The 71,565-nt window shown below is 42.6% G+C and overlaps 1 protein-coding gene and 1 long non-coding RNA gene across 6 annotated transcripts; one reads left to right on the forward strand and one right to left on the reverse strand.

The window, feature by feature from the left end:
* Positions 1–5,697: 5,697 nt before the first annotated feature.
* LOC135422735 (uncharacterized) lies at positions 5,698–12,075 on the reverse strand. Of its 2 annotated transcripts, none has more exons than XR_010434557.1 (2): positions 11,709–12,075; positions 5,698–11,598 (listed from the first exon to the last, which is right to left on the reverse strand). It is a non-coding gene; the product is annotated as an uncharacterized LOC135422735 (long non-coding RNA). The 2 variants fall into 2 exon arrangements; XR_010434558.1 differs by having other exon boundaries at positions 11,705–12,075.
* Positions 12,076–12,226: 151 nt separating this feature from the next.
* On the forward strand, positions 12,227–53,894 carry LOC135422734 (core histone macro-H2A.1). 4 transcript variants are annotated; one of them, XM_064672191.1, is made up of 9 exons: positions 12,227–12,327; positions 19,894–20,094; positions 31,016–31,122; positions 32,548–32,745; positions 34,548–34,655; positions 39,900–39,999; positions 45,298–45,387; positions 48,551–48,725; positions 53,135–53,894. In XM_064672191.1, exons 2-9 carry the CDS (start codon positions 19,923–19,925, stop codon positions 53,298–53,300), a joined length of 1,116 nt encoding a protein of 371 aa, XP_064528261.1. In that variant the 5' UTR covers positions 12,227–12,327; positions 19,894–19,922; the 3' UTR covers positions 53,301–53,894. The 4 variants fall into 4 exon arrangements, with proteins under 4 accessions (XP_064528261.1, XP_064528260.1, XP_064528264.1 ...); XM_064672190.1 differs by having other exon boundaries at positions 12,228–12,327; positions 34,545–34,655; XM_064672194.1 differs by lacking the exon at positions 39,900–39,999 and adding an exon at positions 41,440–41,530 and having other exon boundaries at positions 12,229–12,327.
* Positions 53,895–71,565: the final 17,671 nt, after the last annotated feature.

Here is a 71,565-nt window from a genome sequence, read left to right on the forward strand (position 1 = left end):
CAGAGATCCACCTCTTGGACAGCACATCTGGCCTTCATGGCATTCATGAGCATTCATTTGCAGACACACAGAGGGAACCTTCACGTTATTCTGCTTTGCTTTTCACTTGTTTCCAGCATTTAACGGAAACCTTGGCATGTCTGGGTTCAAAATTTCAGTAGACTCTTTGGAGGGAAAATTTGGCCTGAAGTAAAGCAAAAAAAATCATAAAGTAACTCCTCTGCTAACGCTCAAGTGCCTTTCAGAGGCAGACACCTGCTCAGTACAGCAGCACAGGTTTGCCACAAAAAGGCCTTTAATTGTTTTAAGTTGAAACAATTTTACCTCTCTGCTACCACTTGCCATTTCTACGGAACATGTAGATGTCTCTGGGAAAGAATGAGAAAAAAAAAAAAAACAAAAACGAAATCAAATCAAAACAAAACAAAACAAAACAACCACAAAACAAAATCAAAATAAAAACAAAACAAAAAAACCCACAAAACAAAAACAAAAAAACAACCAAACAAACCAAACCAAAACAAAACAAACACACAACAAAAAAAAAACAAAAAACCCAAAGGAAAAACCCCACAAAAACCCCCCAAAAACAAAAACCAAAACCAGAAAACAAAACTAAAACAACAGCAACAACAACAACAAAAAAAAAACAACACAAAAACCAACAAAAACCAAAACAAAACCAAAAACAAAAAACAAACAAACAAAAAACCAACAAAACAAAAACAAACAAACAAAAAACCCAAACCAAAACAGATCTTGAGCAAACCAGAGACGTCCTGGCATGTTGACTGTGCATGGGACATGACCTTGTGTCGTGCCACTCTCCCCTCCTGCACCCTTAAACTTGCAGTACAATACTGGACTTATTCACAGTTTCTCTAATCCTCTTACTATTTATTGCCTGACCCTGTGGAAACTGTTCCAGCATCCCTTCATTCCCATTTCCCCGCCAGCTCTGTAGCTACATTCAGGATTTATTTCTTCTTGAAAGTACAGACTAAGTCCTAGACACAATCACACTCCATCACATTCTGCTACACTCCCTGCAAATTTCTCTATTATCTTAATACTGAATTTTTGTTTAATTACATTAATTCTTCTTTTATAGCTGAAGAATTCTTCTTTTATAGTTATTAGCTTCTCTGATAACCAAAGTACAGTCATTGGGGTTGTACATTTAAATGTTTTAATATAGTTCCATGTCTCTTGTATGCCTTCTGGAGAAATAGATGTAGCCCAGCTAATGCTGTCTGGATAATGGGAGTCCAGGAGCCAGGGAGAATGTGCTACTCCAACATGTTTTACACAATCCAGAGCACTGACACATAGCAATATAAAGCAAAATAAGAAATGCCTCATGTGACACACAGTAAGTACTGCCTAATGAGAAAATACAGGTCTCCTGAACACCTAAGGCTACATGATCCAGGAGCAGGAGCTCCTGCACAGAAACAACAGTCCTTTAACAAAAAAACCCACGAGTTTCCAAGAAGCCAAAGGTGATGATCCTCTATAATCCTCTTCCACAGCCATTTCTCCACCTTACACTCCTCCCTTGTTATTCCCTCTGACTGGCAGAAGTCGGCAAAGCCGTGATAACAATAAAACATGATAACAATAAAACACCATAACAATAAAGCACTCACTGTCTGCTTTGTCTTGGGCCTGAGGTGATGGCAGGGATCTCTGCACCAAACAAAGCCTCACTGCTGATGAAGTCATTTTAAAACCATCTGTCGTAATTCAGTGACTAATGAAGTGAAGGTTTGCTCTCCCCAGCCCCCCTGCAATTTGCCATTTTTTTGGCACATCTATAAAACAACACTGGCCTCTCCTCGCAGTGTCTGTGACAGTCCAAACAGTCCTCAACCCTGGCAAATGTAAAATCCCCAAACTTTGTTTGACCCTCACTGAAAAACATTACAATAGAGCCAGTTTTGCAATACTCTAGCAGCAATTTTTCTCCCAGTGGCTGATATGCTGGCAGTAAAGGACAAGATCACACAGAACACACAGCAAATCCAAATAAATCCAGAGTTCATTGCAGACTGAGGTTCAGATGCAACTCAAAAGGAGAAATCCTGTGTTACTTCACCATCCCTTCTTTTATCTTGTACAGCAAATCACCGTCCTTGACTTTGAATTCCTTCCCTCTCCTCTTTTTTTTTTTTTTATGCCTGTTCATTTCTTTTGATGTCTGAAATAAAAACCATTGTGCTGGAAATATTGCAGTTAGTATGTGGGAATCCAAGCAGCACATTGCTCGTGGGATCCCATCTGATTTCAGGTGCAGCCCATTGACCTCATACCCCGTACCTTGGCAGCGAGATTTTGTTTAGAAACTGAAGAAAAAAGAAATAATACAGAATCATAGAATGGTTTAGGTTGGAAGAGACCACTAAAATCATCGAGTCCAACAGAAATATGAGAAAAGTTTTTTTAATTAAAGAAGAAATAGCCTGATCTTGGCAGAATTTTTCACTTGTGTTTGAGGGAGGTTTATAGCTTGCCAGTAGCTCAGCCTTCATCCTTTGCATATTTTTCTTCCCTTATGTCTGTAACTCCCTTCCAAACTGGCAGGTATAATGATGCTGGGACTGCAAACACCCAAGCACACAAGTACACTGCCATCAGGCATGAAGCATTGCACCATGAAAAGGCAGTTTATAGCATATCCAGGGTGGAATGCCATATATTTTCTTTGCTTTCTGCAGCTTTTCTTCGAGAAGCCTTTGTGCAGCGAGCTGCTGACTCAGCATCGGCTCCCGGGGGAGCCACGAGAGGGTGATGGTGTGAAACTGCAGCACCAGACCCAGCGCTGGAACTGAGCCTTAGCTCAGCAAAGTCACTCTTGTGCTGTGGCAGAAAGCACACCAGGCAGGCCTTTGGATTGCTGAGGTTTGCTGATGGGGGCCAGCAAAACGCCAGTAATTTTGGGAGAAGCAGGAATAGAGCAGGGCTGTCTGTCTGAGCCCACCCAGGCAGGGATGACCTGACTCCTGGAACGCTTCCTGGAGTTATTTATGACACCCTCCGTGGCCACAGCAGCCCTCCTGCTCCACCTGCAGTTGCCAAATTTCCTTTCTTTGGCACTTACTATGGAGAAAATTCTCCTTTCTGCCAGGTGAAACGCACTCACTGAACTGAGGGTATTTGGTAGTAAATTGAGTCAGGCTGTATTTAATGTTACTTGGGTGTGGTGCAGTTTGTCCATCTGCTCCCAAGTGCTGCATCCCTTAATGGGTGCTGAGATACTCATTTAACAGCTTCCATTATCCCCTTCTCTCTCCTAGGGCATTCTGCTCACTGATTTGAGCATATGAGCATGTTTTCAGATGAAAAATATTTCAATGCTTCCAAACACACGGGCTTTTTCCAGCAGTTTTTCTCCAGCCTGTGTCATCTGCTTTGAGCATGATTTTTGTGGTGCTTTGCACCTCTCCTTTGAGTCCTTTGTCACAGGTTTAGTGTCACCAGGGCAGGACTGACCTGGTTTAGATTAAAGCTGTAGTTTTTCCGTAGCCTCTACAACTGAGATTTCCATCTGTATAATTTTCTGCGGTGTTTTGCCTGTAATCCACATTGTCTCTGCAGCAATAGAGTTGTGTCATCATGTGCTTTCAGTGGCTGCCAATTCCCTTTCTTCTCCTGCATAGCTCAGAAGAAGGCAGGGTAACCTGGCAGGCCCTGATCTGCCCGTCTGCTTTGCTTTCCCTTTCCTCTCTGCGTGTTCCTGCCTGGGTTTGTGTCCAGCAGGACTCTAGATTTTATAGACTCCAGTTCTGCAAACCATTCCTGGCCAAAGGACTGCAAAAATGTCACCCTTCAAATCACCACAGCATAGTGTAACATTTTCTTTTTCTTTTTTTTTTCCCCTGAAAACTGTGCCATAAGGACTTCCCTGGATGCCAGTACCACTTACAACTCTATCAGCCAAAGCAAACCCCATCATTGTTTTTCTTCCCACTCTTACACACTTCTTACACTGATTTTTGAATAAGAGCAGAAGTTGCCTCCAGAGCAGAACAACTTATTATAGTAGCATTTATCAATCAGTTCCTGTCTGATTGTCCAGAACTCTGAGTGGAAGATAAAGTGGTGCCAGAGCACACAGTTCATCTCTGAGCTGGAGGTACCAGCCTTGGAGCCTGGCTCCATTCCCAGGCACATGCCAGCCATAGCCAGATCCTGCTCAGAAGGGTTGGCCAGCTCCAGTTTCTCTCACTTTGGCTGTTGTTCAGCAGAAGGTTCATAATAAAGCTCAGTGACAGATGCAATAAACCCTTCTCTCATCTACCTCCCATTGCTACCAGCGCAGCATTATGGTTTTTGTCAGAGATTTCTTGACCCTTTCATCTCTTTTGGTGCTTAATGCAGCTTCCAGCGAAGCATTGCCATCAAATCCTACCCTAATCCTACCCTAATCCTATTTTTTGCCATCAAGACAAAAAATAAAAAAGTTTAAATTGGGAATTGGGTTCATCTGAGCGCTCCTTCTCTCTTCATGTCTTTTCAGGTAGATATAAAAACGACAGATGACTTTTTTATTTTTAATTTACACATAATGGCAATTATTTAGCACTCCTCCACATTACTCCAAAGTCGAGGCAACGAAGTTAATGAACTGTACGTGGCACCTTTGCACTTGGAATGTGCTCTGTGTACAAACAGTCTGACAGCTGACAGAAGCTTTAACAACCCAATGCTCTCCCAGAAGTGTCTCTAAGAGGCATTTCCAGTAGCACAGCTCCAGATAAGCCTTAACCAAAGCCTAAAACTGCTGTTTAAATGCAATTTAAACTCCACCTGCTGGCTGAGCTCCTTAATGGCATCATGTCTGCACATACAGATGGTAAAGGGGCTTAAGGATGCTCCCCTTCCAGTGGTAAGGGGCTTAAGAAAGATCTATGATTCATCCCATTAAGAAAAATACCAGACAAGAGTTTCTAAAGTGATTAATGATCTCTGTAGCTCTGTTTAATTGAAACATGTCTAAGAGATCTGATTTGCAAAATCACTAATCACGTTTGAGCACTGGCCACAACAGCCCAGAAATATTCTGAAAAGCAAATGGGTCTAAGAAGAAGCAAAAAAAACGTTAAAAAATTTTAAAGAAAGGGAATATACTTCATGATGAAGGCTTGAAATAGGGGTTTGAGCGACCAGATGCTGTATTTTGTTTCCCAAATCCAGTTTCCAGAGATATATTTCAAGTAATTGCAGAGGAGTGGACTTTAATAACTGTACATACACTCACAGAACACGATGCACACGTGTGACAATGAGGGTGATGGGACTGGGGCAGAGATGACATTTACTTCTATTGGGATTCCTTTTCACAAAACCATACATTGAAAGAAAACTAGGATTTTGCGATTGGGTTTTTTTTTTTTTTTATTTTAGCACCTGAAAAGTAACTTCAGTGGAAAAACAATCTATAGAGCAGTTTAAGAATATGAGGTGCATTCAGGAGAAATTTTGGGCTATAGTAAATGCTTCCATGTGTGATAAGGGTAATTTAGCACAAAATCTTTTATTTCCTCAAAACTGGCCAGACTTTAGAAAAACGTTATGATATTAATGAGACAGAAATCTCTGAGAATTCAGTGCATGGCACACAGGGAAATCAAAAATTAATTTAAGAGGGCATATTCCCAAGCTATGAGGGTTATTGACAACAATCAGTACATTCAGGAAGTCATCAAACACTATTTTCTTTCCAAAAGAGTACATAGAAAGACGTAGGTTTTCATTTTGCTTCATATTCATATTTCATATTCATTTATTACCCAATATACAGTTATTGTGACCATATTTCTATTACATGAAGTCTTTGGAAAGTATTCACCACAACTGATACCCAGAGAATGCTTTACTTTCCATGGCTCAATTTGTGGGACAGGTCAACTGACACTTGAGACTAATTCTGCTTGCCTGGTTAATCCACAAGCTTCAGAATAACCCTCTAAGCACTTCCAAACAAATATCCTGGCCCATTTCTCACTGATATTCACCCCAGTGCTTTCAATAAGCCATTTTTTTACAGACAAAAATGTCATCAGAGGAATTAGTAAGAGCAGTGCAGTCCAGGTGATTCCCATAGAGGGAGATGTTGCTTTGTTTTTTCCTTATTTTAAAGTTTTCCTGCCCATGTCATGGGAAAAACTTCACATGCTCTGGTCACCGCACGGGCACTTCCTGACATGTAGATTTTTAAGATGAGCAAATCATGCACCAGAACTGTCTATTACTGAATTCAGTGTTTCCATTGAATTCCAGAGCACCAGCAGTGACATGGCAGTTGTTGAGCCAGCATTACTGAATTTATAATTTATCACTGTTTTCTTAACCTTTCCAGAGGAGACCATGAGGATGCTCAGGGGGCTGGAGCACCTCTGCTATGGAGACAGGCTGAGAGAGCTGGGGGTGTTCAACCTGGAGAAGGCTCCAGGGAGACCTTATTGTGGACTCTCAGTACTTAAAGGGAGCTTATAAAAAGATGGAGAGAAACTTGTTACATGGGCAGATAGTGATAGGACAAGGGAGAATGGTTTTAAACTGAAAGAGGGGACATTAAGAATGGATTTTAGGAGGAAATTCTTCCCTATGAGGGTGGGGAGGCTTTGGCACAGGTTGCTTGGAGAAGCTGTGGATGCCCCATCCCTGGAAGTGTTCATCTAGCCTGGATGAGACCTGGGCTAGTGGAAGGTGTTGGAGCAAGACAAGCTTTAAGGTCGCTTCCAACCCAAACTATCCCATGATTCCACAGTTCCCAAAGAGGGATGGAGATGGAAACTGTTCTTACAAAGCAATTGGGCAGCTACTGCATTCCCAGAACTCCTCAGGTGCTTCAGCACACCCCAGGCTGCCCACGTCAGCTGGCACCACTTGTGACATGAACACACTTCTGTGTCCATCACAAACATGCAGCACCATCACTTCCTCATTCTATCCTTTCTCCACACACCTCCAAACGAACAGAAGGAATGCTGGGCTGTCTCTGATAGGAATGAATTTATGAAGCTCAGGTTACACTGAGGACATGACCCCCCAGGAAGCTTTTGTTTGCTATGACAGCCCATGATCTTCATATCTGCCAGAGAAGTTTTGTTTAATTTGAAGAGAAGGGTTTGTCTCATTAGATGGAGCCTCGGATTTCATTGCTGCCTGGTATTGTGGTGGACTCTAATTCTCTTGACTCCTTCATGAACCATAATCTATATAATGTCTGCTGTCCAGCACAGAAGCTTTTTTAATTAATATTCCCCAGAGAGGTGATCTGATTTTGCTTTTGCAGGCAAAGAAATGGGTCTGCTTTAAAAATAACCTCTTATATGAAATGATGCATCATAGCACTCCCATGCAGAACAGCAGTTAGGAAAGTATTCCATAGCAACGGCCACATCTTAATAGAAGATCATCTCCTGGACATCTCCCTCTGCATTTCTGCAATTACCAACTATGTCTCCTACCATCTGCAATTACATAAAATCCCTCTGGCAACTACAGCTATTGCTTACATGGAAAATTAATGTTGGGGAGCAACGGGATTTAATAACTAAATATAAGAAATGTAAGTTATTACTACATGACTATCTGCCAAGCTTTACCCCAGCTACCAGGAGCCATTGAACTGATCAGCACGGGATGTAATTTTGAATTCCTGGACTTAATAATATAAATCATAGCCCTTGGATTTAATATTTTCTTTGTGCTGTAACGCAGAACTTTCCCCAGCCACTTTGACATTAAAAATGCAGCATTTGGAATATCCAAAAGGAATGGCCTGATTTGCTTAATGGACAACCTGGAAGCAGGTTGTGCTGGGAGCAGCTGTGGCCACACAGGTCTGCCTGTTCCCTGGTGCTCCAGGGTGTGTCCAGGCCTATTTTATATCACGTTTCTTCCATATTGCTGGGAAACAAGCAGTTATGTTTCCTGATGTCACTGTGTCATACTGCTGTTGGGCTACTGGTTTCATAAATCAAAACAGCACTTAGATTTTATTTAGAAGAAGCAAGTTTTGAAATGCATTGTATTGGAGGTTAATATTATCCCTTATCTACAGATTAATAATGATTTTGCAGACTTTGGCTTTTTTCTTTTGTCACAGCATCCATTATGAATGTATAAATGATGTCACAACTTGGTTAAAAAGGTGCAGTTATCATAGTGGCTCTTGTTTTCCAGTTTTAAAATAAAAAGGTTGCCTTTTTTTTTAAAAAAAGTGACACTTTATTTAAAATATTTTCAAAGCAATTGAACATTTTCTGATAGGGGGTATAAGTACTGATAAAAATTTCCATAGTTGGCATTTCTCTAGAAGAAAGCAGTGACTAAAATGGCACACATGTTTGAAAAAGTTGGTTGGCACAAATATAATTTTGAGGAAGAAAATAAGAGGTCGCCTGACTAGAAAGATTTAGAACAAAGTAAATTCTTGGTACTAAATTATCTCTGTCTACCAGCCTGGGAACTGAATCCCAGACATCCACTTCTTGTGCCCTGGAAGAATTAATCTCGCTATAACATATTAGCACCAGTTGGTAGCTCTGCTACAGAACAACATGCCTGGCAATGAATATGGAGTCACCAGTGCCTTGGGAATGTCAAGGCAGGAAGAAATGTTCAAAAGAGGGGGAATATCCCAGTTATCATGACTTGGATGTCAAAGCAAAGAGTGACTGAAAATGGAATGAATCCTGTTCACCTGTGGGAGATAAAGGCTGAGTGTAAAACAGCAGCTCGGTTCAACCAAGTCAGGTTTTGAATCGTGCTGAAAACAAACTGTAGGTCTCTGGTGGTTAAGGAGATAAAGGGGGATCAGTAAGATCAATGCACGAAACAGGTATCAAACACACCGTGGTTCCAGGTTCCAGCAGCAGTTTGTGGTCAATCTCAGAAGTTTCTGATCTTGATGGGCTAATTTTGAATTACAGGGAAGCTGAGTATCCTTCTAGTGGCTGGAAACCAGAGCAAGTAAAAGCACAGACCTGGTCCAAACCCCCCTCAGTGCTGCAGTGAGTCATCTCTCACATGGGAACGGTGACAGTGGATTATAGCAATCCCTGAGGGGCAGGTCAGCCCTCTGGAATCACAGCTAATACTCTGCTGGGACTACTCAGCTAATACTCTACCAGGGCTGTGGGTTGCATTAAAAGTGAGATGAGCTCTGAGTGCATTTGGTAGGAGGTCACTGCCCATCTGAGGGGGAAGGCAAGAATGCCAACAGCATGACCCACAGCACAGGTATGTGTGTGTGACTGTACCCTGAGGGCAGGGAGTTCAGAAGCATGGATTGGTCATATAGGCTGCAAAGAGAGAGGAGGCTGAGCAGCTGAAGGAGGCTCAGATAGACCCTTCAGAGAAATAACTCCATGTCTGAGGAATCTGTGCTTCTTTTGATCAGGTAAAGGTGGAAGGAAAAGAGCAGGGATCTGCTGGCAGGGCACAAGACGTCCTACAGGGATATTTCAGAAGGCTGCAGTAACCAAGGACATGCATTCTCAGTATCCAATAAACACACAACAACAAATAAACACACCAGTGACAAATGGGGTGACGCATTCAGAATTAAGATAGCTGTCCCAAAGTGAAAACACTTATCAAAGTTTAAGAGGATTATCACCAGCCACAACCCTTCCCACACAGCTCTGCCCCCTCCCAGGCAATATTTCCTTCTCCATCATCTCTGCTGCATAAACAAGTTAAGTGTTTATATTCTCAATCACTCAGAAATATCTTCTGCAAATAGTCTCTTGAGGTTGCTAAAATTGATTACAGAGTCAGAGTGTCAAACTGAAGTAAGAGTACAAAAATGTAAGAATATGAACTGTTTACATTAATCACAAAGACAGAGGAGCTCTGAAAAGGTGCTTTTTATCATACTACATATAAATAAATAAATCACAAAGCAGGCAAAGGGAATAAAATCTAAGCCAAGGCTTGTTTCAGTGAGGTAGTTCATGTAGTGCAGTTTCTCAGGCTTCTGTAGCAACTTCTAGACAGTCGTGACACACTGTGTGCTTTAAAAATGGGTGTTCTTTGTAGACCCAGCAGGTGTGCAATATGATAAATCTGTGTTTTGGTGGGAGGTGAGCCAGTCAATGTCAACAATAAAAATGATCAACAGCAGTCTCCTGTTCCATGGACAAATTGTTCAGGCCCTTTGCAAATTCAGGCAGCTCCCACTCCAGAAATTCTCACCACTGGTGTTTCGAAGGCTTTCTTCAAAAGCACAAAATACGGAGATTCCCTTCAAACCAGACAAAGTGAGCAATGATAGTAGAAGAGCATAGAAAGTTACCTACACTGCTCTCCCAGATGGTTCCTTCTATCTGCCCTTGGAGAATCATAGAATCACAGAACGGTTTGAGTTGGAAGCGACCTTAAAGATCATCTTGTTCCAACCCCCAGCTCCGTACACCTTGTAACCTTCCATCAGTCCCAGGAGACAATGTTGTGGGTTCTTTAAATTTCACAGGGGCCTTTGTTGCTCATATCAACAGAAATATTGGGGGGGGTATTTATATAAAACTTGTGTGTGTGACAGTAAAAGAGAGTGGGAAGAGTCAAGGACTGGAGGACCAGTTCTGTTGAGTGCTCTGCAGAGCACATGGGAAGGGTTTTTGTGTGGGTAGCACCACCGGCAAGGCAAAAGGGAGCAGAGCTCCACTGTGATGTGAACGCAGAGGAGGAGGTGGGAGGGAGATGATGTGTGTGGGTGAGAACACAAGGAAAGCAGAGCGTGTCAGCTGTGAAAGAGGAACCACGGCAGATGGCCTAGTAAGGACTGTATCCATATCCTTGGGTTAAGGGCAATCAGGGACTATAGGGTACTTACCCAGCAGGGAGTCTTTGTTAAGCAAAACTGCCCCACTGAACGGTATTCAGGGTGTAATTAGCACTCAGGGAGCACAGTCAGGACAAGGCTGCATTTGACCGTGTGCTGCACTGACAGGTAATGAGAGGTGTCTTGGGAGACACCGAGTTTGGCTGCGTTAAAACACAGACCAAGTCTGGCCGTTTAGAGAGATGAGAGCACAATTATAATGCCTGAAACACTTTTCGAAGGGATGCTTCTCAGACCAGCCACACATCATAGGCTGTCCCCCCACCCCGTTTTTCATTCTTCCTTTAAACCATCTTCTTCCTGCTATTTTGTATGACAAAGGCATTGTGATGATGTGCTGATACTGAGCAAAATAAGGAGAGATGGAGGGCAGGGTGGTTGATGAGAAGAGCAGGAGAGAAGCTCCTTGACCTCCAGTAGCTGTTTGTAGCTGCAATGATATTATGTCACTGTCAGCTGTTACAGCTCTACCCGTGAAAGAACAGCAAGGGACACTGGGGAGGAGGCTATGGGCTGGCATCCGCTTTGGGCACTGAAGAAAGAGGATGCTCCATTCGGGTGGGAGCAGTGGAAGACTCTGGGAACACTGGCAAGCCAGGAATCTTTCAGGACATTCAAAACTCCAGCTGCCCCTAGTCCCACCATTGTACAGGCAGTGGCAGTTTGTTGTGAACTGTCTGTCCTGCAGCCAAGATCCGCTGTGGCAGCTCCTCTTTCACACTGGCAGCCGGCGGGCGAGGCACCTGGAGAAGGCAGAGGGGAGGGTGGTGAGGGACCGAACCCTGGTCGGGGCAGCAGCAACGCGGGGCTCCCACCCCCGCAAGGTGAACTCAAGGACATCCCACGCACAGACCCCTCCAAAGGCTCCATCTGGGGCCTCTGGAAAATGGCACCGAGCCATTTTTGTACAGCACGATGCACAAAGTGCCTGCGCCTCGCGTGATGACCCGGTCGCCTGTTCTCTCCCCTCCACGAACCACACACTTCACGCCGGGAGGAACGCGGCTCGCACCCCTCGCTCTGTCCTCCCGGGCCCCGAAGGCTGAGGGGCGAACGCCTTTGTACACAATGGCCCGGGCGGGAGCAGCCGCGGAGGCCGCGGGGCCGAGGGCTCAGCCCCGCGCAGGCACCGGGGCCGGGGCAGCTGCCGCCGGGGGCCGCCGCGAGGCGGGGGAGCCCCCGGGACCCCCGGGGAGATGGCCGTGAGGGGATGGTGAGGGGATCACGGGAGATCGTCAGGAGACCGAGAGGGACCGTCAGGGGACGGACCGCGAGGGAGCTCTAAGCGTCCCCGCCGCGAGGGGCGGGCGGTGGATGTGACGCGCGGGCGCGCGCGGCATTGTGGGAGCTCCGCCAGCCCGTCCAGCCGATCCCGGTGGCCCCGCGGGCGGAGCGGAGCGGCGGGAGCGGCAGCGGGAACGGGAGAGGGAGCGGGGCCGCCGCCGGCCGACGGGAGACATCTTGCCCGCGCCGTAAGTGCCCGCCGCGCCCGCCCGCCGAGCGGGGAAGGGAGGGGGGCGCGCCGGGGGCTCTGTCGCGGCGCGGTGACACCGGCGGCGGGGGGGGCGCGGGGGTGGCCGGTCCCCTCCCCTGGGGGAGCCCGGGGGTCGGCTCTGCTGCCGCTCGTTGTTGTCTCGGGTGAATCCCGGAGAGCCACCCGCGCCCAGCGAAATGGTGGCAGCGGGGCCGTATTTCCATGGAATCCGCTGTGGAATGACGGTGTGGGGCCGGGGGGAGCCCGGCGGGGGTGCGGGGCCGCGGTCCGCCCCCGTCCCTGCTGCTCCAGGCACCGGCGGGCTCCTTCCTCGGCGCTCCCGCCGGGCAGCGCGGGGTGATCGAGGGACACTGCGAAAAGCGCAAGGGAAAAGCAGCAGGACGCGTTGTTTTGTTGTGTTTTTTTTTTTTTTTTTCCCCCGTGCGTTTCACTTCGGGATGAGGAACCCGCGGCGCAAAAGTTACCTGCGGCGTGTGAACGACTTAATGAAAAACAAAAGCCAAATGGCGCTTCTTAAAACCGCACGCGGAGAGCGGTAAAAAAAAAAATAAAAAAATAAAATAAATAAACGTTCGGCTGGAAGAAGAATAGGGGCTCGCTATTCTTTTGGAAGTGTCACTTGCCGAGGAGCCCGCAATATGTCTGCCTGCAGGCTCGGAGCGGCCCTGGGGACCGCCCGGGTGTGGGTGTTCCGGGGGGACCGCCAGCACTGCAGGTGGATGCGGGTTCCTGGGGCTCCGCACCGGGCACGGCACAGGAGCGCTGCCATCGGCCCGGGGGGGACAGCGAGGGCGGCAAACTCCTCCTGCAACTTGCACCTTCCCGCAGTCCTTTTGTTTTCCCTGTAATCTTTAAAAGTAAGTTGCGGAAGGCCCGTGAAATCGCGTCTGAAGCCGGCAGTGGGAGCCAGCTCGTGTGCGAGCAGGGTGGTGGAAAACGGGATGGATGGAGGCTTGTTGTTGAAATATATTTGGATGAGGCTCGTTATTTGTCTCTTGACCGTACAAATGAACAACCATTTTTTTCCCCCCCAGGACCGTGTGTAGCTGTCACTTAGCAACAGGTCTGTAGGGAACTTTGCAGATCCACTGCCTCCCCCTTTCTGAAGAGTGGAAGAAATAAATGAGCTAAGGAGCAAGAGTGCAATTAATAAAAACAGTACCTGGGTTCTTGGGTACAGCCCAGAGTCGAAATACTTAAGTGGGAACAAGACAATTAGAGTTGCTTTGAAAATTAGATTTTATTGCAGTTGGGTATCAGAGATTTTATATCAAGTGGTTCCTAGAAAACTACCCAATGTGTTTGGGGTTTGGGGGCTTTTTTTTCCCCAAGTGTTATGAAAGGAAGGAATTAGATTGTTGTTTACTCAGTAATGGTTGCAGGTTATTTTGCTGCATTATGATTCATAACCTTTCACACTGAAATCTCCTGGGTCCCTAAAGAGTAACTTTGGTTTGCTGTTTGTACTGCATACCCTTCTGATTGCCAGCAAAGCCAAATGTTGACAGTGTAGATTAAGCCATAACTGATCTGAAAACTAGTAGCAAGACTAGAATTTGGCCTAATGACAGTAGTACAGGAAGAGTACTTAAGCACTGCTTATTTTGTACATCAACATTAGCAAAAAGAGAAGTCCACTACTGCAAGCTTAGACTTAAAAGAAATTGGTGTGTTTAAATTTGTCCTTAGGAGTTGCCTGGTTCTGCCAATGCACAGCAGTGAGCTTTGATACAAGATATTCTCTTGATAGGAAAGGTGATATATAATCACACTGTGGAAGAATCATCATGAACCTGAGCCCTCAAAGAAATTCAGAAGTATTTTTGTACAACTCTGTCAAGTGGGATCAAGGCCTGTTGTCTGTTCCACAGAAAAGGTTATAAAGTAGGGATACAGGAGGAGGAATCTGGAACTGATGCCACAAGAGGGAAGAAGAAAAGAGGTTCCAGGTAGATCTTTCGCTGGGAGAGGGAATATTGGCCTAGTGGGCAGTGCTGTGAGCATTAGGTTTTGTCCACTCAAGAGGTAAAATTGGAAAAGAATCATGCAGTGCTTGTGGAAAGAATGCAGGGCTGGCTTGCTTGCTTGTTGGGGAAAGATGCTATCAATGCATAGAGAAGCTATAATTCCTTACCCAGACCCATTCTAAAGACAGGATGGGCAGGGTTCGTGGTCCTTGCTCCAGGAGTGAGGTGAGAATCACGCCATTCATGACCTCAGTGGGTCGAGTTCTTGCACTCCCTTCCCTCAGCAGTGTAGCATCTATCTTAAATTTCATTCTGCATCCACATTTTGCCCTGGAAACATCCACGTGAATTGTTTGTTATGGTTTTGTTTTCTTCCAAAAATGTCTAGGGGCAAAGGAGTTTTCAAAATGTTCTTTAAAACAGTTTTTCTGACCACTGAGTTCACAAACCATCCAGTGCTTTAAGGCCATGTATCAATTTTTTCTTGCTTCCTGTCAAGTATACAAAAACCTATAATGTACAAATGGGCTTATTTTGGGCCAGTTCTCCCAGCAGTGGTCAGTGAAGACAACTGTATTTACGTTTTCCTGAGTATTGGTGGCAGGATGCCCAGCTGAAACTCTTGTCACGCTCCCAGCACTGTTCAGTGTGGAGGTTTGCACATTAAGGGGTGTTTGTTTTGGTGTTTCAGACCCACGGGGGGAGGGAGGGACTTGTGCCAGTTGAATACAATTGTGCAACAGTGTTTTGTTTAGTACACAGATTTAATGAAAATGTTATTCCTCTTTCTCCCATCCTTTATGTTTTGGGAATTAAGTCCTCTTAATCTTCAACAGCAAGTGCACCTCATTCCTAGATGAGGAGTGTTCTCTCAGCTTACCAAGTGAAAATAAATGTATATTTGGTGCTGCCTTTTCAGATGATAAATTAATGTAGTTTTGGAACGGATGTTTCAGTGGTTTCACACCAGTTTCACAACTGGTTTCACTCCTCTGTCCGTTTCAGACCTCAAAGAGTTACTGCTTTGATGAAGATCTTGAGCTGAAGTTTGAAATCACATGAGATCAAATGATAACTGAGTGAGAGCTCTTCTCAGTGCTCTCGTACCTAGAACCCACAGTGCCAGGCTGAGCCCCTCTCTGCTAGGCAGGCACTGTTAGAGCCCATTTTATACCCACTCTGGGCAGTGCATTTTATAAATATGCCAGACTAGCTTCTGATTAGCCAAGAACAGAGCAAGTTAGTTGTCAAAGCAAATTCAAATGCACCTTTTCAAAAAGAGTTCAGCGAGCAGCGATTATTGTAGTACATAAAGAGATTTAAGAGAGAATGGCAGCACTTATATTGTTAATCTTTTGAAACAATGGAAAGAAAATAGCGTTGCAGCTAATCTCTTTTGTGATACAAAAATGAACTTCCCAGCGTAGTCTTTGTGCTGAAAGAAGAGAAAAATAATTACTACGTCTTGTATTTCTCCTATTGTAGTAATGATCTCCTGGATTCCACTACACTTACTGAGATGATGATGTAGATCTAAATTTAATCATCTCTTTGCTGAGTGCAGTTAATACAGCAGTGCAAGCCCACGAGCAGAACAGTCCCTGCCTGACAGCAGCAGCATTCATAGTAATTTGTTTAGTCATTAAGAACCTGTACCTGAAAACTCTTAATAGCAGGGTGGTTTTATTACTGCTGTTTGATCAAAGTAGCAGATCGACTCAGCTAATAAAGAACTGGTGTTTGGAATTTGGGTATCACTTTGCCAGGATGTGCAGCCTGTACTTGCAGAATTATGTGATGTTAAGCCTTTCAGAAAAACAGATGCCTATGTGCATTTTAGGAAGATGGTATTTAAAAGTGTTGTTTAGCAGAGTATCTTCACGCAGGAAAATATGGCCAACCAGAGTTCCTACAGCCAACTTCAGCCAGAAAAATGTTAATTATGGTGATTTCATCACAACACCTTAACGTTTTCTTAGAATATGTATTTCTGGCTTGCAAAGATGTGACAGCAGAGGAGCCTTGTAACTTGAATCTTGTAACCACCAAATCTCGTTTGTGTGCATTTGGACATCTTAGAAAGCAGTGTGAGTCTTGCTACAGTCCTTAAGGGGTTTTCAAAAGGCTGTGGATCAGGTGCTAAATTCTGCACTGAGGGCAATCTGTGTCCAAGCACAGCAGAGCCACTGAAGAATATAGTGTTAAATTTGATTTGAAGTGAAAGGTGAACGTAGATATTTGACTGCTCAGTGATATCCCCTGATTATCACAGTGATAATTTTGTGAACTGTCCCATTGAAACAAAACCATTTTATTGTCAAAATCTTCAGAGACTTTGCAACGTATTTGGTAAAGTTTCTCAGTAATTCCATTGCAAAGGCAGGAGAGAAGAAAGAAAGGAAAGTACTGGTCCATTGACTGTCACTGGCTGTGATTCATTTAAAAATATATTTACTTATTATGCCACTCAAATCCCTGTGAACTGTAGCTCATGTGATAAGGTTCCTTCGGTTGCCTCTGATCTGCGGGCTCCCGGTGACTCAGCAAACAGCTCTGGTTCATTAGTGTTGGCAGCAGTCCAGAGTTTCTGGTGTTACAAAGATAAACCATTTTGGAGCGTGGAAGGGCTTTCTTTGGGTTTTGATCTGTTGCCGTGCTCTTTACTTTTCACTTCAGTCCATTTTCTTGTGGCCTTTGCAAGTGAAATCTCTTTCCCTTCTCTTTTTCTGTGGAGAAGGAGAACGTTCTGAGCTCCTTTGGGCCATCCCTCAGCTCAAAGGCAGGACAAACAGGTTCTGCAAAGGAATGATGCTGAGTACACAACGAAGCTCTGAAAAAGGTTTGCCATGCCAGGCTCTCACTTTCACCTCCCAAATTACATGGTTGGCAACAGCAAAAGTGGTACTTGAAACCCAGTTAAGTTTCCCACCCTCCACCCCCAACATCTGAACATTCCATGATTCACCAGGTGTGGGAATGGGATCCTTGAGATGGGAAGCTCTGAAACTCATCATCACATTTCACTGTTAATACTAAAAGTTCCAGAAGTTCTTGGTTTTTTCAATATGCAGCCCCCCTCACCACCACCTTTCTGATTCAGACAAAGTTTTTTTCCTTACAAATAAACTTATGACAGAAAGGTCCTTAATGTTCTGTATGAAGGGACCAGGTTAAATGTCAAGATAGGTCCAGGGTTATCCTAAATATTAATGTAAGGAATGTCACCAAGTGTATAAAATACAGGGAGAGAATAACCTGTAGAATTAGCAGAGGTGATAAACTAAGGTTATAAAATTTGTATATGGGTCAGTGTTATTCTGTATTGGCACCTACTTTAGTAATGTTTTGATCTAAATGTTGCAGCAGCTGATGACTGACACTCTCCCAAAAACATCAGGAAGTAAGGATTTCCATATTCTCTCCCAGCTATTCTGACTATCCCATAAACTCATAAGCTAAATGGTTTATAGAAGTTTACTGCTTAAGGCTTGCAGGTTTTCTCTGGGAAAAGCGTGTTTTTCACCCATCAGTAACAAACCAAAGGTGCTGTGGGACAGCACAGGTATTTCTCACACCCTTTTCTCTGGTGTTCAAGTCAATGAACTGCTTCACATTTGTGAGATTGAACATCTGTGGTGCTGTTGACGAAAATGGATTATGAAATACGAAAATAATCTCTGGCAGAAGGTCCATAGCCAACTCAAAGCCCCACCCAGCCTTCCTGCTAACAAAGCCAGTGGTAACTAGATGAGGAAATGCAATTAAACGGATGGGTTTTTAAATCACTGGTGAGCTCCAGTTAGACAGTTTCTCAAGGCAAGAAAATTGGCTTTTGTCCTCTTCTTCACAGAATAATGATGGTTGCAGAGCTGAGCCCACAGCAGATGAAAGGAGAAGGAGCCCTTTTGATGGCTTCTCCTTTCCCTACATTCCTGGCTGGGTTTTGACATAAATTTCCTAAATGTAGTTTGAATTCCATCTGAGCTGCAGAGAGGGGGTTATTTTGTTTACCTTTAACAAGCAGTAAGCCCATTGCATTTAATTTACCTGATGTGTTGTGCAGGTATGGAATCTGATGGGTGGAATATGGAAGTGGAAAGGAAAAGAAATGTTTGATACTTGTGCTTCTTTAGTTCTCCTGAGTGGTCTTCATTTGGCAGTTAGGAGTCTGAATCTCAGTGACTCACTGAGATTTAGAGGACTGCAGGATGTGTCAGCACAGAACAGAAATTGCAAAACTTAAAAGTGGGGTTGGTGAACCTGTTCTGCTGAATACTGAGCTCCCTCAGCTGTGGATTCAGACATGTAGCAAATACAGTCAGGTTCATAAGGGCAAGGAGAGAATTCAGGATAAACAAGAGAAGATGGAAAGGGAAGCAGAGCAGTGGTGTGATGGGAAGGCAGGCTTAAAGGGGCTTCACTGTGGAGTGTATGAACACACCAGTGAATTTGCATGTGTATGAGGCAGCATTTGTGCAGCCAGGGAAGAGCTGGGATGCACAGAGGTCTGGGTATCACTGATGCATTCCACTGGTTTCCCTAGAGTTTGGGAGGGAGGGGGAGATGGGCACTGTCTCCTTGCCCCTGAGGGAATTTCAGAACCCAGTGAATTGCCTAAGCCTGCGCAGATACCTTGAGAGCCTGTGAACCCTCCACCCCTTTGGGTTTGTCAGCTTCTATTTACAGCCTGAGCAGAAATCAGAGAGAGAACAGAATATGTTTGACAGCTGTATCAGCAGTAGGTTTCCTCCCTGAGATAAACTGAGATACAGTTGTCAGATGTCTGCTGGGTGTTCAGACCCCTGTGCTCTGAGGGAAAGGTGGCAGATGGAAGTTCAGCACATTCCTGGAGGGCATGTTGAAACAACACAGTCTTCGGTGTGGAGATTGTTGGGCTTCAATAGATTCAGATCTCAAGGGGGTCATTTCAGCTCTTTCTAAAAATAGGACATTTAGTGTACAGTAGATGTATTTTGCCATCCATAAGCTTTTGTTCTGTCAATTCACACTTCTTGAAAAATGAAGTTTTTAAAGAGGGTGAATACACTTTAGGAAAGCTTTAATGGACACGTTTTTTCCTAGTTAGAAATGTAGTTGTTCAGGAGCATAACTGTCCTACCACAGCTGTTCAAATCATCAAAAGTCCCACCAAAGGTCTTTTGTGGAGAGCAGAGGGTTGTGTCAGCCTCCTTGTTGCAGAAGGCATCCTCTGCTCCAATGCAGGAGCTCTCTTTTAAATCTGGTAATCTTCACTCTTTGCTCCATTATGGGTACTGGATTTAATCTGTTAGGAATTTCAGAAAAGGGGATTTATAGGAAATAGTTTGTCTTACATATTTCCTACATAAAATGATGCCAAGATTGCAATAGCAAGTAAACATTCTGTAGAAAAATATTTTAGGTTCTTGTTGTGTATACTCCAAAAAGGCAACTTGTCTGTATGTTTTAGGCACTCTGATGCATTGCCTACCCCAAAATACTGATTTGTGTTGAAATTCAGTATAAGATACTATAGCATCAGTCCTTATTAATAACCTTCTATCTTTTGTTTGGTTGTTTTTCTTCCTAATCTGTAGAGTGCTGTTTCAGACCTGAGACAGACAAGATGTCCAGCAGGGGTGGAAAGAAGAAGTCAACCAAGACTTCCCGCTCGGCCAAGGCTGGAGTCATATTCCCTGTTGGAAGAATGCTCCGTTACATTAAGAAGGGCCACCCAAAGTACAGGATTGGTGTTGGTGCTCCCGTGTACATGGCTGCTGTACTGGAATATCTCACTGGTAGGTGTTGCTGAACGATGGGGAAGTTAAAACTCAAACTGAATTTGCACAGAAAAAAGCCCAGAAAAAGATCCTCTGATTGATAAATGACTAAAAAAAAGTGAAGTGTATGCTGTGCTGATCACACATCTAAGCCAAAATCAAGGTACCCCCACACTGCCTCAGAGCCCTGGTGGTTTTTGTTTATTCCAATTCTGGGTTTGCTTTCACCTGTTGTAAAAACTCTCCTTCCACACAGGCAGGCAGGGTTCCCACTGACACCAGTGTGTGTGGACTGGGCCTCCTTTGATGTTGTGTGATGACTCTGTTTGGATTATAATTGCCCACTAATTGCCTGTTAAACATATACATTAATTTGAAATAGAGAGCTTCTCAGTGTTTACATAGGGCTGAGATTGCTTACAGCCTTGTTTATACATTTTGTTCAATTTACAGATTTCTTTTGAGACTGCATGTGCTGTTTGCAGTTCCTTTGGTTGAGTTTGTGTATAAATGCACACTGTTCATCTGCCCTGGATCTATGTGGCTTATTTGCTTCCATTTGTAGTCCTTGTTCTGTTCCTCTCCTTGCATCAGAATGAGAACACCTTAAACAATTATCTCATCCTCACAGTCCCTTCTTGGAGGACCAAAGTATTTTTCCTCCACTTAGAAAGAAGCTTCAAAGGAAGAAAATGCTTTGCCCAAAGACATAAAAGTAAAGATCTTTACGTAGCAGTTCTCCTCTCAAATGAGACCTAAGACATTGCAGGTTTACCCCACAAACAGCATTACAAAAGCAGTCCTCTGATGGAAAACCCCAGCTGTAACAGCATCAACATATGGGCTTTTTGCAATAATGGTTTGCTTAAAATAAAAATTAAAAATAGGTCAGAGTAAACCATCAGCTCAGTCACCTCTGTGTGGGCAGGTTGACTTTACCTGTGGTGCAGGGGTGTAGCAAAAAGCACAAGTGCCAGATGGATTGCTGTTTGGAGACAGTCTATTAGCATGACTAAGGAAAAGCTTGAATTGGATCTTATTTCTCATAGCAGTGTTTCTTTTTTCAGTGCATCTGCTTCTGTCAGTGTTGTGGCTGCTGCAGGTTCAAGGGTTTGAAGGGACAGGAGTCTTTAAGCTCTGAGGAAGAGATACAGTTCTTTCTTTGACTTAAGCACAAAGTTACTAAGGTGTGATTTAACTTTCCTGGCAGGGTTTAAAACTGTATCAACCTGACACTTGGGACTGTTTTAGATACACTTGATAGTGAATACTGACGTTGAAGAACAGAAATAGGCTGATTTTTTTTTTCTATGAAGTTTTTTCTTCCCCTAAAGATGATTGGTAACATTAATAAATAATTAATAAACTGCTTGTTTTCATCAAATATCCTTTTTTCCCCCCTTCAGTTGTTCACATTCAGTTTTCTTTATTTGGGCCTTTTCTTTAAAAGAATGCTTTTAAACTTCATAGATGGCCTTAAAAAAATTCACATTTCCTTCAGCTGGGTTCCTGCTTACAGCAATAACAACTCAAATAAAATGCTTCTTAGGGTGAGGGGTGCTTTGAATGCTGCCCTTTTAAAGGAGCAGAGCAATACAGGTGAGTTTAAGGCACTGCTAATGAGCAGCACATGTTGTTGGTTAACTCTTTGATTTAAGGTGTTTACTGAGGCAGGGATGGTTTAGGCAGCTAAGAATAGGCTGTGGAAATAAAGGTGTTTCTTTAACTGCTGTGGATCCTGGGAAACTGTCTGAGGACGTTCATACCACAAAAAAAAAAGCCAAGGAAAAGTGACACACGTTGCTTTAGGAAAATTAAAAAAGGGAGAGGGAGAGGAGAGCTAAAGGTACAAGTACCTTCTTGTTTTCTCCCTTTAAATATTTGCAAGTAGTTTTGTTATGGGGTTTTTGTCTCCAATGAAGACTGGGTAGATAATCCTAATATCCTCAGGGGTTTATTTCGTTTTTGTACATAGATGCTCCTCAAAAGCACAGATACACTTTTCTTTCCAGAGTTTAATAATAGTTTTATCATAGAATGGTTTGGGCTGGAAGGGACCTTAAAGCTCATCTTGTTCCACCCCTTGCCATGGGCAGGGACACTCCACCAGCCCAGGTTGCTCCAAGCCCCATCCAGCCTGGCCTTGGATACTCCCAGGGATGGGGCAGCCACAGCTTCTCTGGGCAACCTGTGCCAGGGCCTCCCCATCCTCCCAGGGAAGAATTTCTTCCTGATATCTAATCTAAATTTATCCTGTTTCAATTTGAAGCCATTCCCCCTTGTCCCATCACTACTAGTCCTTGTAAAAGGTCCCTCTCCAGCTTTCTTGCAGTCCTCTGACTGTTTCAGTCTGGTGGGGCTTTTTTGCCCTTCTCTTTCTGTAAGTTTTTCCCAATCTATTTGGTATAATTTTTTAGTCTTTAGTGCTCTGTACGTTTTCTGAAGTTGAGGTCATTCATCTTTTCCAGCATCATTCAGACACACTTCCTTGAAATGGGATGCTTGGAGATTTTTGGTTTGTGTTCTTTTTACCTCTTGGCAGTTATTACTTCACAAACCCAGAGAAATCCTGACTTTTCTCCAGGAGAGGTTTTTTTTTTAAAGATGATCATGTCAGCACATGGTCTGAGACTAAATCAAAGTATTTCAACCATTTCAGAGTAAAAGCAGGATCGTGACATAATAGGAAGGAGCCCATGTGAAGTGGCCTGCTAATAAATTGGCTAAATGAAAAAAAGCAATCTTGGCATCCAGGAAAGAGAGGAGAAATGTAAAATATCAAAAGCAGTTGTAGGAAAGTGAAACTTTAGAAAAAAATAGGAGGGGAAATGACAGAGATGTGACCTAATAGAGAGGAACCCACTAAGGTTTGAAACCTTGTTCATCAGTGCAGAGTATTGGACTCAACCTTAATCCTTTTGAAGGTGAGCTGATAAATTCTGCTGGCCTTTGCTAAAGTTTAACTTTGATGTAAATCTGAAATTAGCCCATAATGTGCTCAGGTCTGGGATTTTTTGTTCAGTTTGAGATTTGAACTTTTGAAATGCTTCCAGCTGTTTAGGCTTGGAGTTCTGTTCTGGATTCATCTGGAGTTATGACTTTACCCACTTTGTACTTTGAAAGGAATTTAGTTTTATCATGTATGTACACTACTCATCAGAAAGTAAAGGTGCACATTCTGTCATTTCTTGTGTCCTTAGATTTCAATATACTTGACACAGAAACAGGTTGCCCAGTGAGTATTCTCCTTCTCTTACTTCTTCACCAGAGGTTACCTAGAAATAATATTAAAAAGTAATTGTCTCATCAGCACACCCAGTGTTAAGCCAACTTCCTTATAGTTGCCTGTTTTTTCTCTAAGGAAATAATGTGTTATGTCCACTTTAATAGGGTGCAAGTGTGTGTTTTGTGGGGAACTGTGCAGAAAGTACCTTTGAGTCTTACTGATATCAAAGCAAGTGGATACAGTTCCTTTCTTTACTGTGCAGGAATAATGTGGATGCTGAAGAACTGTAATACATGGTTCTTGTTTCTTTTCCTTCTTTGCAGCAGCAGTTCATGCAGTGCTGCCTGTCTTGTAGGGAATAATCAGATTATTTGATTAACTTCTTATGCTGCAGAACTAATTTCAGGCATTATCAGCATTATCACCAGTTTTATGTTGGCAGGTTCAGGGTTGGTAATTCCTTTTTGTCTCCTTTCCTTATTGCATCACTTGGTTCACAATAGTTCCTTGCCTGTTTATCTTCCTTAGTGTGGACTTCAGAAAACTGCAATCCACTCCTTAATTTCTCTGCAAAGTAGTGAATCAGTATCAATTTATGTCAAAAAAGAACACTAGGTCAGGCAAGGGAATGGCCACAGACTTCATCTGGGGCACTGCAGCCACTCACATCATCTTGGATGGTTTGTATTTGTCAGAACTGATCCAGCCACACATCTAATCAGGTCTGGTCCTTTCAGATGTAGAGCTTGTCCAAATTACAGTACAGTCCAAACTTTCTTATGAGCTGAAAAAGATACTCCTTTGCCCTTGAAAAATAAAAGTCTCTTGAGCATATTTAAAGGCAGCAAGAACCAGGCCTGCAAGTGATTTCTGCTCCCCCTGTCCCCCATCATCTGTTCTACACTGTAAATAATTTTCATTTGCCAAAATGTCATAGCAAATAAGAAGAAGGAGAAGTTTATAAAACAGCAGGAGCACAGGAATACCGAAGAAATGAGACCCTGATTTATATTTGTTATGTACAAAGTGAAGGAAGGAGAAAATGTTAAATGTCTGTTTTCTCCATTAGTTTTTTTTCCTCAACTGTGAAGTGGGGTTTTTTTGTTGGTATTCCCCTTTGGTGTCCTACTCCCTGCCCAAAATCTTTACAGGGTCACAGGGGAAGACAATGATCTGCCCTCTTTGTCAGATGTACTGCTGAACTCCTGCCTGGGAGCAGAGGGAGCTCAGGGGTCCACAGGAAAAAAGCTTTAGGTTAAAATTGAGTTCCAGGCATTCTGAGACTGCTCTAAATAACAGTCCTTAGGGAGTAATGAAATTTAAGAAGATAACTAATTGACAGTATCTTTTTGATGCTGTTGAAATGTGTACTCACTACCAAGATGCATCTCTTCTATTTAAACAGGCAGCTTTGGAAACACTAATCCCTTTTGTGGTGTTGTGCCACAAACTGTGTCCCAAGGAGGTTTAAAATAAATTAGGGGTGGGACAGGTAGGACCTGTGCCTTACCTGAGCAAGCACAAAGCTGACTCTTTGTATCCAGTGTGGGTTTAATGTGGATTAATACTGGACCTAAAATACAGCAGAGTTGTTTATGGCAGTACCCTCACAAGCAGAATATTTTGAATATATCAGCATAGCAAAGCTCCTTTGTAACATTCCTTTTACGTAAGGTTTTGTGTTGTGCTCTTAAGTGAAGAGAGATTGTCACAATTTAAAATTGCTCTACTTGTAAGAACTGTCTCTTTAGATATAAAACTTTACATTTTTACCAACTGAATGACCAACTTTCTGATTATAAATGCATGAATCAGTGTGTTTCAAATGTACAGAAATGAAGAGTTTTCTTTCACTGATAAGCCCTTCCTTGGCTCCAGCCCTGTAAGCACTTACACGTGTGCCTCTTATCATATAGTGACATAAACTTCAGTGGATCCCCAAGTTACAAAAGCAACCCCACTCCAAAATTACTGACCCCATCAGGGTCCTGCTGTATTCTCAGTTAGACACATCCATGGAAATAAAATCCATTGGGGAACTAAACAAAAAGATGCATTTCTAAGATGAGAAACCAATGTCCCCAAGTGCCACATGCTCCACTTGATCAAGTAATGTCTGGCAGCAGTTACATTAATCATGTTTGAGCATTTCTAAAGCATTTGTAAGCTGTTATGAGTAACAGCAAAGGTGTCCTGCCAGGTAGAGGAGGCTCCACTGGAAAAGAATAAAGGTTGATTTGAATTAGATCAGGATTGTTGAAGTCAGTGGAGAAGAACTAGGCTATCTCTGTAAATTACTATTCAGGGTGTGACTGCTGTAATAAATAGTATTTGAGTTGAAATTCAGGTTTCCCTGAAAACTGAACTCTCATACCTTTTACAGATCGATAGTACACCCAGAAACTAAAAAAAAAAAAAAATAGGAAGTTAAATAACATTAGATCTCATACCAAAAAAGAAAAAAAAAGGATGGTAATAAAGTGTAATAGAGAGCTGAAAAGTGGCTTTTGTGGCCTGAACTTGTGTTTTATGTAAACATCAGTCTGTCATCTGCCTCACAGAAATGCAAAACTTAGAATAACTTGGCAAAGTTAACAGTTTCTCCTTTAAGGGGCCTAGTTTTGATACAGCTCAGACACTCAAGACTGAAAGGTTTGGGTTTTTTATCACATCCTAAGAGAATGATTGCCCTGCTGGGAGTTGAGGTTTCATCCAGGCTTGTTCAAAGCAGTAAAATTGCTTGAATTGATTTTCACTGCATCAGATTTCCATGACTTTGAACCAAGGCTGAGAACTGTTTTATTGGGATGCATAAGAGGGAAAGTGTTGTTAAATGACTCTACCTTCCCTCTTCCAACTGCAGATTCCAGGAGGATTGGGTGGAATACACGGAGAGAAGAATGCAGGAAACTCTTACCACTCTTGGTTGATTGGGGTTGATTGGGTTAAAACCTTCTGGAATCACGTAAAATGGTTCTCAGGTCAATAAAATGCTGATGGGAAGATGATTAATTTAAAGTACAATAAGCAGACTCCTTGTCATGTAGTTGGCTTTGTGGCAAATACATATTTTTTTCAGTGGAATTGTGTCAACTTTCATTTCTCTTTGATTTCTGGATACAAATTTTCTTTGGAGGAGAGGCTTCACCATTCTTTTAAAAACCTCTGACTTGTTCCTGTTGGAATTTGAGTCTTCAGGACTTGGCCTTTTGTCAACACATCACCTGTTAGTTGTTAAGAGTTTAATTTTCAAAGCTATGATTTCATCTCCCTGAAGGGAAGGTGGACAGGGGGATTTGATGCAACAGCAGTGGTTTAGCTTGAGATGTAAACCAAAAAAAGAGAGAAAACCAACCTTTCTGGGGATGAACTCAGACCAATTAAATTGACTATTAACATTTAGAAAGCATTACAGCCTGGAATGCATGATAAACTAAAGGCCTGAAAGGAGTTTTAGTCAGTGATGACCAGTAATATTTTGTTTGGAAATGGGGATAAATGAACTAGAGCACTCTCCAGGAGTGGGAGAAGAATGTATTTGCTTTTGTTTCCAGCCAGGTCTGCAGTTCCTGCTGTGCCTGCTTTGTTTCCATCTTCATAGTAACTCATTTCATTTTAACCTTGTGGTGTTGGTTCCAAAATTTGCAAGTGTTGTGAAATAGGTGTTGAAGGCAGAGAGGAGCCCCCCTGGGAAACGGGGAAATGCCAGTAGGGAATTAAAAACTCAGGAGATGTCCAGGGCATGACCAGAGTCTCTGAAAGGAAAGGATGAGGAACTCACCCTGAAAACTTGCTTCAGGATGAGGTTTCTGTGGACACTTCTGACACTTCTTGGTTGTGTTTGAGGAGGAAATGCCTTGAGAACAGCTTTTCCTGTGGTCTTATCTCAGGTTTAAGTGCAAAGATGTACAACCGGTTTTCTTTTCTCCTTTAAAAATATTTAACTGAACTTTTTAAAAACCTCAGCTGAAGAAAAGCGGTTTTGGTTCAAGTGCTGAGAACAGGCTTGAACCAGTTTTCACTACCCATATCCTGGTTCTAAATGTTACAAAGGAGTTTTTCAATTGAAAACTACCTTTGAGTTAAAATTTAAGCGGAAATGTCTTAACTTTTAAGGCTTTCACTTCCCACTTTAACCTTCTACTTTAATAATGACTGAAAAGAAGAAAAATATTAATCATAACCTTCTACTTTAATAATGACTGAAAAGAAGTATTCATGACAACCTTCTTTAATAATGACTGAAAAGAAGAAAAATATTAATCATAACTATACTTTTTAAATCGAAATGATATGTTCTTGATAGATTTCTGAGGCTTGCATCCCTTTTTTTTGCTACTTAACAGCTGTCCATACATGGATATATCAAATGCTGACATGGCATTCCTACTTAATTGGGGTTTTTTTCCTAATTATATATTCTCACAGCTTTTTCACTGGATTGTTTTATATCTGCACTTAAAGCAATACATTTTTTGTTTGAAAGTATCCAAAAGCATGGAAAAAGTCATTTGTGCAAATAAGAGTATCTCTTCATATTAAGCTAAGATTTCAGTATGTAGTAGTTGCAAAAATATACCTTCAAAAGCATAGAATAATGAAAAACTTGTATATTTTCTTCATGTTTTAAAAAATAGAGCTTTTCATTTTCTATTGCCTGAGTGGTGGTGATGTAATTATCCTCCTGGGGGGAAATGCCTTCAGTAAATATAAGAAACGAATGGAATAGACATTATGCAACTTCCATCCTTTCTGTGAGGCCTCATTTTTGTAAAATGTTTTGGTCTTCTGGCTGGATAAATACAAGCTGAGTGAAACCTGATGTCATGGAAGCTCTTAACACTTTCTTTTGCCTCAAAATTTCTAAGCGGAGTCTTCTCTCTTGGCCCTGCTCAGTTGCAGGAGTTGATTTTTCAATGTCTGTTTTTTCCCACCTTTAATGAGACAGAACTCTTCAGTGACTCAAACCTTTGAGCCTCCTGCTTCCAAAGGTGGGTCTGACCTAAGAATTCAGAGCCGGTCTCAATTTTAAATACCTTTTCCCACCTACTACTCTTTCCAGCTAAAGCCAGAGTGATTCTTCTGGAAATTCGAGTCAGCTCCCTTATAGAAAGGGCTAGATTTTCATCTCATTTAAAATCAGTTTAAAACATGGGTGAAACGCTGTTTAAGTCTTTAGAATAAAGTAGCATAAAACAGATGTGAAAGTGAAGCTGGCTGCAAGCAAACTCAAGGCAAGTACTCCAAATGCCATCCACAGCCACAAAGTCTTCATTTCCAGAATTTGTGAGTGCTCTGATCTGTTGGGTTTGGATTGGGTTTGGTCAGTGCTAAATCAAAAAACTGTTGCCTGTGTTGGCTTCAGCTCAGATTCCTCCTGATCTTCTGTTTTTAATCAGGAGAGTGCCCCTCTGACCAGCCTTGTGTGCAGGGCTGAGTGTGGCTGTTCTGTGCTGTGGGTCTCTGTGTGCACAAGCAATACTTGGTTATTATTGGAGAGCTGAGAAGGCCAGAAGAGAAATTCCACCCTCCATGGCCTCCTCCTCGTCTCTCCCCCTCCCCAGACTCCTCTTTTGTGGTCCTCAAGGCCAGTGCAAAGCGTTCTGTTCCTGAGGAGGAAGTGGGGCACCTCAACTTCCCTAAAGGACCATTAGAAAACTGTAATTTCAAAATGAGTTTCCTGTCCAAGGAAGAGGGCTTAGCACTTACCAGAACAGTTCTCCACTGTACAAGGCAGACATTTGAGTTTTATGAGGAACAAATAAAACATTCCTCTGTGCTTTACAGGCATAGCACTTTTCTTAGAGCCTTTAGTTCCAAAATGACCTGTCTGCATAGTTGTGCCGCTCAGTCACAGGGAATAACACGGCCTGACTGTTCCAGGGCCTGCTGCAGTAAACTGGGGGAGCAGAGGCAAAGCAAGAAACACAGCCTGCTGTTTGCAGCAAAGCCTGGCTTTTCAGCTGGGACTAATGTCTGAGGACAAACAATTCCATTCCTGATCTTCAGAGGAGGAGATGCTGGTGTTCCTCAGCCTCGCTGAGCTCCGTGGGGATGTCTGGGGTGTCCACAGGGATGGGAGCCAGGTCTTTGTCGTGACAGGCAGCTAAACCTCCTGTGTCTGAGCTGGGCCTTTTGGGGAAGTATATGGAAAGGATTATGCCAGCTTAATTCCCTTCTTTGGAGGTGTGGAGAGCATAGGCAGGTTGACCTTACCCTGCTAATCCTGCTTTAAAAATAAATTAAAGCAATTGTTGTCAGCGTGAAATGTTGGGTTAGTTTTGCGGCCTTAGACTTAATATTCTGTCTCACCCTGTAATAAAGTTAATTGAGTGCTCTGAAGAACAAAAAAATAGTGAAAACCTACCAAAATCCTCACTGAGGTTTAACTGTAGAACATCCAGGAGCAGCTGTAAGCTTTCCAGTAAGCATCATAATTTACTTGTTATGGGGAATCAGGATGAAAAATAATTGGAGAATCATGTTAAATTTAGTCTAATGAGAAGCCATAGTCTGTGCTGTACAGTATTATTTAAGATGTACTGTTGTGTCTTATGTGGTCATGTGGACTTTGATTTTAGTCTTTTTCATTTCCAGATTAATGTCTTAATTCAGTTCTGTTTGCCTCCCTATTATGGAAGAGCTCTCGTGCAATAGTCAGTTATTAAATGTGAAATGCATCTCATACCTTATTGTGATGTTCCATTTTAATATTGTTGTGTAATAGATGTAAAAAAAGACATTTTCATTTTCTATTTTTTTTTCTCCAAACATTACCTGGTTTGCAAAAGGAATTATACAGAAAGTAATGGTGAAACACAGATTGCAGAGAGGGAGATGAAAGGTGACAGCAACAGCACATAATTACAAAGTCAGATAAACATGTTATGTCATTTTTTAATTGTTCCCCAGACTCTGTTGTAATTAATTACATCCTTGCCCAGGGCTTGTTGAGCTGAAGACAGATAAGTTTGCAGATAACTCTCCAGCTTTTCACATCATAGATCCTTGCAGGGGAGAAGGTAATCTTTCCTAATTGCAGTAAAAGCCATCCCATACATAACTGTTAAACGTTATTTTGTCAGGACTGGAAATGTCTTCTAAAGAGATAATTTATTAGGAAAAAATAAACTTCATTCATCAATTACTTTTTTGGGTTAGACACTTCTTGTCAGGCAGAGAAAAAAGATCTTTCAGTGTTTGTAGAAGCAGAGTTTGTATTTTTAGTGTCTTAACTTAGTGTGTGCTTAAATGCTTCCATAATGTTAAAAATGAGACACTGAGAAGAGCATCTTTTCCAGTAATAAAAAACTGGAAGTGATGCAAGCCAGACTCATGTTTGACTGATTTGAGAAAAGAAAAAACTATAGAATTTGTACATCTAGTACTGTCACCTGATAGGAGAGGGATCCCAAGAGATGAGCAGACAGTAGCCTTGAGAAGAACACTGAAAGGTGAAGAATCTGAAGGAACTGCTTCAAAAGAACAAAAAAAAGAATTGTGGTTTAAAGCACAGGACTTCAAGGGTGCATTTGTGCTTCAGTGATTAGGCATGTAAAAAAGAAGATGGTAATTTTAGAGTTAGGTGTCTGTTGAGGGTATCTACAGCACTTAGGAGGAACATGATGCAGTTCCCATATCTTTTTGCTAAATAACACATTGATTTTTCTTAATGATCACATTGTAATTAAAAGGGGTTTACTTTTTCCCCAGCGGAAATTCTGGAATTGGCTGGAAATGCAGCAAGGGACAACAAGAAGGGTCGAGTCACTCCTAGACACATCCTGTTGGCTGTAGCAAATGATGAAGAATTAAATCAGGTAAGAAAAACCTGCCCTCTGAGGGCCAGGATTTCCTTTAGGGGCTTTTTAAATTGTCTTTCCATCCAGCTGAATTGTAACTCAAGACCTCTGCTTACTGAGCAGCACAGCAGGAAACAGCTCCATCACTCCCTGACGTGCTCCCTGTGTAACTACAGCACTCAGCTTAATTCTGTATTTCAGCACCCTTAAAATGTGGGAGAATGCAATGGAGATGTAACCTGACCTTTGCTCACACCCTTTACATCCTCTCCTGTTGGGGTGGGACGTTGTCTTAAACTCTACAGGGACACAGAGAAAATCTTTCAGATGCTTTTTGTTTGTTTGTTTTTGTTTTCCCCTACCTGTTCCCACTGAAGTCTGTTATTGTGACCACAGAAGAGCTCTGAACTCTTGCAAGTCTGTGTCCTTTGCAGACTTCAAGGGACCACAAAAAATTGGGGTATTATTATTACAGTGCTGTGGCATCAGCCAGGGGCAGTGGCTGGGATTACTGTACCTTTGTGTGAGGTGCTGTAAAATCACATCTCAAAAGAGACTTTTTCCAAACTTATGTATTATGATGGAGCAGGAAAAAAACCAATATCCCCAAACACCCTTCTTCTGGCTTTGTGTGAAATTTGGGGATACTGTCCATTCATCATCCCTTTGTAAGCTTGGAGCCTCCCTGAGTAGAGACTGGGGAGCAGTAAACACAAATCAGAAGGTGGGACTGGGGGACTTTGATGCCACCTTTTGTATCCTCCTGAATAGAGAATTAGTCCCAGTAGATGTATAAAAATGGGTTAAAGTGTTTTTAAATACAGAACATGGTATATTTCACCTCTGCTTTTAAAGGCTTGAATGAACCACACACTTTTGAATATTGATCTTCAACTGCCTATTTCTTTGAAGAAAGACTTCTGGGTATAGAGACTTGTATAAATCTTACCCTCCATTCTGAAGTTGCTTTTTCTAAGAAAGAAAAACCTGTTTTAAAAATGCACTTTCAAGAGAATTCAGTACTTGGGGACCTACACTGGGTTGTGGCACCCATTGCAGTGTCACCCCCTGGACTTTGGGGTCCCATTTCTCTCTCCCAGGCTGCCCTGCAGGGCCCTCATGTGTGTGGCTGGGACTGTCCTGTTTTCTCCTGGTTGGGTAACAGCCTTCATGGCACAGCTTCAGAGGAACAGATCTTGTGTGAGCCCTGGAGATGCTGACAGTGCCAAGCATATGTTGCAAGAAGAGCACACATTCCTTTTCTAGTTAAAATCTCCTACATGGTCAGCTTCCTTTCATACATTTCATGTCTCTCTTCTTCAAGGGTAAATGTGTTGAGAAACTCAGGGCAACGTACAAAGCTTGCAGTAAATTGCCATTTTCTATTTATTGGTGAGTAAACGCTGGAATTTGTCGTCTACAACTTTCTTTATTTTTTATTAGCTATTGAAAGGGGTCACCATAGCCAGTGGTGGAGTGTTACCCAATATTCACCCAGAGCTGTTGGCAAAGAAGAGAGGATCAAAAGGAAAACTGGAAGCCATCATCACTCCACCTCCAGCAAAGAAGGCAAAGTCTCCCACACAGAAAAAAACTGTATCAAAGAAAACAGGCGGCAAGAAAGGAGCGAGGAAATCCAAGGTAGAGTAATGTGTTTATTTTAAACCCAACGAGCTTGCAAACAGTAGCTGCAGGGAGCTCCACTCAGGGGCAGCTTTCTGTGCCGTGTGTTGTTAACAACAGTGATTTCAGTCACAACAACCAAAGGAAGGGGGAGTCTGAAAACCCTCGGAGGTCACTCGAGTCTGCAGGACAGGGGGGTGAGCCATAAATACTCTGTAAGGAACATTCTTAGTGGGCACAGGCTGGAGGCACCAGGAGATAGAAGAGGAAAGTGTCTGGGGGCTGTGCTGGTCACCCCTTACAGGTTTCAGTTTGTAGGAGTAGGGAATCTTTGCACATGTGTAGCCAAGGATGGCTTTTTCTTTTGCAAAACGACTACTGTCAAGCCATAAGTTATGCAAGTAGGAAGAAAAGGACAGGAATTTCTCATGAAGTGGACAAGGAATGTCAAAATTGCCTCTGGGTGAAACAAAGCTTCTTTATTCATTGTGTGTGTCTCTGTTACTGTTTACTTGGTCACTGCTGATTTTTTTTGGTATTTTTGAGCTGTTGAATTGTTTTCTCCCCCAGAACACCTAGTAGTTGACATTTCAAGTGCAGTGCTTCCAATAACCATGCACTAATAATTTCCCTAAATCTGGAATTTTTTTCCCCTGCTTGATTACAAAAGCAGGAAGTCTGTTGTGGGGTTCTGTTTTTCTTCCACACAATAAACTGTATTGTCTGCTTACTATATTGGTATTTGGCTAACAGCAAACTCTTGGGGAATTGAAATAGGACCCATGAAATTCTAATTTTCAAAACATTTGTGTAAAGGAAAGCATGGTTACAGCTTCTAAAAGCACCAATATACCCTTGCATCAAAGTCATTTCAGTTGTTCACCCTCGGATTTAGTTTATATAACTACAAACTAAACTTTGCAAAGGGATAATAGGGAGACAGTGGCTTGCTTAATACTTAAGGTGTGCTTTTTAGCTTCAACATAGATATTGCTGAGGCAACAAATATTTATATGAAACCCTAAGTAGTAATTTTATTGAAAATATGACATTATTTTTGGCACCAATTGAGTTTATGACCACAGCAGTCAGTTCACTGTCTTCATGAAATGCCTTTTTCAAAATGTTCCTAATTCTCATTTTTGTTCATTCCTGAGAGCTGTTATTACCCTGCAGTGAATGCAGAGTTGAAAAAGGGAATGGTGGTTGAGGGGAACTCCTCCCCCAGCAGTTTTACTGGAGATAAAAGTGGGTGGTGATGTTAAATAAGACAGAAAATTTTTCAGCCCATTTCCTGCTACCAGGCAGGTAGAAAGTAGGTGTATTCTTCTGGCTCTGCCTCTGAGGACACATTACAAAGGAGCATTTCTAAAAATAAGTTTGTGAAACCTGGGAGCACCTCCCTTCACAGAGAAAGAAAATTTGTTCTCCGACAAGTCACTTTTTACCTTAAAATGAACATCTGCCCACACATGCAGATACATTATCTTTGTCCACACAAGCCATCAGAAAGCTGTTAGTATTTTGGGGCTGTTTATGTGTTTTCCTGCAGCATTTAAGACAACTCCCATCTGAAGTGTGCCCTGTCATGGGCAGGAAAAGGCACCTGTGGATCTGCAGGTGCCGAGGTCGTTATTCCTGTTGATCCCTTCACTGTTATCAGTCACTTTGGTTGGACTGGAGGATAAAATCCAACCCCAGTGTTTGCACAGGCATTTTATTGCCTGCTAAGCATTTAGTGCGTGTCATGTATCTTTCTGTCGTTAAACTGTTTTTCTCAGAGCCTTGAGTTAACTAATTGACTGTATTTTTGGAAGAAGAAGCAGGGAGAAGTGAGCAAATCAGCCAGTGCTGACAGTACAACAGAGGGAACTCCTGCAGATGGTTTCACAGTCCTGTCCACCAAAAGCCTGTTTCTTGGCCAGAAGGTATGATCCTGCATTTTTACAAATGAATACCTATTTTTCCATGCTGCTTAGGGAATACCCCCCCCCTCCTGCCACCCCCCTTTCCATAAAACATCCAGGTACAATGGACATTTCCCCACTGAGCACTTGAGGGAGTGTATGATATTAGCTTTTCGAATTTCAAACAACAAACTTCTAGAACATTTTAAAAATACATAAAAAATTTTTTCATGTGGCTACATAATTAAATACTTAATTAGAAGGAAAGCCTATGTGCTTGTAATCTATCTCACCTTATTGATAAACAGCATAATTGTTACAGCTCAGCATCTGCCAAAGAGGAGATTATTATAAGTTTAATATGTATTTTTTCCAATGGGCAGCCCACTTCATTGCTGATGTAAATGTTTAAGAGGTTTTTATCAAAACCTATTTTAGACATTTGTTCATCATAGTGGTTTTATGTTATGTTCTGTTTTGTGGTTTACAGACTGTGTAATAATGAATGATGCTTTTTTGAAAAGCTAGAAGTCAACAATCCTTTTTTTCCCTGTGAATATGCTCTGGGACGTGGGATGGTTTAAAACAAATACATATCTGCTTAAAGAGAGGATCCATTTAAAGAGACAATTCATTAAATCAATTTGGTTTTTTATCCTGAATCCTGCCTTTAGTTCATGATACAAAATTTTTTGTTAAGTAAAGCTGCATCTTTCTTCTATCATTCAGTAATCAGATCATTGTGTTGTAAGCCATAAAAGATGAGCCATTGTCCATTGTGGAATGTAACTCCTCTGACTCATTTTTATTTCATACTGAGGTTGTTCTCCATTTACCCTGCCACAGTTTGTTTGCCAAGTTTAACATGCATGAGAGTAACATTTTTTTTGCAAGACTTCTGATTTTCCACATTTAGTTTTACAACTGGAGCTAAATTGCTGGGTTGGTAGGGGTTTTTTATTTTACTCCTAGTAGGGGGGTGGTTCTTTAAAAACATTTCGATGACTAATTTAGAACCTAAAATTTATAGTCCACGTTAGTGTTTCAAGAAAGCAACATCAGACTTCTGGAGCTGATTTTGAGCTCCTTTTAGTTACTAGAGGGAACCTGGGATAAGACCTGGTGTTGTGTTCAGCAAAGTGACCCAGCAAATCAGTGAGGCTTCGCTGCTGGGCTCAGTGGAAGAGAATCCTGAACTCCAGCAGTGCTTTAAGCTGTGCTGAGCAAAGCCAGTGTCTGTTTTAGAGCTTCCCAGGGAGTGCCTTGTACTGGGAAATGGACTTCCTGGCTTTCTCATTCCCTTGGGAGTGCATTCCCTGGTGTGACATGTCCATCCCTGCACTGGGTGGTTGTCACTTAGCCCTGCACGTGAGAGAGACCAGCTGGCAGCCTTTTGTTGTAACACATCATGGAAAGAAAAATGAAAGGAAAATGAAAACCTGTTTGTCTCCTGTGAGGGAGCACTCTAAATCAAAGGGATCATGTTCTGAGTGTTAGAGAAGGCATTTGAAGAATTGCTGCTGAGATCAATCAAGCAGGATCTTTCAAACCTCCTGTGACATCCTTGAACACCTCTCCAACATCTCTGTGGTTTGCAAAACCATTATCTGCTAGATCAGAAAATCATTTGCTAGATGGCAGAGGGGGAAGAAAATAATCTTGGCTTTGGTATCACACCATTCCTAAGTGTTTAATGGGAAAAATCTTAGTCTTGGCTCCATGTTTGCAGAAGGGAAGGGATTTATTTGCAAGAGCAACTCTTCATCCTTCTAATATCCCCAGATTTACATAGCTAAAAAAACAAATGAGAATGTTGCAAACCTGGGTATTGTTCAGTTTTTAAAATTCCTGTTATTGCATTAAATCTTTAGGTAACTGCTGACACTCAGATAGAAATTCTTAGAGGTCAGGAAATGGCCAAGAACCCTTCAGTTGTACCTGTACAAGTGTCTTAGTGCTACATTAATTAAATATTAAAATCTAGTTAATATGTAAATGACTGCACATGCTACAAGTGCCATGCCAATGGAAATGTGGTATTGTGCACATTAAGTAGTTTGTTTTTCCTGAGAGGATTGGAGGCAGAGTTGTGAGACCTCAAGCCTAAGCATTAGGGTTTGGACTTTGCAAGAGACCTCAGCTTGTGGTCCTCAACAGGCATCTGCAGTTTTCAGTATGAAACTCATACCAGAAAAGCTTCCAAGACTTTTAAGGTAATTTTATCTGAAATAAAAAATGCAAGGCCTGGCTCAGAAAATACCCACAGATGTGCTAAATGCCACCTGCATTTTATCCAACTAACATTTAATTGAAATGTTACCTAAAGTTCTGTCCATTCTTTGTTGCACATGTATATGCAAATTGTGCCTATTTATATTTGTAAAGTAGCCCTTTAGGGGATCACTTCTCCTGCCTAATACATGCTTCATGTTATTTGGTAGTGAAATTAAGCAATTACTCATTGGAGGATTTAATTCTGATTAATTTTTGAGTTGTATTCTGGCACTTGGATGTCTAACAGTGCATTGAGCACTAAATGCAGAATTTAGTAAAATAATACTTAGCTGCCAACTCATGCTATCAGTGATGGGCAGCTTTTTAAGCATCTTGTTGTTGCTGTTAAATTGAAAGTTTAATTACCAGCTCTTTATGATGTAAATCCCATATATGGGTGGGCTCAGGGTTAGATTCAAGGTCCAAAACCAAAATGTTCTACAGCTAATAGACCTGGGGCAAAAGCCTGTAGAACTCAGAATTAGGGGTGAAAGAGGAACATCTATAGAATGAACAAAATATGCTTAGGAGCAGACTAAAATCTCCACAAAACAGTCTTTTGGTGTGTGCATGTGTTTTGTTGTTGTTTTGGGTTTTTTAATTTTAAAATTCATAAAGTTTCTTTAACATTTTTGGTTTGATTTGATTTGACTTTTTTTTTTTTAAACAGCAGTTGCTTGTAGTCAAACTCAAGACTCAAACTCAAGTATGAATAACTTGCCACGTGTGAAGTATTAAAGGATTCCAAGCTATTTGGAAAGGAAGCTTTCTTAGATTTTATTACAAATTCCCAAACAGACCCGTACTTAAAACACTGAATTACACTCATTTTTAGTCAAAATCACCCTATTTTGAGGGAACATCGTTTACTCAAGCAACATATGCAAATGATATGACATTGCAGGCTTTTAAAAAGAGAAAGAAGGTCAATTCATGGAATCACAGGAATGAAATGGAAATATTTTTTTCATAAAACCTAAATACGTGGCTGGTGGCCTCCTTAAATCACCCATTCACTTGTATGGGTTTCATGGATTGGCTCATATTCCCTGTTAATAAATTAACATACACAAAGAGATGGTTTGAAGAGTTAAGTTTACAGAACGTGGATTACAAACCAAGAGAAAAAATTGAGTTATTGATGAGATAAAGTGCCATACCTGAAGGTGTATGTTATGTTTCATAGGTTGAGGGCTTTGGATTAGAAGGAAAGCCTGGCTTAACTGCAGCTGGTTTCAAGACTTGCATTAACAAATGAGAACTTTCTCTTCCATAGTTGCTTTCTGTATCACCTAATCAGCCCCTGAAACAATCATTCTAAATACCTGTAGAGACAAGCATAGACCATGCTGTAATTAATATGTTTCCTCAGATGAAAGAGTCTGGAAATTTTTTAAACTTTTAAAGTATTTTAAGTTTCAAATAGTCAACTTAGTACATGTGAAATCAGACTTCCCAACAGGAGCTACAAAGCAGTGTCACAACCTGCTCTAACCCTGCAATTCTGACCTTTGCCAAGTTTGGCATTCCCAGCAGGTTGCCCAAATTATGGAGTTGTTTCTGTGGTGTGGGTCACATCCTATGGTGAGACACCCAACCTATCAGCAGCAGGCAATCTGTACTATCACTTTTCACCCCTGAGCACTACTGAAAAAAACATCCTTACTGGAATGGCATGACAGGATCCTTTTGTCACCGTGGCTGGTCTGAGTTTTTCCACTGACTTCTAATTTCATAGAATAGTTTGTAAGTCTTGCTCAAAATATATTACCAGAAGTTAAAGTCTGCACTTCCTCATATTAGTTCCATTAATTCTTTCTATTCTTTTAAGAACATGTAGTGCAGATGTGAATTAATCTCTAGATCTCTGTGCCACCTCCCTCAGTTTACTGTGTGCCCGTGAGAAATCCTCCTGATTTTGTAACAAGAAAGAAATAGGAATCCACGGGTGCAGTGAGAGGAGTTAATGGGCATTAATGGGTGGAGTTAAAATCTCTGTTTTCCTAAGGGACAGAAGCAAATAAAATAAAACCTAGAAGCAATAAGCACATAATATTATGTGCCTGCTTATGGTACCTCACTAGGCACTCAACAAAGGCTGCAGAACTGTAATGAGAACTGAACTGCTGCAATACAGAATGTGCTGACCACTGATAAGGAAAGAAAAAGAATCCCATCCCCTTGTTGGGATGGAGGAATCACTGGAGACAAGTGTGTGCTTCCTCAGAGATAGGCTCGTGTGTGCTGGCTTAAGGAAGGAGGAGCAGCAGCTTTGATCCCAGTTCAGTCTGAATGGTCTCAGCACGTTCCTGTAATTAATGCTTAAGGAATGCTTAGGGTGTCCTTCATCTCTACTTGGAGGAGAAACAAAAGCCTTCTTTTAATGCCAGAATTAGAATCACGGAATGGTTTGGGTTGGAAGGAACCTTAAAGAACATCTCGTTCCAACCCTCCCCTGCCATGGGCAGGGACACCTTCCACCAGCCCGGGTTGCTCCAAGCCCTGTCCAGTCTGGCCTTGGACACTTCCAGGGATCCAGGGGCAGCCACAGCTTCTGTGGGCAACCTGTGCCAGGGCCTCCCCACCCTCACAGGGAAGAATTACTTCCCAATATAAAATCTCAACCTTCCCTCCTTCAGCATGAGGCCATTCCCCCTTGTCCTGTCACTCCATGCCCTCGTGGAAGGTGCCTTTCCAGCCTTGTTGTAAACCCTCTTTAGGTCGTAGATAGTAATAATAACAATCCCAAACAGTGATCAGCACAGAACCACAACAGAGCTCATTAGTAGGTACATTCCTGTCCTCCCTGTGTTTGAGTCTTGCGTTTGAGTTTTTTGGGGACAATAACCCTCCTTTACGACCTGCCTTTTATTTTGCATATTTGTTTGCAGTGATGCTATCTCCATCTGTGTTGCAAAGCTCACTTTTCTGCAGCTTCTCTGTGATTTCCCAGCTGTCCTGTTATTTCCCACCTCATGCTTTTCTTTTCAGCTGAACCTTATTCACAGTGAAATCAGTAATTTAGCCGGCTTCGAGGTGGAGGCCATTATCAATCCTACCAATGCTGACATTGACCTTAAAGATGACCTAGGTAAATGGGGCATGGGTTGACACAACTAACGGTCACATGGAAATTATGGAACCCAGAATTTACCCTCTAGGCCTTCAAAACCTTTAGGAAGAGCAGAAATTCAAACTTGCTTTGTTGAAGAAATATATTCAAAATACTCTTCACCGAATTCGAACACTTGCAGCTGTTGCTTGTCTTCAAGCTGATTTCAGTTCAAACCAAAAATTTAAATTCTTTTCCATAATGATCATATGTGACTGTTAGCTATTTTGGGGGGTTTCTTATTTGGATACTTTGAGGACTAAAATACTTTTTTGTCAGGTTGTTTTCAAAATAAGCAGTTTCTCCATTCTACCTGCAATCTCAGGGGTTTTTTCTCATACTTAGAGTAGGCTTAAAATTATTAAAAGGAATTATTAAATAATTAACTGTCCCCAAATCTTTCCTCCCTCGATTTCATATTTAATTTAATCCAATCGTGTTTCCATTATGCTTCAGTTACTCCCTGTCACTCAGGTTCAGCTGAAAACAAATACTGATATACCAGCAGTGGACTGCTGTAGATGATGAATTGCTTTTAAAGCTTCTGTCTTGTTCCAGATTGAAAAGAAATCAAAAAATTCCTTCTTCAGCAAAAAAAAAGTTACCTTTCGAGCATTATGTACTGCATTCCCTTCTCATTTGAATATTGAATATTCTTATTTGATTATGCTGTTGTCTTTTTTTTTAAACTTCCTTAATGGAATACAACCCGTAATTCTACTACTGCTGCATTTCCTGTGGGAATGTACAGAAGTAACTTAACAAGAAAAAAGATTTAAGAAGGCTAATTTTTAAACCAGCCTTTCTCAGAAATATGTATATCTTTACAAGTGTCTCAGCCATTCCAACACATACTTAGAAAGTATGCCTTACCTTTAAACTATAACAACAATCCCTTGTATTTTTTAAAGCAAATTCAGTACAACCCTTGCTGCAAATACAAGGTTTCCTCTGTGTGAAGGAGACTGGCATTTTTAGAATGTGAAGATTAGTACCTGTCAGCTTATTGATGCTGACAAAATGGAGAAACTAATTATTTTGTTTGGCTTGATGATCCTGAATTTCTTTTTTTAAACAGATTCCGTATTTTAATGTCATGCTCTGTGGGGAACTGGTTGTTCTAGGTTTCTGCAAAGTGCAATGGGGCATTAGCTGATTTTAAAACTTTGGAAAATGATCTCATGTTATTGCTCTGACTTGTCATTTTAACATTTATTTGATCATGTCATACTCAATATTCCTCCTCCTGTTCCCTACACCCCTTTCTCTACACACACCTGCACACACAACTCAGCATTTTGGCGCAAGGTTTGGAGATGTGAAGGTAGGAAAATATGGACGTTGGTACATGTGTAAATGTAGAGCCGGTGCTGGGTCTCTGTCCAACGTGGTTGATATCCATCTGTTTACCTGTTGTAGTTGCAAGTTGTACAGGCTGACATTGCCACGATCGACAGTGATGCTGTCGTTCACCCGACAAACTCTGACTTCTACACCGGTGGTGAAGTAGGTAATGGCAAGTTCAGCGCTGCCGAGTTTGTATGTGTGTGCATGGTCGATCAGCAGCCACAAGCTTGGTGTAGCTATGCAGATCTGCATTCATTTCTCACTTCCAGCAGTCCTGACTGATCAGAGAAGGAAAGCAGGGATTGCAAACCCAGTAGGCATTTCTGGTTTTTATCACCGAATCGGGGCAGTGCCAGAACGCGCCGCCAAAATTGGAAGTGCGGGAACGGTTCGTTCCATGCGGGCACGTGAGCAGGGCACAGGAATCACCACGGGGTTGGCCTGACGTGTTCAATGCCTGGGCTGAACGTGGTTTGGTCTTTAGATACCAGTTCCAGTGCACCCTCTCCGTGCCAGATGTTCACATCTGGATTCACATGCCGGATCTAGCCGATGACCGATGACCTTCCCAGCCCTGCTCAGTGCTCCACAAGCCCGCAGTGGTGTGACACGTTTTTCAGGTGGTCAGTCATCTAAGCCACACTGCTGAGAGAAGGCACGATAGAAAACAGGGCAGACCTCTTAATTCAGCCATCATAACTGTCCCCTGAGGAACTCCTCTAAGTGGTACCCTCTCTGCTTACCAGGATTTGGTAGAAGGGTAGCAATGCTTTCACTGAACTGCCTTGGTAACTTGAGAAGGCAAGGGACAGTTTGGGCTGGATGCAGAAGTTGTTAAAATCGAGTGAGCTGATCCCAGCCTCTGTTCTGCATCTCATCTTAACCTCCCCATCACCATGTGAACGGGCTCCCTGCACACCCAAGGCCCTGGTTCAGTACTGGCTTGGGGGGACACGTGTCCTGCTGCAGTGCTGACACATCCTACACCCCCTGCTTTTCCTGAAGGAGCTGCTTCCTGAGTAACACACAGAGAAAAGTAGCTCTGGATGGCCCGTTGAGCAGGAGCACTGTGGCTTAGCTGGCTAAATAATATGTAGAGACATTAAAATAAAAGTGTTAAATAGCCTGTAACTGAAGAATATGCTTGCAAAGTCTGTCAGACCCATTTAGCCAATGTGCCTGTCTCCTCCCCTGTGACAGGGAAGTGCTTTGCTACCCTGCAAAGAAAATTGTCTCTCGAAGCTGGACTGCTCATTCCTTAGTGTAGGTTCCTGTTGCCTCTGACTGCTGTAAGAAAGAATAGAAGTGCACAAATGCTTAGCTTCCAATGATTAACTTTTACCCATCTAAATTTATTTTTTTTTTATTATTTTTGTTGGTTTTTTTCCCTAACAATTTAAATGTACTGGGGGCTTATCCTGAGAATTTTAGAGCCTAAATTTCTGCTAACGCTGTTTTCCACACTGATACCAATGCCTGCTTGGAAAGCATGAGATAATGATCTTGTTCTCATGGGAGTGACACATATTTATGCCTGTGAGCAAATAAGCTACTAACCTTGAAGCTGTGAAGCAAGACTTCCATCAAGAAACTTGCTAATGTAGTGGAAAATGGTTAAATACAGTCTGTCCTTTCCCAGATTAAGCTAATTTACAACATAGATCTCAAGTATGATTTCAGTATAAACCCTCACTATTAATCAGAAGAAGAGCATAATTGAGGAGTAAATGCAGAATATCCCACTGATTCATACTTTTGCTCTTCTTTGTACCAGATCTCCAAGAAGAGAGCTCAGTGAAATAAACTGACATGGTTGTTCATTGCTTTTAATTATAAATTAATTCCCAGTAGAAGGGAAAAAGCTGATCCTTCTGGATTGAATTAAACCAAACTAGGCTAAATTCCATTAAATGTACAACAGCTTTGCAATGGCAAAGAAATGACCTACTTAATAGATCTTTGCTGTTCCTAGGTTCTGCACAAGGCTTAATTATGTTTCCCCTTGAAACAAGAGAAATTAAGGATTATGAATGTCATGGGGTTTAGGACTGATCAGAGTTCATGGACTCGGGGAATATAACTGGAATATATATAAAAATATCAATGGGAATGATATGGAAATACATACAGCAAGAATGGAACTAGAATGGAAGACTGTTTTGTTGCCTCCCCATCCCTTCTCCAGCAGAGGGATTTTACAAGGCCCTGGGCTCAGCCCCATGTCCTGGATGGGCTCAGCAAAGGGCATGGGGGGTCTGTCTCTGCCTTTGAGGTTCTAGGGGGCTTCCAGCCCCTCAGTGCTGCTGTGGATCTCCTTTCCCAGCCCTCTCCTAAGACCCCTTGCTGCTACAAGTAAAGCCATTACTGTCTCCTCTAAGAGATTTTAAGATGGTCCTTCCACTCACGTGCACTGGGATTGGTGACTTTAAGTCTCAGAAAATTCCTAGCGAGGAGTTGGGCTGAATAAGTCAAAGTACTTTGGTTGAAGTATTTCTATAAAAGAGCTTAAATGAGCACAAAGAGCAAATTACACTCTGACCTACACAGTCTGACCTTGCAATCCAGCTTTTGGCAAACCCTGTGTTGAACTGATGACGAAAAAGCCAAAGAAAAGGCATAAGTTTTGTAATTGTCCTCAGCTTTTGTGCCCCAAAAGCAATAAACTCAAACTGGAAAAATAGAGGCAGGGTCACTGAGTCAGTTTTTGAATGGAAAACAAACGCATTGTTTTCAACTTTTCATCTTCAGTTTGGAAGAAATTTAGCAGAACAAAAAGCATCTTAGTTCTTAGAGCCGTAACCCAATTTAGTAACCTGAACCTTGGAGGAGGGGCTCTGCTTCCTTGAGCATACAGTATGTGCACTTCCATCAGAAAATGCATTTTTTTCTTTCTTCATCAGTGAAAGTAAGGGGTGTCACCAAATAAATGTCTAGATCTTTAGAGATCCTAGTTCGGAATTTTTGGAAATCAGTTTTCGAAGCAATATCTCAAATCAGAGCCTTTATGATATCACTGCTTGTACTTATCTACCTTTATAATTAATATGCACAGTGCAAAATTATGTGGGATGCTTATGTAGTTAGGAAAATGCTTTCTTGGGCTGTTTTTGTTTGAGTTTTTTTTTTTAATATTAATATTTAAAACTAGAGCTGCAAAATAAGATCTAAACCATTTAGTGATGGACTGCCTTTGTAAAGAGCGTACCTTTGGGTTGCCCTGAAACACTGCACAGCTCTTCTCCTCCCAGAATGACTTTGTCCAGCTCCTTAGCTGTAGTTAGAGAAGTTCATTGGAGGAATATGTTCCTTAGAGATTCTCCTTATTTCTGAGGCTCTTCCTCTTGGTTAAAGGTGGCTCAACAAGCTGGGCAGTTACCAAGTAAAGCAGCCCGCTGCACTCACGAGACTGTTTCATTCCTGGGGCCACCTGTTGGGGTCAGGGACCAAGATCAGGTGAGTCTCAAATTCTTATTGTGGCAAATGGCTCTTTAAAACAATTTGTAAGAGAAGAGGGGAAATGAATCCTAGGTGAAGGAGTTATGAACCTTCAACCACTCTTGAGCTAGCACATTCTTCTGGAACGTTGCACACTGAGAGATGCTCGTGATAAGGAAGGAGGTAGGGATGTCATGTCCGATGTTTTGACAGTAAAATCAAGTCTGAGAATGTTTGCAAGGGATACCAGGGTGAGGTTTTTGGGTTGTTAGGGTTGTCTTTTTGGTTTTTTCTTTCTGTTGTTGTTGTCGTTGTTGTTTTTCATGATTAGCTAATTCTCAAGTCCCAAAAGGTTTAGATCTTACTTTGCAGTCCCCAAAAAAAAACACAACATTTGGGCAGAAAACTCTAGAGCAATGTAATAAAAATTAATGATGAGTCACATGTCTGTGGAAAGCTGAGATGAGAGGAGTAAACTATCAATTCTCTGTCCAGGGAGCACTTTGGAAAAGAAAGGCGGGAAGGAATTTGTGGAAGCTGTCATTGAGCTCCGCAAAAAGAACGGGCCCTTGGACATTGCTGGAGGTGAGGCTGCGATCCGGGAACCCAAACCTGACCCCAAACCCATCCCAAACCTGACCCCAAACCTGACCCCAAACCTGAACCCAGACCTGAACCCAAACCCATCCCGAACCCAAACCTAGACCTGAACCCAAACCTGAACCCAAACCCATCCCAAACCCAAACCTTCACCACATTGGCTCACACAGCCAAGCTCCTTGTACACCAGCCCTGGAGCTCCTGCTGTCTGAGGCAGCTTTTATGGGTTCCATGGTATTTGTATTCTCCATATACACACGTTGCATCATAAATAACCTTTACCAGGGCATGTGGGCAGTGGGGCAGTGATGTAATGCTGCAAGTAAAAGCTGTTCACAGGGACGTGCACACACAGTGAATGTTGCTCATTAAGGGCACAGTTTAGAAAAGCAATTAATGAGATGCTTATTTTTGAGCCCAACTCTGTTAAACATCTGCTTTGCTGAAATGCTGCTGACTTTCACTGAACTTAAGCACGTGCTTAAAGTTCAGCATCTGCTTGGGTGCTTGGTTCCATCAGTGCCAAAACCATCACTGTAAAAGCTTACGACTTTTTGATGCCTAGTTATCAAAATTTATGTAATATCGGAGCAAAATCTACTATAGGAGTAATAAAGTTTGATAATGGCAATATATAATTTTACACCATCTGTGAAATTGCTGATCCATGTTGTTCATATAGAAGGCTGATTCTGCCATCTGTGTTTATGCTGTAAAAACAAATACAGTGTGTGCAGTTTTGTAAACGAATCCTAACTACAGCCGAAGGGGAGATGTAAGAATTCAGCTCTGACAGAAAAAATTACAACTGTTTATTTCTGCTGCTTAATACTTTGGGGGTTTTTCCCTTAGCTTTTTAAAAATTTTAATAAGTTTTTCTTGGAATTTTTGTTCTGCAAAAATATGTAGAATCAATTACTCAGTTTTGGGTTGTTGTTTTTGTTTTTTTTAAAAAAACTTCTCTACAATATTCCTCGCCAGCCCAGACCAAACTGCTCCAAATGGGTGGCAAGTTGGAAAGCAAAGTTTGTTTTTCTCAGGCATCAGTGCATCCCTGAGATCTGGGGGCTGGTTTTTTAGTCTTACCCCTTGGAGCTCTGTGTTGCACTGGGAGAAACTGGCTGTTAGGGATTTGTTGGAGGGCTCTGGAGCAGAATTGATGCACATCAGTTTCTCAATCCTGTGGTTATCCAGTTTTCAGATTTCTCAGTTATAGGGGTTTTCCTTTAATCTGCCAATAACCAGGATCCCTACCTGGTAACTAGCACAGAATGTGTCCATGGTTCACTTTCTGTTTCCTACTTCTCCTTCCAGAGCATTTGCATTTGAAGTAAGGGACAGCTGCTCCTGGTAATGAACAGTTGTCCTCATCAGAATCCTAATGACTTAATTAATGACTACCCTAGAAAACAATCCCTGAGAAATATTAAAGCTGGTGATGTGTATCAATACAGCATTCTATTCTTTTGGGATGAAGATGATAGGCACATTTCACATCTGACTAGAGATATGTCAGCTGCTTTTAATAGATTTTTTGTGGATTTATGATGTATTCTGAATCTGCCAACACTTTAGTTGCACATTATGACAAATTAACATTGCCTAACACTGAGGCTATTCAACATGTTGGGACTCTGCAAACCCATAAGAACATAAATGCTTGTGCTTCCATTGTCCTTCAGAATGTTCTGGTTAACCCCTGGTCAGGATGCCATATGACAAAGTCTATTTTCTCTTTCCTGCAGCAGCCATGGGATAGTATCCATATGTGGTGATCGTGTGCCAAGAGTTATTTCTACTATGCTTAAATAACAAAATGCCTCATAAACATTCCAGAATGGAGTGGAGGCTTTCAGACCTTTGCAAAGCTGATTTTTTAATTTTTTTTTTAAGACTTATTGGTATTTTTATTATAGTTTTTTGAAGACATAAGCTGCCATTTTCTACCTACCCTTTTGTAGGGGTATTTTAGGGGCTGACTCTTTGTGAAGGTTCCCTGTGTGCTCGTGTGAGATGTCAGCTGGATGTTTTTCTGCCCTCAGCTTACCATTAGGGTGGTTTTCTCCTTCCTCCTCCCCACCTCTTTTTGTTTTTTGACAAACCAAAGCTACAACTTTTTGTTTGCAACCAACTGTGAGTTGGGAAATGGAAGAGATCCTCCTCCCCTGGTTTCTGGCAGCCTGTTGGTGCTCTGTAGTGGGAAGTGGTGAACCCAAGGCATGTTGTCCTGCAGGGAAGGCAGAGAATCCCTGGCTGTCAGCAGTTTGTAGGAAGGTTCTGCTCCATCTTCTTGGGCCTTGCACGTCCATGGTGCTAAAATACAATTAGCATGGTAAAAATTCTTCATTTCATGGCACACAGAAGGCCTGGCCTGTTGGTACATAAACAGTGTGAATCAAACATTGCAAATCTGTAAGTGTGTCCCCTCCAACAGTCTGTCAAGAATGTGATGAAAGAGAGAAACCACAAAACTAAACCCAGCTGTGTTCAAGTGGTCTTAGATGACCCCTAGACAAAAAAAAAGTTCAGATAAGGCCGGGCCCAAAGTCTTGAAATCACACAAAATGTCTTCATTACAGTTGCTCAGAAACAAAGGTGGAAATAAAGCCAAAATCTTTATTTCCAGCCTTCCTTAGGGGTTTGCAGAGCACTGGCAGCTCTGATCTGCTCCAGTTTGGGCTGTGGTGTGATCAGAAGTGAGCTGAACAATCTGTGCATTTACCAGGAGTAGCTGAAGGTCACCCAAGTCATAACTCCACGTGCCTGTCCACCATCCTGATATTTCCTGGGGTAAACCAAACCAAAGCAAGTTCATCCCTTGACCAGGTTAACATTCTGCCCTTTTCCTTAGACAATCCCCAGTATAAATGTGTTTCCTTTGATGGCAGCCATGAATTCTTGATCTCTCTAAAATAAGCTCTATCATAGCTATGATTCATAAATTATCACAGCAAAGTGCAGCTGGAAATGGAAAATACAAAGTCTCTGTCCTCATGTTGTATTTTAAGGCTGTGTGATTTGTAATCCAAACCATTCACAGGGGCTGAGGGAATGTCTGTTGATTGTTTGCTGTTTTAATCACACGTGCACTCCTTTAGTGCTGAGGAGAGGGAAGCAATTTTCACGTTTCACTTTCGTTTCTCCCCAGCTGTTGTCAGTGCTGGCCATGGACTGCCTGCAAAATTTGTGATCCACTGTAACAGCCCCGGTTGGGGCTCAGACAAATGTGAGGAGCTGCTGGAAAAGACAGTGAAGAACTGCCTGGCCCTGGCTGATGAAAAGAAGCTGAAATCTATTGCTTTCCCTTCCATTGGCAGTGGCAGGTAAGGCTCTTGGGGCCAAAGAGGTCACATTTCCTAAGTGCCATCCCATGGTCCAGTCTCCCTTCCCATGTATAAAACCCATTGCTACAATGCTGACTCTTTTCTTCTTTAAATCAGTTCCCTAAAAGAAGTGTTTCTTCTCTCGTGGGACCTGCAGTGTTCACCTGAGTGATTCTGCCCTGCAGAATCTTAAAGCATGCAAATAGGATAAAGAGCATAAAACAAACTTTCAGGAGAATATTAAAAGACTCTCTTCAGACTGTCGATTTCTTCATATAAATTGGGGATGTGGAGGAGAACATGAAGAAAAAGGGGTCTGTTTTGCCTAGTTTTAGTGCATAATGAAACTTCCTGCACTTTATGGTTCAGGATGGCCAAAGACATGGCTTAGTGTTTGTTTAAGCAGCAAACTTGAAGTGCTTTGATTCTTAGGATTTGCAGAGTCACTTGGAGCTTTCACCCAGAATCCGTAAGCTGAATTCCATGCAGTTTACATCATGGGACTATTTCAGTTAAAATTAAAAAAGAGACCTTAAAAACCTTTGCCAAGGTCTTTGAAAGCCAAAGCCTAAAGTTCAAGTCCTCTGGCTTTGTACAGGGTGCTCAGTGCCTTTCAAAGTTGGATTGTGTTCTTAAGAGTCTGAGACTGCACCTTTAATGTGAGGCTCTTGGGTTTGGGGTGCAGGGGGAGGTTTGGAACTCTTGGCCCTCAGTGATGGCTCAGTGTGAAGAGCAAGGGCCCAATCTAGGCTGAATTACACAGTTGTGTCTCTAACCCTGAACAACTGCCCCTCTTGAATGTGCCATGAAAGAAGTTGGCTGATGTACAGCAAGAATATTCTTCCCATTGTGCTGTGTTGCAACAGTAGATGAATTCCTGCATATTCTGAGGGCTAGAGCAGAAATCAGTATTTGAGCTTTTGGGTGAATGACAATGAAGAAATAGAAGTTTCATTAGGATAATAGATTTAAGCAGCTTGCATCAGACAAATCTCCAGCTAAGGTTAATTTACATGGGTGTCATTTTAAGGAGATAACTTGTGGAGAAATACAGCAGAGGGTTCATAGTAAGCTGGTGAATTAACTGTCAGGGTCACAGGCTGGTCAGGACACAGGGAAGCTCTGAATCACTCTTTGGGAGAAACTCCCTCCATGGAGTGCAGTGGAACTGTGGAATTGGTTATGTAAAAGTGGAACTGTGGAAAGTATCTTCTACAGAGCCCTTTCTTCCCTGGATAGCTCCCAGCAAGGAACCATTCCCAGCCCTTGTTGTGAAGTAGATGATTGGTACTGGAAGATGATGAAACCCTGAATAAAATGAGCAGATTCCCATTCTGTTATGAAATCTGGGTACTGACAGGCAGGATCTGTGGTGAGCTCTCAGCCTGGTTTGTGCACGTCATTCTCACTGGAGCCAGTTGAGGTGGTGCTTTTAAAAGATGGAGAGGAATCAAAAGGCCTTGAGTAATAAATGAGGCTATGTATTTTCCCTCCTTTTTTTTAATTAGAGATACTCAAGCATAAATTAATTTTGGAGGGAGCAGACTATATTCTGACAATACTCTCTACTTGTTTTTATGAAGTCTAAAGCATTAAAAAAAATAAAAGTAAAGCTTTAAAAGATAGCAAATGCCAAAAGACACCACATGTATGCAGCTGTTCTAGTACAGACATCTGTCAAGCAGACATCACCCAATAAACCCACATAAACAGTTTCATTCTCTTTTATAGTTGAGGAATGGGATTACATGAGGGCAGTTCAAATAAATCACAGGGGGAAATAAAACAGCATTCACTGGGCCAGATGCTCAGCTACAGCCAACTTGTGGAAAGCACAACTTGGGTGCTGTTCAGAGGTAGCCTGGAGTTCAGTCTGGTTGGGCCATCAGGAGAAAAGGGAAAGGAGAGTTAGGGATTGAACATGAAATCATCCTTGGGGTAGGGATTTCATTCTGAGGCTCTGACTTTGATCTGAATCGACTCTGGTTTGGCTGAAGTCTCAAACTGCCTTTTCACAGGAGTTTAACTCAGACCAGTAGATCGATGCAAGAGGCTTCTGCTGCTTGCAGCCCACACGTGGCCATCAGGCCAGCACCTTTCTGCTGATTTTTCTATCCTATTTCTTTTGGGAAAGGGGTCCTGAGCAATGTACTGTCATCAGCTTCCCTGGGAATGTGCCTTCCTTTCACCAGGCTGCTCTTCTTTCCTGTGCCCTGTTGTGACCACCCTGCCAGAACACTCAGAAGTTTTGTGACTTCAGAGTTCCCCAAGAATGATTCAGGAACAGTGAATACCCTGACCTTGATGCTGCATCACAGTCTCTGCTCAGGAGCAAAACCCCTAAAGATCTCTTCACTGTATGCCAGGATTTCTGTGCATTGATAAGTGACCTGCAAGTGCTCAGGTGTGGAGGCTGCTGAGTCTGATTCTTTGCCTCTGTGTAAGCTGACAGCAGGAGGCAGCTCCTATGTCAGAACTGCTCTCAGCTGATTAACTTCTCACACAGCTGATTCTCCCTGACCAGCTCATTTGCCTTTGGAAGTGTACAAGGTTTTTTTCACTTCTTCTACAAGAGAAGAAAAAAAATGGGGCATTTTCAGAAAAGAGAAAACAGCGTGAGCTATTGCATGCCATCATTTTTGAAATACCACAAGCATTATCTTCAGGCAGCCTGTATAATATCACATTACAGGCAGGACTGGCACAGAATTGCTCTCAGAGAGTATTTGCTGGGAAGGCAATGTGCAGGAAGTGGGCCATGACACAGGCAGTTGCCCTGCTCATTTTGTGTGTTGTGGCCCAGAATGAGAGGGAGAGACCAACAGTGCTTCATTATCAGTGTGGTGCTTTGGTGAGCAAGTGCTGAGTGATGCTCACCTGTTAGTGCCAGAGGAGAATTTAGCCCAGCTTCTTTGAACTGCTTAGGGAGCTCTGAGGAACTCAGCCATCCGTGTGATCTGTAAATTATTTGCAGTATTAATGGTACACAGTTCATAATGAGGAGCATTGACTATCATACATCTGTAAGCACATGTCAAGGAACCAGGTGCTGTTCAACAAGCTCTCTCAAATTCTTTTTGGGTGCTACTCCTAAGGGTGTTCTTGTCCCCTCACCCTCAGACTGGTTAGTGCACCACATGTCACTGGGGCTGGGCTCACACTTTGTCCAGGGCAAAGCCCTGGTGTGGGTGAGCAGCACTCAGGTGTAACACAGCAGCAAAGCTCAGGTTACCAGGTGTAATTTCAGCAGTTTGCCATGACCTGTAAAACTCACAGTTCAGGTCAGGGCTTTGCTCAGACCATCCTACTTGTGCTTGACCTGTTTTAAAGATTAGATGAAACTTTCAGGCAAAGGCTGCTAGGTAAAAATGTGAAGCTTGTAAGGAGGGTTGCCAGATTAGGTGCTGAGCTCTGAAATTCAGTCATACAGAGTTTTGGCATCTGAGACCTGCAGACATCTGAGACCAGCAAGGTTGGTTCTGTGTCTGTGGCTTCTCCAGAGGAAGGAGGTAGGAGCCTCTTCTTTAGGCATGGCTAGAGGAGCAGGAAAGCCTCTGGTTTCACAGCTCTGCAGTTGGTACCAAGCAATGTCTGTCAGTGTGATTTTCCTAGGACTGTACTTGTATTGGAGCAGCCTGTAACTAAACAGGATGTGAGGAGTGTTGGAAGTGTTGCTGAAACGTCCCTGAAGTCTGTCCTCAGACCTGACACAGCAACTTTAGCTTCCCCAGCCCAGTCCAGCCAGACTGACCCCATCTGGCCAAGGCCCCTGTGACCCAGGAGAGCATTCTCACCATCATCCAGCCTGCTTCCCTTTCCTACCATATTTGAAATGATAACAGGGTAGCCAGTGCTGTTTCTCACCCCCAGACTAGCAGAACTCATTCTCTCTTCCTTTTCAATCTGCAGCAAGGCCATACAAGTAACTTTTACAATCTTGTGCTTAATTAACCATTAACAGTGGTAAGAACGTTTTGTACTTTGGGTCTTTCCGTGTTTCATTTTCTATGTCAAGTTGTCTCCCTTTTTATTTATTGGTTGCTTTACTTTCAGGACAGGTTTAACTCTGCAGCTCCGATATCTGCACTGCTTTCCTGAACACATCAGGCTCTTGTTTTACTTGTCTGTTAAATGAGAATAATTGACCCATCAGGTATCATAAGGTTCAGTCCATTAATGTGGGTGTATTTTGGGAATGTGTTTCTTCTGTTTTGAACATTTTAAGTCTTGCCTAAACAAACAAGTTTGTAGGTTCTAATTCAGCCTGTAAACACTGACTTTGCAGCTTTATTCACCACAAGATCTTAGAGAAAAGCCAGAGCCTTAAAGGTTAAACCACCAAAGGCTGATTCAGCAAGTCTTGATTTTCTTTCTTTCTTTTTATTTTTTTTTTTAATCTCTCCTTCTAGAAACGGCTTCCCAAAGCAAACAGCTGCTCAGCTGATCCTGAAAGCCATCTCCAGCTACTTTGTGTCCACAATGTCCTCTTCAATCAAGACCGTGTACTTCGTGCTCTTCGACAGCGAGAGTATAGGGATCTACGTGCAGGAAATGGCCAAACTAGATGCCAACTAAGCCCCAAAAGCTGCAGTACCAGCCCCCTCCTCCACCCCTCCTCCTCCCCAGATCCTTAACTCATTGTGAAGAAGCAGAGCATCCCTTATTTTAAATTTTGCTCATCTAGGGGGAATAAAGGTGGGGTTTTTTTGTTGTTTTGTTTTGGGAATATTTTTTTTTGTTTGTTTGTCTGTTTGTTTTGTTTTTACTTTCTAAACTGTTTTATGTTGGCACTGATAGTTGGCATTACTGCTGTTAATGCACTGTACCCCAGGCATCGTCTGAATTTAGTGTAATCTAGGAGATTTTATAGTTTTATTTTAATGAAGTATGGATCAAGCAGGAAGCTGTTATAGGAGTATGTAGTCTTTTACTTGTGAAAGAAACAGGCCAACCCTATTTTGTAACTGTGTTGTGGTGCTTTATCAATACATCGAGTGGCGTTCCTTTCATTTTTTAAAAGAACAGATGCTATAAACCTAATTTGTGTTTGTTTATTGTCTTAATGATGAATCTGGAAGAGAAAAAAAAAATACAGAAACCCTGTTGTCCTTAATTATATTTACAATTTTGAAACTGTGTGAATTGATTTAGTAAAATGTTTGAACTGTTGCTCTTGCTGTACTTGGATTAATTTTTCCCCGAAGACTTCGTTTTCTAAGTAAGTTCTGTAAAGTTACCTATGAGAGGGATGAGAGCAGATCACAGTGACCTGGAAATTTGGGGATGCTGAGCCTCTTCCCTGTGCTGGCTGCATTTGTGTGTGCCCAGTGACACTCAAACAGCTGCGTTTTTTCCACAGAGTGTTCTGACTTTCCCAGTTATTGCTTCAGATCCTCCTGTTCAGAATGTGCCCCAATTGCCTGTTCACTCTGGGAGGTTGAAGCCTTTTAGATCAAGCAAGGCCTAGGATTTTTTGAACTGGTTCCAGTCATTTAATATTGGCCTGTTTGAAGCCATTTCGTGTTTCTTCCAAATATTTATGAGCCCTGTTTGTATTGGTGGCCACATCCTTTGCACAGCTGAAATCCATACCAACATAAACCTTTATGGAAGCCACTTGGGTTTGTGCTTTGAGAAAAAAAGAGGTTCCACTTTTAAAAGCTGGTGCATGTGGATGCTGCTCTGAGGGAGGCAGCTCTTCCTTTGAAATTTTAGCTGCTTTCTAGGTAGTGGACATAAGTTTTCCATCTCTGGTGAAAACTTCATTTGCTGATTAAAGAGTATTTCACACCCACTCTGGGTTGATCCAGAGCAATGAGTGGAGCAAATCTGACTGACTTTTCAGTAAGCTCAGAAATACCAAATATTGAAAATGTGTAGCTTAAACTCCTGCAATAGTTTGGGTTTTTCGTGTAGAAATCCAAGTACTTGGAGCCTTCAAGTGTAGAGGAGCAACAGCACCAACAACAGAAGCCAAAATTTAAAATATAAAATTAGAGTGTAATTCTAAATATATACCCAAAGTTAAAAGGAGCAAAGAGTAAATTAATTTTGTGCCTCAATACATAAAGTATTTGACCAGAATATGGGCTCAAACTTCAAATTTTTTTCACAGCCAAAATGCATTTGGTGCATTCCTCAAAGACAGCAGCTCAAGGGACAGTAAATGCAATAAGGTGCAGTACTTCAGCATTTAATTGTGAAGCATCTGTTACTGCAGTTGCACTGACCCTTGGAGTTAAAGAAAACTGAACCTGCACTTTCCCCAAATTTCACTAGATGTCACTAAAAGGATTGGAAAACAGGAAAAATCCCGTGTGAAGCAGCTACCTGAGGAAACACTTGGTGTGAGAAGGGCCCTAATTTTTTTCAGCACAGGGGGATTTTTAACCCAGAAGGAAAGTGCACATCAAACAGTGTACATACTGCAGTTTTCTGACCTCTTTGCACTGTAGAATTTACTATACTGTATAAATTCTCACTTTTTTTAAAAGTCTCAAAATATTAATGTCAACAGGAGAAGTGTTTTTCCACAGGTATTTTCTAGGTAGTTAAAAGTACAGCCTCCAATGGCATTAAGCAGATCTCTCACACTGTAACACCGTGCTGGGAGGGCCAACTTTTGTCTTTCAGCTAGAAAATCCCAAAGCAAACTATTGTAATTCAAATCACATGGACTTGCTTCTTCTGGCCTCACATCTCATCTGCTTGTTCAGCTGCTGCTCCATAAATAGCTCAGCTGCTTTCCTTGGGATCCCCTGTGATGGGCCATTTTATTTGCTGGGATTCTGGTCCTTTTGTGAGAAAATACAACCCCAAAATGTTGTTTGCAGTGTCAGAACTGGCCTCACGAGGGGCATCACCATCTTCTCCTTCTGTACAAACACCAGAGCATCCTCTTCCTCCTTACTCATCCCAGAGCCCTGTGTGTGTTCAGAGCATGCTGTGATGCTGCTGCTCTCCCACCAGCAGGAGATCCCAGAAAAAGCTTGAGCTCAGGTAGCCCAAGTAAATTATGGCATCTAGTCAAGAACCTAAAAAGTAACATATCAGGTTACACAACATAACATGAAAAACAAGAGGAGAAATTCCTGCTAATTTGTGCTGTGGGACAACATTACTTTGGGAATCTCCCTGGCATTTTGCTTGTTAGAGCCAAACATGCAAGCTCCACTTGTGGAAAAAAAAAAACAAACTGATCCCATGGAAAAATCTGGGTGAGGTGCCTTTACAGCTGCTTCTCTTACTGCTAAGTCCATTCTGGATCTTACCTGAACACAACAGTTAAAAACATATGTTGTCCCCTTAATTTTTTTTGGTGCTTTCAAAGTTTAAAAGCATTTTGTGGCCAGTAGCATTTTCAATTCACTGTTTCAAATCCTGCTCTGCATTACTTTCCAGCCTCTGACCCCACTGACTTTTTCCACAACAGAAAATTCACTGTAATACCAGCCTTAAGATGCACCAAATGCACAGAACTTCACAAGTTCCCTCTGATTTTACAGCCCTTCATCCTCCTGGAGCTTTCCCCACTGTATGCTGTCAGCCTGTGTGGTTTGCTGAGCTGGGATAATTAATTATCCCACCAGATCCATGGCCAGGCTGGGTTGTAGCTGCAATCAGCTGTGACAGAAGTGCTTCAATGTCCCAGAGTGAAAGCAAAAATACAAGTTTGGGAGACATCCCCCTCTGCAGAGTTCCTCCCATGCTCTTCTGCCTCTGAATCCTTGTTTCCCCGAAGTCCCTTTTTTTTATTATTATGGAAAATGGGAGCAACGAACAACATTTGTGCAACCTTGACTGTTCTAAAACCATTTGGGAAGGGCAGATCATTGGCTACCCATAGTGAATGTGTCTTCTGGGGTGGTTGATGTGCTGCTGGACAGGTGAGACTTCCACTCTCATGTTACATCCCACTGACATCCATCCTCTGTACACTTCACATTTAATTTGAGGTTCAGCTGCAAATTCTGCTGCACTTCCTTCAGCTCCTTTCTGGATGTGAACTGGAAGTTTAGATGTGGCAGTTTGGTAAATGCAGAGGTTGGGACAGCAGCAGAAGTCAGGTGGCTGAGCAAGGACTACCCTGACAGGAGGTATAAACACATGGCAGAGACCTTCCCTGTTTTGGTCCCTGTTGCCTCCCACTTTCAGACAAGTGGGCAAGGAATAGGTGGGATTGTGTTGCTTCCTCATGTTTGGCCCTGAGATCACAGGTCTGACACTCCATTTTATCACCAGCATTTAAACTTATAGCACAGTTGAAAACTAATAGCTGTTCTAATTGTTTCATAAGTTATGGATTTATTTTTAAAATAATCTCATTTTAGATTAATAGCTCAAACCATCTGAAAACTGACCACTCCTGTTGCTCCCAGGGTACTGAATATGGTCCCTCCCCACCAGGGTGTTTCTGTGCTGATCACACAGCACAGAAGGTATTCAGTTTATCCCAGAGCCTCACTGTCTCCTCCACATCCCTGCCCTGAGGGCAGTGTCCATCTTCACACCTCAGCTACACCCAAACTCATCCCCTGGGTAAAGCCAGCCCTGCTGGGAACAGCTCCCATTTTCTGACCATTAGGACACACCAATATTCTGCAGCACCTCACAAAGAGCTCTGACATCTGCTGAGGGGGCTGAGCTTCCTCACAGTGCTCCATCCAGCTGGTTATTTCCAGGTTAGTTTGGATTTCCATTTAATACATGTACATTTCCAAAGAAACACCTGTAAGTGGGATTATGACCTCAGACATCAGCTACAAGACACACAAGATGTTACTTTCTGAGCCCACATTCCGTTGCTCCAGCACTGTTTTTTCCCAGGTATTGATCATGGTCCCACAGACTAATTAGCACTCTGATCATCTATTGCATGATTTCTCTCCTCTGCTGCCCATTGTTGCCTGAACTCCCTTCTTAACCATAAGATTGCAGAAATATGTGCAGCAGGTAACAGATGCAGCACTGGGACAACACCAGAACATCTGTTCTCCAGAGATTTGCCACAAAAAAATGCTTCCATGTACAGGATTTCATCCCAATTGTGCAATGTCACTCCAGGGCTCATTAGGAGCAGCATCAACATAATCATGAGGATAACATGAAAATATAAAGAGTTAGGTGTTGATGGCTAGATAGGAGAGGTTGTAATCTTCCAGCCACTAAATGTTCTACAGAAGTCACTGAAATGGCTCTGGTTTTGTACAGATGTGATGAAAAATGAAATTAGAGTGATTAAGTGTGGGCAAAGTACTTTCAGAAATGCTTTTTTCATTAAGAGGGGGAATTGGGAACCTTTCTATTTGTAAACTCTCCAAAAAATCACAGTAGAATCATAGAATGGTTTGGGTTGGAAGGGACCTTAAAAGCTGACCTCATTCCAACCCCCTGCCATGGGCAGGGACACCTTCCACTGGACCAAGTTCCTCACAGCCCAGTCCAACCTGACCTTAAATATCTCCAGGAATGGGTAGTCCTGAGGGCTTAAGAATTCAGAGAAAGCACCCCAAGAGGGAAAATAACACAGACAAGACATCAGAACCACAGTCAGGCTGAAACAACCAAAGAGGCAAAAGTTTACAGAAAAATAAGGCTCTGGTTTTGCAGCATTCATTAGCACCAAGTTTTTGTGAGCTCCCTTCCCCTTGATCCCGACTGAAATTGGGTTTTCTAGCCTGAGAGACAGCACTGACAGGAGCTGCAGGTGCAGATACTGGAAGATGAGGACTGTAGCCTGTGATAACTAGTCCCATACTCTGCTCGGCGCTGCTTTTACAGAGGACAGTAATGCCTGAAGTTGTAACAGCAACTCGAAGGGAGCAGCATAATTGATAGGCCTGAAGAGTGCAGGTAAGTAGGAGGATTGTATTTATATCCCTGGCACGAAACCCAAAGGGAACCAGGCTATTGCACACTGGCTGAAGTGCTTGAAAATTGCCACCGATTCCTTTTTGTGTCGAGTTCTTCAGAGATTTACTTTGTTCCTCCATAGAATCCCACTTAATGCCTCCACAACTCATGTTTAACCATTATCACTAGCAACCTGCTCATAAATGCTCCTTCCTTGTTAGATTCCACCACCAGGAATCAAGGGGAGATGATGCTGCTGTTTCCTAATACGAAGGAAGGAGCGACAACATTTCACAGCACAGCCCGGAAAATCCCAACTCTTCCTCACTTTTTCACCGGCCTGGTTAACGGGAGAAATCTGATATTTTTGTACCTTGAAATGACTAACCTTCTCAGGCTTAGGAGAATAAATTAAACTTGAGCCAAAGTATGCCTCAGCTGCAGCAATGGGCAGATTGATTTGCTTTCCATCTGGGAGATTAAATTCCACTGCCAAAAAAATGGCACCGGCATAATTAGCTGTCAGTCAAGTTGCAAAGAGACAGACTATGTGGGATAATTGAAAGCCCTGCAGCTTCTCATTACATACTACAGTAGCCCTATTTGCAAATTTCCACCTTGAGGAGGTTCTCCCAACATGGTCAGGATTGTACTCGTTCCTCCTGGCACATTCTTCCGAAGTGAAACAGGAGGATTGTGCAGGGATGGATTAATTTTAAGTAACTCGCTTAACCTAAGTTGGTTATAATATATTTGTCAACAGCCCCTGACAGCTCCACTAGGCTTCAATTGCAAACAAATCCAAACAGCTCCAAGGAAGTGGTACATCTTCCACTCTGGTTATGCCCAGGAGACACCTTTACAGGCATAAAAATCACCTCCCTCCTTTTCCTTTTCTTTTTTCTCCGTGCGCTGTCCCTCCCTCAGGAATCCCCTTATTCAGCAAATTGTAATTCATAATGAACCCATCAGGATGCGACATTACAAACATGTACCTTTCAAAAAATAATGAACTCTCTTTTTTTCCTCCCCCATTTTCCGAGGCTTGAGCAGCTTCAGCCACTGCTGAGTGTACAGAGAAGTTTAGAATCCTAGAATAGAATCACAGACTGGTTTGGGTTGGAAGGGACCTGAAAAACCATCTCATTCCAACTCCCTGCCATGGGCAGGGACACCTTCCCCTAGACCAGATTGCTCAGAGCCCAGTTCAACCTGGCCTTGAGAAACAAGGATCTCTGATGATCAGCCCAAGCCTTGCTGAAGGCTCTGGGGTAATCCTGGTGATGAGGCAAAAGGCAAAAAGGGTCCTAAGAATAAAATATGTTCCAGCATTCATCCTAAAACCATAGGGAATATAATAATAATATAATAAACCAGATTTTTCTTCTGAGTGTAATGGAAGCCAGCACTGCCTGCACTCTTCTTTCAAGGTGAGATGTCATTTCATTTCTGTCACTCCTCCCCAGTAAACCAAATAGAATCGGGTCCTTCACACTCACCAACTGCCCAGTTTTAAACCACCACAGTCACCACCAGCTCCAGCTGAATGCCCTGGCCACCCTCCCCTGCCCGGGGAGGAGGCAGCTGTGCCCCTGCCTCACAGCTGGGCACTGCCTGACCCCATCTAAATAACGTGGGTTTGTACCAATGGCCCCGAGGTGGGAGGGATGGGGGAGGTTTTGTGGGCTTTGCCTTCTTTTGGCAGCTTCAAAGTTCTCCAACCCAGAAAAGTTACTGGTTCCCACAGAAGAGGGAGCCAGTGTCACACCTCCCACATGGCTCCGAAACCTCCGAGCTAATAAAGCCCGGACTAATACACTAATAACTCTTCTTAAACCAGAGCTTTCATTATAAGGTGTAATTTATGTTCACCTTTAAGAGCACCACAAGCCTGAGCCCTCTTACAGGCACGGATTTGCCTCTTGCCTCCCTGCAGCACTTCCTCAACCCCGGGAGTGTTTCCAGACCTGATGGGACTCACTGGTGTGAACTGGGAGCCACACTGGGAACAGAGCAGGTGGTTCACAGAATGGGTAAAGCCTAAGTAATGAGCTTGAGGCTGTGATGTGGGAGAAGCCTGGCTCGGCACAACAGAGCAAGACAGAAACTGCAGAAAACAGGATGAAACTATTTCTGATTATTCAGGCTCCATCAGAAATATAACCACACCAATCTACTCCTGGGTCTAGAGGGAGCAAGTCAGGATTTAGCACACAGACAGGTCTCACACTGGCTTATCCTCATGCATGTCAGGAATGGGAAAATTGCCCCTCTTGTCTGTGCACAATGCCCCTTTATGATTTATTAGACAGTCCTCCTTTTTTGCCTCAATTACTCACTTCAAAAGAGGGTGGAAGTGGGACATTCCTTGCCCTAATACTAAATGCATGTAGTCAATAAAAAAGAAAAAACACTGAAAAATGTTTAGAGGGAGGGTGCTTAAGTTATTGCAGCCCTTGGGAGCATTAATGTATGTGCCAACAAGTTACTGTATGTGGCTTTAACATGCTTATTTATTCTGCTGTGCAATAAAACCCTGTCTTAAATAGTGCCAAAACCTGTTTGCCATGGCAACCCCTCATCACACATGTGTTCCAGTAGTACTTACAAGCACCTTCTTAAAGAGAAATACACAGCAGGATGAATGGCTTGTGACCTTCAGGGCATTTTACAAAGTTTTAAGCACCCAAGTAAATATTACTCGGGTTTGAAATATTTCTTCCAGGTACATTTTTTTTTTCCTTTTTGAGCAAGTTAAAGCAGCGAAGCAAAGCTTGTTCCTTGCTCACTTCTCTCCAAGTGGAGCTCTAATGACCTGGACAAAGCACAGAGCCTGGTTTTTACCTGGCAGGGCTCAGGTGTTGCCAGTTGGCTGGGGAAGCATGGAAGGGATCAGCTGGTCTTCTACAGTTTCAAGTGCACTGCAGCTGTTCTTGGTGCAATTAGTCATCCTTTGTACTGACACAAGAAAATAGATGTTTTCCTCCTCCCATCCACTCTAAATGTTTGCCCAGTCTAGACACAGGAGTGCAAGTGCCCACAGTGAAGCCACATAACACCAGTGTTCCACTTCCAGTCCCACAAGTGCCCAGGAAAGGGTTCAATCCTGCCCTTTTTCCACTGCTTAATTTACTGCTGGGCCTTAAAACTGGCAAGACAAGCTCATTTCCCACAGCCCCGGGGAGACACATCCATGGATCACAGCAGGAAGCTGCATGGAGCAGGTCTGGGTTATCCTAAACCATCCTCCCACTGCAGGACTCTGCAGTGTGGGAATCCCTGGAGGAAATCGGGTTCCTTGGACTGCTGACCATGATATCTCAGCTGGAGACAGCACCAGTTCCAGATGCAAATTCCCAGTGGCTCAACAAGCAAAGCCTCAGTGATAGTGGCCACTTTTGATTATCACTGGCTTTTGTCCTGCTGTCCTGCACAAGCAGTGGAAGGAGCATCCAGGCTCTGCCCAGGGAGTGGGGCTGACCCCAGAAAGGCTTAATTGCCAGGAGTTATCCCATCTGCTCTTCCCTCTTGCTTTCCTTCTCAGCTGCTTCCTCGTGGGGTTCACACTCCTTCCCTTCCCTTTTCATTTCAAAGAACGTTATTTAATATTTCCCAGCCTCCTCACTGGTCTGTACAGGTTGAAAAATGTAAGATGGTAAATCCAACCATTAACCTAACCCTGCCAATCCGCCACTAAAGTCATGACTTTTTGCACAAAAATTTTCAGTCTAATCTTTATACAGAAAGGTATCCATGAACATTATCAGCTTCTGCTGGGCCAGGCACTTTCCCTACAACTGGCAAACCTTCCCCACTCCATTCCCACTTAAATCCCTGTCCCAGGCCCTGCTGCAGACTGTGCTGGGAGAGGGCTGGTCCCAGCAAGGCACAGGGAATGTTACCAGAAGTGACTGTAGAGACATTCCTTCTTGTAGCCAGCTCCAGGGAAATGATCTCTCCAACCCCCAGGAAAGAAATCCTAGAAAGCAGCAGCAAACAGTTGTTTTAAAAATAAATAAATGTATATAAAGCAAGAAAAGAAAACAGTGTTTTCTTAATGCTCCATTATTAACGGTGCTCAGGAAGGGATTTTCTGCTTTGCTGGAGCATGTAACAGGCTTAAATAAGAATCCCTATCAGAATATAACTTGGTAATTATGCAGATAACATTTTGTTCTTGTAATCACAACATAAGAACTCCCAAACTGCACTGGGGACACGTTTCTGTAAATAGCAGGGATGTCTCTCAGCTTGCACTGCCACAAGGACCACAAGTGTGTCACCTTGACAAACCACATACCTGTTAAGACTCCAGGCATTTAATAGTGTTGTCCTGTTGGTTTTAGGGAGGCTTTTGGCCCCTGGCAGGATTCCTGAAGCAGTAGTGCCAGGCAGAACACTGATTTCCCAACCCCATACTATTAATTAACCATTTCAGCACCAGCTCAGGTGCATCCTTTGGTGCTCAGTGAAGCCTGTAGAGAGCCAGCAATCCTGAGGATTCTTTTCAACACTTCAGTCTTCCTCTTTATCCCCAAAACAACAATACCCCTGCTAGAAAGATATAGAATGATAGAATTATTTGGGTTGGAAAGGACCTTAAAGAAATCCTGTTCCAACCCCCTGCCACAGGCAGGGACACCTCCAGCTGTCCCAGGTTGCTCCAAGCCCCCTCCAACCTGACCTTGGACACTTCCAGGGATGGAGCAGCCACAGCTTCTCTGGGCAACCTGTGCCAGGGCCTCCCCACCCTCATACTGATGAAATATTCTCTTTTTTTTTTTTTCCTTTATTTTCTCAGGGACTAACACAGAAAATAAACTCATCACTTACACGCCCACAACTGTGACAGAATTCCTCAAGAATTCCTAATGCACAGAAATAAAGCCTAACAGCTCTGTACAGTAAGTGATTCCTTCTGGCAGACTGTGACCAACTTCTGTGCTATCACAGCAACTGTGTTTTACTGCCCTGGCCGTGGCATCAATCCCTTCCACAGTAAGTGTTTAAACAGATACACCCCTTGCTCTACAGCTGATTTTGGATCCACTCCATGCAAATTCAAATTTGTGCTGAAATGTCTCATTATGAACACTTCTGTCATGTCTTACAGCTTCCTAAATCCCAACAGGAAAACATCTTGATGTTATACTGGTGTCATCAGCTCAGACAAACACATAAAGTTCCGTTTATTGAGCATTTGCAAAATTCAGAAAACACTCTAATGTGTGATTCCTCCTAAAAGCAGGCACTGAAAACACACACACTGATCTACTTGTGCACGTGTTTACAATTATTTCTGTACATTGCTGTGTCCAAATAGCTGTTAGAAAAATTTCCAGGCTGGTGCATGTATATGTTTAGTTTTACTCCAGTGTCCAGAAATGCATAAGAAATCTCTGCTGCCTGGAGACCTCTGAAAGTGGAGTTCTGAGTGGAATCAAATATCAGGAGTGATACCTATTACAGCATCCCATTAGAACTTGGAGGCATCACAATATTTTGTGTCATTACATAGTGCTGGAGGCATGAGAATTCTCCAGGCTGATCAGCATCCTAAAATTTCTCACACTAAAGCACCTAATCCGTGGGAAGGGACCGGTGGGGGCTCAGCTGATCATTCATTTGTCTCATTGAAACACTATGACTCCGTTTTAAGAGCCTTTTTTATAGACTCGTATAAAGGAGAGAGTGAACTTTTTAACATGTTTGCACTCCACTAAGTCAATACACATAAAAAGAAGTACAACTGGGGTTCCTACACGGATGTATGGCCCAGAAGTGCTAAGCTGGTAAAGAGATACAGCTACCAGCTAGGCAAGAGATTAACTTTATGTATTTCCTTCCCTTCACTTCGCTGACTTCTTCCTAGAGATGCAAGGGACATCCAGGAATGTGACAGCAGGATGAGTCAGATCCCAGACTCCCCAGACCCTTATTTCACTCAGTAAATTCATATGTGATTTTTTTCCCCCCTGAATTATTCTCTTGGAATAGTCCTGTTACTCTGTGGGTTGTTCTGCTGTCCTTTGAATGCCAGTCCAAACCCAAGAGCAGGGTTTCCAGGGCACTGTCACTGCTGTCTCTACAGGATTTTGTGTGCAATTAAAACAAGTAACCTCCATCCCAACAAGTTTTCTGGGAGCACTTTGCCCAGTTACCTGGTGGTCAAAGAGCAGGGGTGAGGATTAAGGTTCTATTTCTCCTACAAGAAGGTCTGGTGCTCTTGTCCATCCTCCTGCCTACACATTTAAGGAGTTTTAAAAGCATGGTGGAGTGTTTGACCATCCCAATTTACCATGTGCATTAGAGCATCTTCTCCCCAGCATCCCTGGTTCTTGTCTAGATCATTCCCCAGTACAAAAACCTGAGTCATTTTAGAGAGAATAAAATCAAATTCTCTGCTTTGGTTATGTGGGAGGCATTTGCTCCCCTCTCTGATGCCTCTGAGATAGTAAGAAAAACTTAGAGGAAGCAAAACAAAGAATCTCAGCAGCTGCAAGATGCAGAAAATGAAAGGGACATGTATTTAAATAGAAGCCATCAGTACCAATACACTTGTCTACTGTGTTTTTCCCCTCAAAAATGTGATTTTTTTTATTCAGCTCTATAAAAGCTAAATCTGAAACTTTAAAAACCATTTTTTCTGCTTAAAGTGAAATGTAAAATGGCAGAGCTTTACTGAAAGCTAATGTTGAAGCAAGAGTATTGCCAGGAGAATCACAGAGATGAATACAGTTATTAATGTCATTGGTGTAGATCAAACTCAGTTTGGCCTTGACAAGGAACTGACTTTCTCCAGGACTGATTGGACCAGCTCAAGACAAGGTAATTTGGAACTGCAGAAGAGAAACAGCAGAGGAGGAACAAACAGAGAAATAAAAGAATTAATGAGCAGCAAGGAGGAAGAGAAAAATGTAGGAAAGTAGGATAAAGGACAAAAAAAAAACCCTAGGATTACAGAGATTCAGAAAGACCAGTTATATTCAGAAAAGAACCCTCACATCAGCAACACAATCAAAGGAGAAGTTGTGAGTTCTCTTGGATGGTGTTTCAGCTACAGCCTTCCCAAGTTGGAGGTTTTTTTCATTTTCTTGAAAAGTATAGCCATTAACCCAAACCCTCGAAAGGGTGGGGAAAGCCACAGAATTCCCAACCATTGCCAAGCATCATCTTTTCCTAAAAATACTGTTCTAGGCTGTTATTTATTTGACCAAAAAGCTGAGAACATTTAAACCAGAGGGAACCACAGGCCAGAGACAATGCCTATTAGAAACAGCCTCAAATTATAGACAGAGTTTGACACCGTGTTCCTCGAGTTATATAACAATAATTCTTCTTGGAAGAGAATCTTCCTGGAAATGAGGGCAGAAATTTCTGCTGCCCTCTCCTTTCTGACACTGGAAAGAGAAATACCCTGGAAACTCCTGGTTTATTACCATGAAATTAAAGTTTAAGAGAGGGGGTTTGTCAAGGAGAGCAGACCTGGAGCTGCTGGATCAAGATAAACATGTACACAGAGGAAAAAAAATGTTCATTGGGGAACCTAAAATCTGAGGGAACTCAACTGCATTGCCCTGCTCCACAGGTTTTATGCAAGTAACTTATTGGCACAGACATAACTGTGTTAAGAGCATAACTGCTGATTGAAACATCCAGGAGAATTAGTTATTTGCACTTCGATAAACCTGGAGCTCCAGGATGGCAACATTTCCATTTATAAAATAGGGATCCAAACCAACTGGGATCCACTGCTGTGCTCCACCAACCAACAGATTCCCAGTCAGAGGCCAGTTTGCTGTGGAGGATCAGAGATGAGCAGGGCTCAGCCCCAGGAACTGGATGACAGGAATAGTGAGAGGAGCAGCAGCACAGCCCCTGGTTCCCACTGTGACATGTCCAAGCCCACAAACATCAGCTGTCACATATAAAATGAGGTTGAGAGCACTGGCATGCAGAGCATGTTCTCCAAGCCTCCACCAAGCTAAAGCCTCACAGGGAAACCTTGATTTATGTATCTATATAATCCATAATTGGCCTCATGACCCAGAGATTTAAAGCAATCTTGAAATAAATTGCAAGCTTCTTATATAACTGGGGAAGTTGTTTGTTTTTCATTCCCCACTCCCAACAAAAAAATGTTTTGGACTCTTCTGCTTCTACACAATCCACAGACCCTTCCCATCAGCAGGCTAATTACCTTTTGATCCCAAGAGGATGTGAAGAACAGAAGGACATCCAGGTCTTTGGGTGCACAGATGCAGGACAGCAAGCCATGTGAAAGCTGAGTAATTATTTCTACTGTTCCCCTGACTGCCAGAGTGCTTTGAGAGACCTGGGGGAGCTCCAGTTATGATGGGCAGTTTGACAGCAATCTGAAATATGCCCTATCCAAAATACAGTCTGACACAACAAGCAGCCCAGGCAGCAAACATGATGTTTGCCTGTGTGTTATGGTCCTGTGAACGTGTGGAGCAGCATAAAAGGAGATTTTGAAATGCTTTTGGGTTTATTACCTCACTCAGTGCCTTGTTAACGAGGTCTAATTTTAATCAGCCAACTGTCCCAATTCAGCAGAATTGTCTTCCAGGGGATGGTGGGAACACCATCACTGGCACATCCCATCCAGTCAGGGAGCAGCATTCCTGGAGTGCTTGGCATTCTGAAAGGCTTTGTTTCAGAAGCCACAGGCAGTTCATTTTATCCAGCCCTGGCGAGTCTTGAGATCCACTTCACCCCATTTCTCACAACGGGACTGTTGGAGGTACAAGTTTTAAGCAAGACCACCATGACTCTGCTCCCATCCCACAGAAAGATGGGAAGAGAAAGGCATCCTCAAGACAGCTCTTGGGGCAAAATACTCAGACCTTTCAGGATTGGGACAGTTGGTCAGAGACCTCTAATTTCCATTAGCTCTAAGCAGCAAAGTTTTCAAGCAGCTCCTCTTTTTTTTTACCCCTTTATTAAGACAACCTGCTTCTTTTTAATTAAGAAGCCAGTGCCCTCCTGAGAGATAAACAAAAAGGAGGGAGACCCACAGCCAAGGGAACAGGATCCACTCTCTGATATGCAGTTTGTGCATGGTTAATGGATGTTGGGCATTAATATTTCTTACCCTTTTGTCTGTGTTCACTGTAATAGAAACCCCTGTCTAGACTGAGTGGCTACTACAAGTAATCCCAGTAATATCCAATAAAATCACTCTGAAATGTGATAGCTATAGTTATCAAGGAGCACCAGGATTAAGTTGATTGATTGAACAATGGACTTCTGGTTTTTAACATGATCTATATGTGTCCCAAAAAAATTCAAAAATATACATAGGGTTGTAAAACCTTCAATGCTGGGCAACTTATCATGGTCTGTAAGTGCACTGACACACCCTGAAAGGAGAGAGATTAGTGCTGCTCCAAAATTAAAGGATAAATGGCAATGGTCATAAAGAAATACTTTCACTTAACCAGCTTCTGCAAGGACAGGACACATCAACCTCTCCCTGACAACCAAGGAACAAACACATAGATACTTCAATCAGTCTTTCCTTAAAAGTCCTCTGCTGAGAACACATCACAAATGAAGATTTTTGCAGTAAATCCAACCATGAGAGCCACCTGCTCTTCCTAGAGGAGCCTCTGAAGTGCCTCAATAGATGCACATTCCTTTGAACAAGGACAATTAGGTTCTTCCAGAAGGGATGAGATCACTTGGAATGCATCTGCTGGATTTAAATGAGTGGAAAAGCCTCTGGGCTCAGGTGTGGAACATCACCCACCGTGTTCTGCCCCAGATCTGCCTGTGGGTACCCAATACCTTCCCTCTGAGCTCAGATAATCCATGGGGGGCATGGCTGATCTCTCTGAAGGTTGAATCACATCAGTGGAGAATTAATTAGTCAGAGATACAAGACCTGGAACCAAAACTCCTGCACTCATTTCCATCTCTGCCATAGCCTTCCTTATGAGTTTGGTCAAAACTCTGAGTTCTTTATGTAGGCTGGTATGAACCTGGAAATGAGAAAAATGCTTTTGTCTGGTACAAAAGAGAGAACATTCAATAACTGAGTGCTTAGGCCAAGGTGAATCACTTCTCAAACCAGAAAGGTATCAAACTTTAGAAAAGTTACTCAATAAATCAGTTTAATCCAAGTAATCTCCACCTAATGAATTGAATTTTATTTCTAAAGTTAATAATTGATTCCCACCAAATGGAAAGGGAACTATCTTGACTTTGCAGCAGTACCCAGAGATAAAAAAGGCAACAAGAAAATAAATGTAGGGTTACCAAGAGTTTTAGTACAGGCACATTCTCTTCAGGAAGGGGCTTTGAATGACCTGGCAGGGAGATGGGCTTTGTTTGCTCACCCATTTTTTACCAATAAGCAACATGACTGCAAAGTAATGGAAAACCACTGACCTTAACAAATCCTTCTGATGTTCAGGTCATTCCCACCCCAGTTGTACAGTGACACAAAACACAACCACTGTCTCCCACTTCAGCAGGGAGGCAACTTTCCTTCCCAAGCACCTCTGCCTTCCCTTTTATAATGCACCTGTGGCTCATTTTTCCTTTGGTTCCTGCATTAAAATGGCAGAACAGGTGGTTCAGGTTTGTTTGAAAAAACAATTAAAAGAGCTGTCACTATAAGGCCAATTATTAAGCATCTCAATTACTCACCTGGGACTGCTCTGCTGCCTGTTCTCTTTGTTCTGCAAGTAATCCAGTCTGAGCAGGGCAGAGGAGAAAAGGGAATTCCAACCAGAAGTCCTTCATTTACTATTATTTTCATTTTTCTGGTGGAAACATTTTTATTTCTGGAAACTGGGGCTGTACCCACTGCCCAGCTTTTTTCAAATGCTGACCAAATCCAACATTTAAAATGACCAAAAGGTGAATATTTTCAATCACTTCCACTCCATCAGCCCCTGTGGAGCTCTGACAATTCCTCAGGTGAGGATATGGTCCATGTCTAGCAAAGTGTGGTCAAAGAGCTCCTCTTTGCTGACCTGGCATTGAACCCTGGGCTGAGCCATTCTCAGTGCAGGAAAATATTTATTTTATACAGCCCTGCAGAATTCATCCCAGTCCTGGCACTCAGATTAAGACCAAATGTGTCGAGTTTTCTTTAGGTGAAGTTGTGAGATCTATATTTGGGATTTTATCTGACTTCTTTTGTAGAGGTTGGTGATGCTGAAAGGGCACAAAATAAAAGAACTGCAACAACAACAGTGCTCGTGGTGGTGTGTTGGGGACTTCATAAAGGACAGCCCCACCCTGTGTCAAACACAGGGTTCTCAAAGGATTATGTAACACAAGTGTCCCTGAATCCTCTGAAATTCCTTTTACAAGGAAAGGCAGGAGGCTCTCCTGGCTGGCTGAGCAAAGCCAAGCCTTCTAATCTCAGCTTCCATCAGCTCCCTGCACATCCCAGGAACTGGGGGCACCTCCAGACCCTGCTCAGCATCACCAGCCATCCCAGCTGGAGGGAGATGGAAAAGGGAACCTCTCCCCAGCCAAAGCTGGAAAGGTGGGGAGGTGGAGGGAGTTCACAGTGGCCACGTGTCTCCAGGCACAACCCAAAGGTGATCCTGGGAATCCTGCAGTGAGAGGAGGGACCATCTGACCTGAGACCTAACCCTGAGAGGTCCAGGAAGACACCAACATACATTTCTGATTTTCACTGCATTAGTACCTCCTTCAACAGCAGGGAGAGCACTGAAATCTCCTGGGGTTCGACACTGATGGAACCATTAAAGAGTTTTCTCACCAAAATTTCTGAGTAATCCATGTTCTCATGGTAACAGCAAAATCCCTGTTAAAATATAGTTGCAAATATCCTGTTTCTTTTTATTGCTGAGCTGATATATCAGACCTGGGATATGAGATATGTGATATTTCCATTACAACCATAATGTCTCCTTGGGACCTACATGGTGTCACTGTGTATTACCAGACATCAAGAGTGATCCTGAATACAAGGATTTTATTTACTAAAATATCACGTATACCTGTTTCTGATCCATCTGCTGTAATACAAAGAAAATGAAAACTAACAAAAAATAAAAGCTAATTCCAATATTTGGAGCCCAAATGTAAATTTCAAACTTAGAAAAAGTAGCAGGGAAAAACAGAGGAGGGGGGGAAAGTGTGAAATCTTTTATCTGGACACAATCACAAGAGAAATGCCAAATACCACGAGGGTTTATTGGTGTCTCTGGACTTGTTTCTGTGACTGTATGAAAGGGACCTTTATAAAGGAGGCATTATTTGAAGACACCCCCCAGTTCTCACAGGATTTTCCGAAAGCATAACTGATGTATCACTGATACAGAAACTGAGATCTGCCCTGGGATTATCTGCCCCATCTATTTGAAAGCAGCCTGAGAGGCGGGGAAGGGTGGTGAGATGCAGATGTTATCAATTAGCCAAAGGAGTTAACAAAACAGCTTCAAACTGCAACAGTTGTTCCAGCTGAGGAGTCTGAGGTTGGAAGGGGGGATTGAGCTGCTGCTGTGTGCTCACTCCTTTTGTGTGTGATAGGAAACCAGTCAGACCACAGCTGTGAAATCCCAGCTTTGGGAACCAGATCCTCACTGTCAAATCCAAGGGGCAGGAGGCAAGGCTTGTGTTGCAAAGGATTCACAGTCCTGAGGCAAAACTCGCAGCTCAAGCACACCAGGGCTGTAAAATGGTTATTGGTGAACACAAACTGAGGGACAGAGAAAAGGAAACTCCCTTCTGTCATGGCAAAACCAGCAGTGACACGAAGATTATGTGAATTGCTGCCTGAAAGAATTCCTCCAAGTCGTGGCACGTAGGAAATGTGTGGGAAAGGATGAGCAAGTCCAGAAATAGAGGGGAAATGTGCTTGTTCTGTGCCCTGAAATGCCACCACCTGAGTGAGGTGCAACTGCACAAGAGTACAGGGGTTTTTGCAAACACTTCTTCATCTTTAGCCTACGCTGAGCCCTCAGCATGTCCATGGAACACC

The sequence above is a fragment of the Pseudopipra pipra genome, chromosome 15 (assembly GCF_036250125.1).
Source record: "Pseudopipra pipra isolate bDixPip1 chromosome 15, bDixPip1.hap1, whole genome shotgun sequence".
NCBI classification, from domain to species: Eukaryota; Metazoa; Chordata; class Aves; order Passeriformes; family Pipridae; genus Pseudopipra; species Pseudopipra pipra.

Coding starts and splice junctions, on each gene's coding strand:
- LOC135422734 (XM_064672190.1), top strand. CDS start 19,923: ATGTCCAGCAGGGGTGGAAAGAAGAAGTCAACCAAGACTTCCCGCTCG. Junction 20,095..31,015: donor TGTACTGGAATATCTCACTG/GTAGGTGTTGCT, acceptor CTTTTTCCCCAG/CGGAAATTCTGGAATTGGCT. Junction 45,388..48,550: donor GCCCTTGGACATTGCTGGAG/GTGAGGCTGCGA, acceptor GTTTCTCCCCAG/CTGTTGTCAGTGCTGGCCAT.